Here is a 72,089-nt window from a genome sequence, read left to right on the forward strand (position 1 = left end):
CTAAACAAACCTAATACGAGTATAAGGCAAGCATAGGGGTCGAACCACAGAGAACGGTAAACACCACCAAATGTTATCAACAATTAAGCTAGTCCGGAATAGGGGATAAATAAACTAAAGTCTAAAAATGCTAAAACAAGAAATAAAACATTAAGGGAAATGGTTTAGGTATAGCATTCACTTGAACATAAACAAAGGCATAGAAATTGAATTAATTATGAACTAAACATGCTCGAATATCGAAATTAAGAATCCAATCTAGCCGCCTTCCGGGGTCAATTGGCTTCTCCTAACATAGCCTCTATGTTTCCACATTAGAACCATATACTAGGAGGTACTATTAAATAACAATCGATAGTAATGAACCTTAACTAAGTCAACTTCCGTTTCTTGTTAGCAAAGATTCACCTTTAATCAACCAACAATGTGCACTTGCAAGAAGATTAAAGAATATCAAGCATATAAAGACTTTAATCACAAATAAATCAATTCTAAACCCTAGAACATGCTCAAGGTCCAACTACACCACAACCATCCCCTTAATGGGGAAATTACTCACTAATCATGATAATAACAAGATTAATCAACAAATAATCAAGAATAAACATGATCAACAAGCAATACCAAAAACTAAAATAATAATCAAAATAAACAAATAAAAATAGAGGAGAGAGAGTAAGAAATTGCTCATTAATTGAAGATGAAGGTCTACAAAGGATTGAACAAGCTCCTTCTTCAAAATCCAAGTTCATTAATGAAGAAAACCTCACTTTCTCTCTCTACCAAAGAAGACTAATCCTAACCTAACCTAAAACTAAAACTAACTAGAGAGAGGAATAGATAGTTCTTCCATAATTTTTCTAATTACCCCAAAATTGGGTATTTATACTAAGCTAATAAAACTAGGAAAAATAAAGGAGAAATAAAAGAAGGAAATAAAATAAAGAAAGAAAAGGAAATAAAAAGAAAATCAAATAAAAAATGAAAAGAAAACAAAAGAGAAAAGAAATAAGAAAAGGAAAAGGAAAGGAAATAAAAAGTAAAAGAAAAAAGAAAAAAAAAAAAAGAAAAACCAAAACCCCCTAAAACACTAGCTACCCGATTTTCCTTCTTCTTGGCTGCTCTGATTCGATTGAAACGCACCACCATCACCACCGTTCATCAACTATCATCATCAAATCGTGGCCGTTCGACCCTCTTTAAAAACCATGCGCGAGTCTCGTGAAGCGGTTCGGTCGAACCGTGGGTTGGTGCGGCCAAACTACGGGGTTGGTTCGGTCGAACCATGGGTATGTTCGACCACTCCTCTTCGATTAACAAAACCCACAAAGTCTCTGTCTCGAACTTCGACCGAACCACAAACGGTATGCTCGAACTTGATTGATTTTCAATTTGTTCTGAATTGCTTAATTACGGGGCCGAAATGCTTGTGTGAATTGGTTGCTTAAATGTTGCTGGTTTAGGTGCGGCTGATTGCGGGTGTAAATTGGGGCGGTGGTGAAGTTGGTTGCTGCGGTTTCGGCTAGTGGAGATGCGGCTGCAATTGGGTGATGGTGGTAGGCGTCGTGGTTGAGGTGCGGCTACTGTTGCTGCTGCAGTTGGGGTTGCGGGTTGGAGCAGGGATTGCGTGGCTGCTGTTGTTATTGGTGAATTGGTGGCTGTGAGCGCGAGGGAGCAGGGGGTAGTGGTGGCTGGTGCAGTGGGCGCGTGAATTGGTGGGTGATTGTGGTGCTTGCGGGGTTGCAGGCTGGTTGTGTGTGGTGTTTGGTTGTGGTCGTGTGAGGTGGTGAGAGCAGGGGGTAGCTGCTGTTGTGTGGTGGCGCTGCTGTGGTGAAGGATAAAGAGGGGTGTGGTGAAGGTTAAGGGGCGGCAACAAGGTAGCACAACACAGTTTGCTTGGCTCAAAATTTGTGCCTCGAACCTCGGACTTCGAACTTGATTTGAACATGGAAATCGAGCGTCAACCCGAACACACCTACAAACACGAGCAAGATTGAGGAGAGAATTGGGACAAAGAATAAAATAAAATAAAATGAAAATAAACAGAGGACGAAATAAAACAAAACCACGACAAATAAAATAAAATAAATAAAATAGAAATAAATAAAATAAAAATAGAAAATGAGAGACATAAAACTAAACTAATAAAAATAAACAAAAACTATACAAGCAAATAAAGTAAAATAAAATACAAAAATAAACTAAAGCTAATAAAATAAAGAAAATAAACTAAAACGCCCCAAAATTACCGAATAAACAAGAAATATTATTAAGAGAAAACAAGAGAAAGAGAGGGGAAAGTAAGATAAAATAAACACGAAAATGACTCTAGAACTACTCCCTAAGAGTGACATAAATGTCACTCATCAAATTCCCCCAAGCTAAACCTTTGCTCGTCCTCGAGCAAAGCTAAGGCAAAAGAGAACAATATGGAATTATTAAAGGCAAAAGAAACAAAATAGAAACAAAGAGAAAGAATGTACACTAACTCACTGTCGTAGGAATCACGGATGCATTTAGCGTATGCATCAAGCCCTTTAAACCCCTATGTCGCCAAAGAGGACGAGTAAGCTCTCGTGAGGGTTTCCTAAGAGCTTACCCCACAACTCTTGACAAAAACCAAGGCAAGGCAACGAAAGGAAAAGGAAAAGAAACACGAAGAGAAAAAGCAAATCACAAGCTCATATACGGACAAGAGATAAGCACAAGTACTAATGAATGCAAACCTTTCTAAATGGACAAATGTATGCACGTTCCAAGATGTCGATGGTTGATTGAAACATAAAACATGCTAAGCATAGAGAACTACTTAGGACTCACTCCACCCTAGCCCCAACCAATCGGGCCACGTTCTCTCCACTAGATTCAAATCAACCCTTAAGCTAGCTTCTCAAGATTCCACGAAGGAACCGGAAAAAGATAAAGAAATGAAAAACTTTGAGAAGGTAATCCCGACGTCTCAACTATGCATACTCTTTCCATAGGTTTGAAGTCTATCTCCCTCCACCGTTCTTTTGACCTAAACCACTAGAGTCTAAGGGTCTTTTTATTGGTTGTAACGTATGGCTAAGGGTTAAGGCGGGGTAAAAATTTAAAATTTGGTGATAATTCCTAAGTGAAGCAAAAAGTGCGGCCGACACTCAAAAATAACTCAAGAATTCACTAAATATCAAGCAAAAATACCACTAATGTCATTCCCCCAAGCTTATTCAACACAAACACACAACATTCCCCCCAAGCTTGAACAAAGCATTGTCCTCAATGCTTAAACTAAGGAAGAAAATGAAACCATCTAAAATATTTTTGTTGTTTTTGTTTCTTTTCCAATTTTTTTTCTTTTTTTTTTTAAAAAAATTTATTCACTGTCCTTGCCTTTTTTAATTTTGGACGGCTTTTTCTTGAAACTTCACTTGATTTTCATAAATTTGCATATTTCTTTATAAACTCAACTCTAACCAAATCTCAAAATGCATCTTGTTTATGATCAACAACTCAAAACTCAAACCTCACATGCCAATGCTTCACTAACTAAAAGGGTTGGTAAACATAGGCCATTAGGTTTGTAACATGGTTTAAACAAGAGCGGGAAACATAAGCTCAAATTGGTTAGCAAGTAGATTTATGCACAATAGAAAATCAAATTTGTAACAAAACAAAAAGAAGATAAAGAAGAAGAAAAAAATGAGAAAGAAGTGCCCTTTTCCTCCCCTAGAGTGCTTCGGTAACGATCTTGGGAGCTATAAGTCAAAACAAGGATCAAGACATGCATAGCTAAGGATCCAAATGCGCCACAACAAAGTGATGAAGGCTAGAACAATGTTACCTCACACGGGATTATAACTAAGCAAATACCAACTAAGGGTGCCAAATCCACTATAGAGAGCAACACCATCTTACCACATACCCGTGAACTAGGGCTTCATGGATTCCTAAAAGTTCTCAACCCGGCTACCTTAGCATGTAATATCCTAGAGTCAACCAATGACACTCTCAAATCGTGCACACATTAACCACTTAGGAAGAAAGGCATTCAAGAGTAAACAAATCCAAAAGATATAATGTCCAATTAAGAACAAACAAAACACAACTTTGCTAAACTTGCCTAGAAGTAAACAAAAATCTTTTTGGATTTTCCAAAAGCATGAAAAACATGGAAATGCATATACTCACGTGCATGGCATATATGAATCAACATCCCACCAAACATGATAGAATACCCTCCCCCAAGCTTGAATGAAACCAAGCTTTCAAATCATAAACAATGAGACCAAGGAGGGGAATACAAGGAAAAATTAATCCAACATTACCAACACATGATCTTCAAGTCACAATAAGTAAGAGAGAGAGGGAAAAGAAGGATATTACCGGATATGGGGTAAATGCAAAATCACACAAAAAATCCGAAATAACCTCATATGAGCCATAATCTCTACAAATAAGGCTTGAATTCCACATGATAGGTAAGTTGAGGCACATTTCCTTGATTCTTGATCATCACCAATGCGCAAGAGTATATCAAGTCGTGTACCTAGCAAGGAACACAAACACGTCCATGTGAGAAAATCTAGTCTAAAAACAAAAGAAAAAGAAAGCAATAAAACACGGGTTACTTCCCGCAAAGGCTTCTTTAACGTCCAAGCATGACCAATCTAGTAAATAACCCGACAAAGAACGCAATAGCTTGTCATATGCACCGGCAAACATATCAAGAAATAGAGCATACGCGATGCTCATATGACAAGCAAACATAAAGTACAAGGAGACTTTATGCTTGAGAGAAGGGAGAAAAGAAAAAGTAAAAGAATCAAAAGAAAAATCAAGAAAATAAGAAGAAAAATTAGAAGAAGAAAAAGAAAAATCCTCACAAAAATCTTTTTGGTTGGCATTATAACTCTTTTCTTCATCAACAATGAAAGAGTTTGGGGCTTCGGAAGCATGAAAAGGAAGAGGATCCCTAAGAGGTTCTTTGAGAAAAGAAGGGAGGAACATAGGATAGTAGGAGATATGGTTAAACCTTTGGGAAAAAGGTGTATGAGAAAGGAAAAAAGGGGTAGCTAATCCCTCATCACAAGATTTCACATCACTAATGAGGGAATGAAAATCAATCATGGAATCCTCAAATGAAGAACCCTCATGTTCTACATCTCCCTCAAGCTCAAAAACTCCAAGGTAAACAACCTTATCCTCCTTTTCACCACGATAAACAACCTTTCCTTCTACTATCTCAACATCAAGAGTGAATGGGGGCAAATTTCTCTCAAACTCATCTCTTTCTAATGAAGCCTTATCAATGAACTCACTCATAAGGTTATGGGCTACCGTTTGAAACTCAAGAAATATTTGGGCCATAATCTCAAATGAGTCCAAATCATCATGGATAGACGAGTCAAAAGCTTGCTCATTGGAATCATCTAGGGGACTATGGGGCACACCTTTAGAATTCATGCAAAAATCGGATGCAAAATGAGAAAGAACATGCACTTCATCATCATTAGAATGTACCTCATTACATTGAGCTATAGAGGGAGGGGAGTTGAAATCATGCATTACATGGTCACTATGGGGAGCATCAAGCACATCATGGGAATTCATATTAGACAAATCATGACAATTAGCATCAACATTAAAAACATGAGAATCCCGAACATAAGTCTCATGATTGGCCCTCTCCCAATCATAATTATCCCTAGCTAACCATGAATAGAAATCCCAAGCTTCATCCGAAGACATGTCTTGAAATTTACCATTTAACATATTATCAACTACTCCTCTAAAATTCTCATTTAATCCCAAATTGATGATTTCACAATAATCACCCTAGGTTAAACCTTTAACACCATCTAGGAAATCCTCAAGTCTATTGAAATACACCCAAAACGGTTCATTATCAAATTGAGGAATAGAAATATAAGCCATTTTTTCTCAAACAAAACAAAGAGAACAAAAACAAATCAAAAGAAAATATAAACAATGGACTAGTCTCAATAAGATAACATGACGGTAATGGAAGCCGTTCCCCGGCAACGGCGCCAATTTGACAGGGGAATAAACGCGTCGTCAATTGTCTATCCCTAGATCAAATACAATTTATACAACCTAAACAAACCTAATACGAGTATAAGGCAAGCATAGGGGTCGAACCACAGAGAACGGTAAACACCACCAAATGTTATCAACAATTAAGCTAGTCCGGAATAGGGGATAAATAAACTAAAGTCTAAAAATGCTAAAACAATAAATAAAACATTAAGGGAAATGGTTTAGGTATAGCATTCACTTGAACATAAACAAAGGCATAGAAATTGAATTAATTATGAACTAAACATGCTCGAATATCGAAATTAAGAATCCAATCTAGCCGCCTTCCGGGGTCAATTGGCTTCTCCTAACATAGCCTCTATGTTTCCACATTAGAACCATATACTAGGAGGTACTATTAAATAACAATCGATAGTAATGAACCTTAACTAAGTCAACTTCCGTTTCTTGTTAGCAAAGATTCACCTTTAATCAACCAACAATGTGCACTTGCAAGAAGATTAAAGAATATCAAGCATATAAAGACTTTAATCACAAATAAATCAATTCTAAACCCTAGAACATGCTCAAGGTCCAACTACACCACAACCATCCCCTTAATGGGGAAATTACTCACTAATCATGATAATAACAAGATTAATCAACAAATAATCAAGAATAAACATGATCAACAAGCAATACCAAAAACTAAAATAATAATCAAAATAAACAAATAAAAATAGAGGAGAGAGAGTAAGAAATTGCTCATTAATTGAAGATGAAGGTCTACAAAGGATTGAACAAGCTCCTTCTTCAAAATCCAAGTTCATTAATGAAGAAAACCTCACTTTCTCTCTCTACCAAAGAAGACTAATCCTAACCTAACCTAAAACTAAAACTAACTAGAGAGAGGAATAGATAGTTCTTCCATAATTTTTCTAATTACCCCAAAATTGGGTATTTATACTAAGCTAATAAAACTAGGAAAAATAAAGGAGAAATAAAAGAAGGAAATAAAATAAAGAAAGAAAAGGAAATAAAAAGAAAATCAAATAAAAAATGAAAAGAAAACAAAAGAGAAAAGAAATAAGAAAAGGAAAAGGAAAGGAAATAAAAAGTAAAAGAAAAAAGAAAAAAAAAAAAAGAAAAACCAAAACCCCCTAAAACACCAGCTACTCGATTTTCCTTCTTCTTGGCTGCTCTGATTCGATTGAAACGCACCACCATCACCACCGTTCATCAACTATCATCATCAAATCGTGGCCGTTCAACCCTCTTTAAAAACCATGCGCGAGTCTCGTGAAGCGGTTCGGTCGAACCGTGGGTTGGTGCGGCCGAACTACGGGGTTGGTTCGGTCGAACCATGGGTATGTTCGACCACTCCTCTTCGATTAACGAAACCCACAAAGTCTCTGTCTCGAACTTCGACCGAACCACAAACGGTATGCTCGAACTTGATTGATTTTCAATTTGTTCTGAATTGCTTAATTACGGGGCCGAAATGCTTGTGTGAATTGGTTGCTTAAATGTTGCTGGTTTAGGTGCGGCTGATTGCGGGTGTAAATTGGGGCGGTGGTGAAGTTGGTTGCTGCGGTTTCGGCTAGTGGAGATGCGGCTGCAATTGGGTGATGGTGGTAGGCGTCGTGGTTGAGGTGCGGCTACTGTTGCTGCTGCAGTTGGGGTTGCGGGTTGGAGCAGGGATTGCGTGGCTGCTGTTGTTATTGGTGAATTGGTGGCTGTGAGCGCGAGGGAGCAGGGGGTAGTGGTGGCTGGTGCAGTGGGCGCGTGAATTGGTGGGTGATTGTGGTGCTTGCGGGGTTGCAGGCTGGTTGTGTGTGGTGTTTGGTTGTGGTCGTGTGAGGTGGTGAGAGCAGGGGGTAGCTGCTGTTGTGTGGTGGCGCTGCTGTGGTGAAGGATAAAGAGGGGTGTGGTGAAGGTTAAGGGGCGGCAACAAGGTAGCACAACACAGTTTGCTTGGCTCAAAATTTGTGCCTCGAACCTCGGACTTCGAACTTGATTTGAACATGGAAATCGAGCGTCAACCCGAACACACCTACAAACACGAGCAAGATTGAGGAGAGAATTGGGACAAAGAATAAAATAAAATAAAATGAAAATAAACAGAGGACGAAATAAAACAAAACCACGACAAATAAAATAAAATAAATAAAATAGAAATAAATAAAATAAAAATAGAAAATGAGAGACATAAAACTAAACTAATAAAAATAAACAAAAACTATACAAGCAAATAAAGTAAAATAAAATACGAAAATAAACTAAAGCTAATAAAATAAAGAAAATAAACTAAAACTCCCCAAAATTACCGAATAAACAAGAAATATTATTAAGAGAAAACAAGAGAAAGAGAGGGGAAAGTAAGATAAAATAAACACAAAAATGACTCTAGAACTACTCCCTAAGAGTGACATAAATGTCACTCATCAAGGAGCAAGGGTGCAATGTGCTAAGATCGAAGTTAAAGAAGGAAAAGTTAGTCCACCGCATTACTTGATAATGTTTGGGAGAGTGAGGTATTGTCAAGATCCCATATCGATTCGTCATAAAACTGTTAGAAATACTACTGAAGTAAGAGCGATGGGATTTTTCTACATTTTACAATATCTTAACGATTTTATAAAAAGGAAAGAAAATCCTCTAGTTATATTTCATGTTTCATGTTGGTATTACAACAATTGTGGCACCTAACGAGATGAAAGAATATTTAGTAGATGGCATAAACAACACGAGTCAATCTACAAATATTTAGAAGATGTTGAAAGTGGAAAGTTTCTATCATTTGAAGGTCATGAGTATATGTTTGAAGCCTTCATAACTTCGGATGAATCATATGCAGCCAAATGTGTTGTAGACTTTGACATAAAAGAAGAGAATCCTATGTATGTTCATTATGAAGACAGCAAAGATAGTGAGGGATGCCTACAAAATATGATGATGGAGGAAATTATGAATGCTTGAGCCCACACCAGCAATAATTCAAGAAACTTTCACTGTAGCCACGTTTTGTTAATTTTTCAGTCTTAAAGTATCTTTGTAAAAAGGAATGGTGTATAATTGCTTGCTGAGTCAAGATAAGGATCCTATGTAATTTTGCTTCCCTATATAAAGGGACTTAGGCCAAGAAGGAAAAGGCAGAGTTGGAAAAGTTAGCTAGAGAATTGCTCTGAAAACATTAGAGAGTCCTCTAGAAAAAAATACTCACCTTAAGAGATAGATTGGCTCTCCATCTCTCTTAAAGTAAAGAAAACTCTTGTTCAACTTATGTCTGTTTAAACTTTTAGTTTGTGTGTTTGTTGTAATATATGAGTGTTGTAATATTTTCAAACTAAATAAGAGTTTCATTCAAAAAGGGAACGTTATCCCCTTGAACCTTATATATCAAATGAGTAATCTTTATGTTTGATAAGTTCCATCATAAACACAGTAAGAATTGTTTGATTAGAGATTACAGTCTAAGGTAGGAGACGAACTAAATCTGTGAGCCTGATCTAAGGAAGACAGAGTTGGGGTTAGCTACCTTGGTAAAGCCAGAAGATCAGAACGCCGAAAGTTCAATTGTCGACTAAGTTCAGATATTGGTCAAAACTCTTTAATTATTGCGAAGTATGGTGGGCTGTTAAACTATTAACATAATTTATTTTGATGTATAAGTAGTAGAGTTGTGATAACTAGTATTGTTAAAAATCATTAATCAAAAAACAAGTGAGCAATAAGTATTACTAATATATAGATAGTATCTAAAGAAATACCAGTAAGATGTTCGTTGGTATCAGAAGAAATACCTAGGAATTGGTTGGCATCAAAGAAGACTACCAACTAGGCTGGTCTTGGTTGTTATTGGTATACCATCGACATTAAAATCAATACCAAACCACCAACGACAAAAGTGTCAGTTAAAGTACAAGTGAACCCTACTTGGTAGAGTCCAAGAGAATTCAAGTAGGTAGAGACCAGGAAAGCACCCTATGTATATACTTCCAAAGTTCTAAGTTCCAATACAATAATATATACCCACTCAAAATAATTACTATTTCATTTCTTATTATTTGCAAAAAAGAATTTTTTTTTTTTTTTTTTTTTGTGTTTTTTACTTTTATTTTTTATTTTATGTCTTACAAATAATACCGTTTTGTTGCAGAAAATAAAAACGGAAGTTTTTTTTTTAAACACCAAAATACAATATTTGCTTACTTCAAAAGCAAATATTCGCAACATGACTTAATATCTTAATACTTGATATACTTCGTATATAACATCTAATCATTATTTTTAACTTTCTTTTTTTCTTTAATAATCTCGTAAAATCATCAAACGTAAAATATTTTACGGTAAGATACAAGGAATGTCCCTCCTATTACAGGAGGGGTGGGGTGAGGATCGAACCCAGGTCACTCCTGAGGGAGATGGAGGGACTAACCGTCCCTTAACTTGCATGAATACATAGCTTACACACTAAACCAAAAGTTCGAGATGACAGGACAAAAAATGACCAATATGATGAGTGCAGAGGCCTTCCAAAGGGAGGTTTGATAGGTACCTGGACATACATATCAAGGGGCATAAGAGACATTTCGCATGAAATTTACCCATCTCTCTCCTCCTTTCTCTCACCCCCATGTGCTGAATTTAAGTGTACCACTGGGTGATTAATAGTATCACTAGATGATCAAATAGTATCATTGAACATTCAGTGGTATTATATATTCATTCAATGGTACTGTATATTCATTCAGTGGTACTAACTACGTGTAGAAATAGTATCACTACATAGTCAATGATATTATATAAGCTTTCAGTGGTACATTTAAAACTGGTCCCACGTGCCCATCTCTCTCCTCCTTTTCTCCCACCCCCATGTGCTTTACAATACTTTTCAATATTTTAATGTTTGATATGTATTTGCACATACATATCAAACCTATATTAGTACTTCCTCATAAACAACATGTATTTGTTGGACAAAAATTTCCATATTTATGATCTTAATTTAACAGCTCATTTGAATCTAACTTTATAAGTTGCTAACAAAGTTTTTGATCTTAATTAATACGGGGGTCTACTCTGTTGGCCCATTACTAATTAAAGTACCTATTCAGTATAACTCATACTTTCAAGTCTTACACCTCGACATTTCAACTACTTTGATTTTAATATTGATCAAGCATTTAAAATATTATTTAAAGTGGTATTAATTTGGAAATACATGACAAAATCAAGCGTCGATCGGTGTAATTAATGTTCATTTTCATTTAATATTTCTACTTGTAGCTAACTTATCCAACGCCTCTGGGGCATTCGTTAGCTTTTGCCTTTAATTATTTACCCTTCTGTAACACGAAAAAAGTAGTGTTATAGGTGTCAAAACTCACCCGATCCAAACGAATCTGACCCGAGTAATTAGCATGACTTAATTTCAAAGTACACCCAACCCTATCCCAACGTTATTGAACTCAACCCAGACATTCAAATTAACACCTCTATGTTGTACTTTGACCGCCTGACTTTTACAAAGTTTATAGAGTATTTTCTCTTTTCATGATAAATATGATAAATGTATTAGTTTGATTATATAATAAGTAATCAACACTGTTTTCTCTTTTCATTTCAACTGTCAGTAGACCCTTTCCAATGGTGAGACTTGAGTGAATTTTTTTAAGAGAGAGTATTTTTTACAAAGGATACCAATAAGTTGGTATATAAACTTAGCAACTCCAAAAGAAAATTGTTAAATTTAGATATTCAACTTTGTGCCTCATTTGACAAAAAGTGTTGACTCTTATCAGTACTATAATATGTTCTGTAATTTATTTAAGTTTTAATTTTATTTTTTTTCTAAAAAAACATTATAATATGATTTGGTAGGCCATAAATTGAAAGTGACATTGGTATACTTTAGAAAGTCTCACCATTAGGAAATTAGACTTTACATGAGTTGCTAAATTGAAAAGTGGGTTGGGTATCACCATTGAGGTGAAAAACAACCCATTTTGTATTTCAATATTCAAACTTGACTCTCACAATTGGAAATGTTCTAAAAGACAAACTAATTAACTAAATAATACTCCATACCATGTATACGCTAGATGAAGTATGGTACTATACAAATGAAAACTATGAGGAAAAACACAAAACTAATAAAACCAAACTATGAGCCAAAAATCCATACGTTACACTGACTTCCGGGACAGTGAAGCAGCAGATTTGATTTGGATGTCCTTGGTGTATATATTTGTCAATGCAAAGAGCAAAAGCACAAACACGACTTGTGCGCTCATTATACCAAAGTGGCTGATGCTGTTCCCGATTTCCATCCAACTTCCAGTATTTCGAACCTGCTCCATTGAAAAGTTTTGCCATCAGTGAAGTTTTGGCCATTCATATTTCATAATAGTGGTAAACACCATTCTTTTAGCAACATTCAGAAATCAAGATATCATAGCTGTTGAAAATACAAACCTTAAAATAGCATTTTTATTACTCCCTCCATTTTTAAATACTTGCTCCATTTCTCCATGCGCGGAGTTTTAGGAGAAATTGGAGAAAATAATAAAATATGAAGGTAGTGGGGTTATAGGAAGAATTAAAAAATGTAAAAGACAAAAGTAGTAGAGAAGATTGGAGAGAGAATACATGTTGGGTCCACTAGATGGAAGAAATTAATTAAATATTGTAAGAGATTTCCAAAAAAAAGGAAATGGAGCAAGTATTTAAAAATAGCCGCAAATGAAAAGTGGAGCAAGTATTTAAAAACGGGGGTTAAAGATGAGAATAATTCTCGTCCTTTGTTTAGTAATTCATAAGTTATATATATAGAGTTGTTCTTTTCATTGGAATGTGAGGAAGGAGAGATAAAAGAAGGTAGTTGATAAGAGAGAAATTAAAGGAGAGATATAAAGAGATGTAATTTAATTCAAAGAAGTATATTTTGTTATCTCGGGTTGTAACCCATATGAATTCTTTCTTATAATCCTTATTAATATTTGAGTTAGCAATTCGTAAATTGTTATAACTCCTACATTTGGTATCAGAGCCACGTTATTTGCAATATCTCAAAATGTCTACAAACTTTGTTCAACCACGAGACCCCAGTTTTCAAAAGACCAATATGAAGATTGGTGCATCAAAATGAAAGCATTATTTGGTTCCTAAGATTTGTGGGAAATTGTTATTGATGGGTTTGAAAATCCATCAGATGAAACAAAAGCGACATTAACTAAAGAGAAGAAAGATGAGTTGAAAGAAAATCAAAAGAAAGATTAAAGAACACTATTTTTTTTATCTACGTAGGATTAGATCGTGAAACATTTGTAAAAATATCAAATGCAACCACAAGCAAGGAATCTTGGGATAATCTTGCAACTATATTTAAAAGAGTCGAGAGAGTTCGAAAAATTCGCTTACAAGCACTACGAGGTGATTTTCAAAATGACTAGTAATGAGTCAATCTCTAAATATTTTTCTCGCCTACTTACAAATGTTAACCAACAAAAATTAGATGGAGAAAAGATCGAAGATAAAAAGATTGTTGAGAAAGTACTTCGATCATGCAATAAAAGATTTAACCATGTATTACCTGCGATAAAAGAATCAAAAGATATTGATTCATTATCAATAGAAGAGCTTATAGGGTCTCTTCAAGTACATGAACAAAGAATTCGGAAAAATGATGAACCTGACATTATAGAGCAAGCACTTGAATCAAAGTTGTCATTAAATGAAAAAAGTGGAAATCGACGAGGCGGATTTCGTGGACGAGGAAGAGATCATAATAACTACCAACCTCGCAACCAAAGTAATAAGAGAAGCTTTGGCCAAGGGAGAGGGTCAAGCAGAGGAGGAAAGAGTTTCAACGAACACGGTAAATCAAAAGACAATCAATGCTATAATTGTCAAAAATATGGACATTATGCAACTGAGTATTGGAGCAAACAAAAGGATCAAGGCAATCGATTAAATTTTGCTGAATCATCAAGAAACAATGAAGAAAGTCCTACATTGTTACTAGCACATGAGGAAGCTAGTAATCAGCAAGACTTGTGGTTTTTCAATTCTGGAGCTAGCAACCACATGTGTGGGAGAAAAGAATTTTGCATTAACCTTGATGAAAAGATTCAAGGTAATGTAAGTTTGGGAGATTCATCCAAACTACAAGTTGAAGGTAAAAGAAAAATACAATTTTTTCTTAAGAATGGAAATGAAGAATTGGTACACACAGATATATGTGGACCATTGGAGCCAATATCTTTGGGAGGTAATCGCTATTTTATTACCTTCATTGATGATTATAGTAGAAAATTGTGGGTGTATATGCTGAAGCAGCTCCATTTGATACATTCGCACAATTTAAGCCTCGAGTTGAGCTAGAAAGCGGATGTAAGTTGAAAACACTTAGGTCTGATCGAGGGGGCGAATAAACATCAAATATATTCAAATATTTCTGTAGAGATTAGGAATTAGATAACAATTTACAGCCTCCTATACACCACAACAAAATGCAATTGCCAAACGGAAAAATCGAACAATTTTAGACATGACAAGAAGCATAATTAAAGAAAGAGGATTGCCAAAGCAATTATGGGAAGAAGTTGTTACATGGACAACCTATATTCTAAATCGTTGTCCTACAAAGAGTGTACAGAATATGACACCACAAGAAGCATGGAGTGGTGAGAAGCCAAATGTTGAACATTTTCGAGTGTTTGGGTGCATTGCCTATGCCCAAGTACCCGAGGCAAAGCAAAAGAAGTTAGATGATCGTGGTGAGAAATGTATTTTCATTGGATACAGTTCACAATCTAAAGCTAATAAATTATACAATTCAATCACTGGAAAGTTGATTGAGAGTAGAGACATAATCTTTAGTGAAGGAGAATCATGGAAATGGGATGACCAAGAAAAGGAAAAGGAGAAAGAGAAAATTGTGTTTGAAGAGTATAATGATATTACATAAAAGAATTCTGAACAAACTAGATCAAGGAACATAAGAAATAATAATGATTCACCATCACCATCAACTGAAATCAGATTCATCATAAAAAAAAAACACCTGTTAAAATGAGAAGTCTTAGAGACATATGAAGAAACAAATGAAGTTGCTTTATTCTACTTATATGCAGACCATGAACCCATTAATTTTGAAGAAGCATTAGGAGAAGAGGAATGGAGATCTGCTATGAAAGAGGAGATCCAGTCAATAGAGAAAAATGATACATGGGAATTGGCTACATTACCAGAAGGCCATAAGGCCATAGGTATAAAATGGGTTTATAAGATAAAAAGAGGTGCAGATGGAAGCATTGAAAGATACGAAGCAAGACTTGTAGCAAAAGGATACAAGCAAAAGTATGGTGTTGATTATGATGAAGTATTTGCTCCTGTAGCTCGTTCGTTTAGACACTGTAAGAATGATGATCTCACTTGCCGCACATCACAAATGGAAGATATATCAACTTGACGTTAAGTCAACATTTTTAAATGGAGTTTTAGAAGAAGAAGTTTATGTGGAACAACTAGAAGGTTTTGTCATCAAAGGAGAAGAAAATAAACTGCTTCGTTTGAAAAGGCACTTTATGGTTTAAAGCAAGCCCCACGAGCTTGGAATACACGTATAGACGGATACTTGATCCACAATGGTTTTATTAAGTGTCCATATGAACATGTTGTATATGTGAAGAAGAATGGTGATGATATTCTTATAGTAAGTTTATATGTTGATGATCTATTATTCACCGGCAACAATCCAAGTATGTTTGATGATTTCAAAACGGCAATGTTCAAAGAATTTGAAATGACAGATTGTGGGCTAATGAACTTCTTTCTAGGCATTGAGGTAAAGCAATCTGAAGATGGAATTTTCATTTCGCAAAAGAAATATGCGAAAGAAATACTTGAAAAGTTTAAGATGGACTTAGGCAAACCCATGAGCACTCTTGTAACGACAGGAATGAAAATGACGAAATCAGGAGAAGGAAAATTGATTAATCCAACTTTATACAAGAGTCTTGTTGGAAGCCTAAGATATTTAACCATAACTAGGTCAGACATAGTATATGGAGTCGGGCTTGTTAGTAGATACATGGAGACACCGAAAGAGTCACATTGGTGCACTGTAAAGAGAATAGTAAGGTATATTAAAGGTACCTTAGATTATGGAATGTTCTATTCTTATGGAGATGAAGCAAAATTATCTGGTTATTCTGATAGCGATTGGGCTGGAGATCTAGATGACAGAAAAAGTACAACAAGATATGCATTTTATCTAGGATCAACTGCTTTTACTTGGCGTTCAAAAAAACAGCCAGTAGTGGCATTATCAAGTTGTGATGCAGAATATATAGCATCTCCATCTGCGGTGTGTGAAGCATTATGGTTAAGAAATCTCCTACAAGAACTTTGTCATGCTCAAGAGGAGTCTACAATAGTGTATGTTGACAATGTGTCAGCAATAAAACTTGCTAAGAATCCAGTACAACATGGGAGAAGCAAGCATATTGATACTTCAAGAACAAGTTAAACAAGGAACAATCACACTGAAGTATTGTAATACAGATGAGCAAGTTGCAGACATATTTACGAAGCCTCTATCTCTAGACACATTCAATAGATTGAGAGAAATGCTCGAGGGGGTGTGTTGAAAATACAAACTTTAAAATAGCATTTTTAATATTAGATTGTTGTTAATAGCATTGGCTTAAATGATTAGTTGTTCAAGATGAGAATAATTCTCGTCCTTTGTTTGTTTAGTAATTCATAAGTTATATATATAGAGTTGTTCTTTTCATTGGAATGTGAGGAAGGAGAGACAAAAGAAGGTAGATGATAAGAGAGAAATTAAAGGGGAGATATAAGGAGATGTAATTTAATTCAAAGAAGTATATTTTGTTATTTCGGGTTGTAACCCATATGATTTCTTTCTTATAAACCTTATTAATATTTGAGTAGCAATTCGTAAATTGTTATAACTCCTACAATAGCAAAATCAAAAATGCATATTACCAATAGTTCTCACAACTAGTACTACAAGACTAACACTTGACAGCTGCTTGACAATCAGTCAATCAAGGGAGAGATTCAAATTTATCAACCAAGTGAAGAAGGCTTAAGGCAGATAGCTGATTTTAGCATAGTTAACAGTTGAATGGCTAAGGAAGCATGTCGCCATTGCAGGTTGCAGCACCATGAAAAGAAGTCCATTCAATTAGTCATATCAGTCACTAAAAAGATAGTAGCATAGTTAACAAGCTGAAAAGCATTCATCTTTGGGGTATTTCTGATTTAAATTATGGCTTTTGGGAGCCTTCAAACTATTAAGAACGCTTTATTATACTACAAGATTTGCAAAACCTTCAAACTTTAAGCTTTAAAAGTAATAAATTTGATGGTAAAGCAAGGACACAAGTATCAACCGCAGTTTTAGGGTTATTAAGGATAAGAGCAAACAGTATGACAAATAAAATAGAAGAGAAGGGTCAACGGGTGACATACCAGGAAGAAGAAATGGATAGTCATGACGTCCGAGAACAGTATGACAAGAAAATACAATCCCAGACGTGGGACTCGAATAAGTTTGGTTATGGCACTGAAGGCACAGCTGTGTACAAGATAAGAATTGTCAGTGCCAGAGCAGAATACTAGACAACAGCAAAGCAACAATATAAACTTAATCAGTAATTACAGCTCCAGCACAGAGGAAATAGCTAATTATGCAATCCTAAAGTCTACACCACATGCAAAGGTTCATTTCGATACATGTATAAGAAGACAAAGTCCAAGAGGCTTCTCTTTTTCCATGAAAATTTCAATCATACTGAGCACACATTATTGTTGGCAAGATCAATTTACAAAAGGTTCACTATTTATCATTGCCGCTTGATAACGAGCAGGCCAAATGTTCAGAATAAATGTTCATTTGTGAGAGAGCAAATACCACCATCACAAGGAAAAATGTGTTGTCATGTACCACAGTTTAAAAAATAAGAAAGTGCAACCAAAGCATGATGCCCTAAGGTAGATGGGTCAAGTTTTCACAAGTTAATACTACTTCCGTTACACATTATTTGCAACAATTACTATAAATGACCGGTACACATTACTTGCAACAAATTTTTTCTTTCCTTCTATAGTAAGTTTTTTTGTGTGATTTTACAAAATTAGTCTTACTTTTTTTAAAACACCCTAATTAAACTACTGATTTTATCTTATTAACTTAAACCTTAAAATCCCGTGCAATGCACGGTTGTTAAATATTGTTGACAATAATATTACAAAATATTAATAATTCATTTAAATATATAGGGAATATGATTGTCAATATGAAAAGAAAATATCATAAGATATTGTGGGAAAATTTTTCACAAGGTAATGACAAGTGTCATTGAGGATTTGCTTTTAGTAAAGGTTAATAGATTAACTTAACCATTTCCACCAAAATAATTCTCCTTCCATCTAAATTCATCATCACCTTCATTGGCAACCACCACCACCACTACCACCGATATCCAATCTTTGTTCATCAACCAAGAAATTTCTCTCTTTGTTCATCTCCCCTCAATTTGACCGCAACAATCTATGGAAACCACCACCATCACTGGAAGTCACTGCCGCTGATGTCCCCTTGCTTGTGGCTGCCTCCGTTTTCTCTCTCTTTCTTTTCTTGTTGTTTCGTCATTGCCGTTGAAGCTCAAATTTGAAGATTTTATGGTCAAATTTGAACATGAAAACTCTAGATCTTGAGTTTTGATGGTTAAATTTGACGAATTAAAGCTTTAATTGATGAATTAGTTTGTCGTTTACATCCCTTTAGTTTATATTTTTAGGGTTGCATTTTTCTAGGGGCGGGATTTTTGGGTTCGCCAATTTGTGGATTGTGGGTTGTGTGGTTGTGGGTTTTGGGTTCACTGGTTGTGATTTTTGTGGTTCTAGATTCGTGGGTAGTGGGGTTGTGGGTGGTGGTGGGTTATGGGTGGTGGTGGGTTGTGGTGTTGGTGGGTTGTGGTGGTGTTGGGTGGTTTCGTGGTGCTAGGTGGTTTCATGGTGATAGGTGGTGGTGTTGGGTGGTTTCGTGGTGATAGGTGGTGGTGGTGGTGGTGGTTCGTGAATTCAGGTGCTGGGTTGTTGTAAACTTTGATTTTTTTTTTTTTAATTTTTTTTTTTTTTTTTGGTACAAAAGACATTTACTATGGTGCTGCTACAAATGAATTTGTGGCCTTGTACCCTGCACACTCTAACAACAACAATCATCACAGCAACTAAACTACCTTCACCTCTTTTTATTTATTTATTTATTTATTTTATCTCAATAGAGTTAGCACATATGCAACACTGTCATGAGCCATCACGACCAACAAAGCAGTAAGCCAGCAAGACATATTGCACATAGAGCTGATGGAAGAATAACTTACATTACAAGCATGAAGGGAATAAATAGCTTGAAAATCAGAAGGGCTGCCATCAAGAATGGCTGCAACACATCAACGTTAGAACAGTTTGAAAAGCAAAGTCAAGCAATTTTAAGGGTTCATTCCTTCACTTACACTAAAGACGGTGATGAAGCGGTACACAGATGATATCTCAAAACTAGCTATACTTGCAAAGTTTCCCGTGCCAAAAAATGCAACATTGAACAAGACCATCTGGATAGTAACCATTGCACTTGTTACTAATGATAGAATAATCCAAAATAGAATGTAAACTTGACCACAACTGCTAGGTCATATAATAGAAGACACTACAGCAAACATACATACTAAGCCATAAAAACCTATCTTAATGCTTTAAACAGGCATGCATATAAATGCTGACATGTCACTTAGTTCACCTGACATGTCAGGTTAGCTAGAAATGCTGCCAGAAGTTGAGGGTTATACTTGCCAGTCACAACTCACAACTATATGATACAGGGAACTAAACAAACAGAGAGCTTCAGCGTTGTAAGAGTGATGCTGAGCATTAAGGGCAAGGTGATATTATCTTCCAAAAGTTTAGATCAACCCAAGAATCTGTGAAGCCAATATATCTTTACTTAAAGGTTCTCTAATTTGGTTGGATAACCCAACTGTTCACTTTTTGAACTACTAAACTACTCAAAATGAATGTTGTGATTTAGAATATATGAGCAACCAATAGAAAAGTGTCCCTTCTCTTGCCTATCATGGGCACTAGGAAGGTGGATCTACTTTGTCTACAAATGCTAGCTTGTCAAGTTTTTTCTTCTTGTATATACCAGAAAAATGAGGCCTCTAAAACTACAAATAAATTGCTATGTCCAAGCCAAATTAAAAAAGCAACAATGAATTTATAACAATGGCGGATATTAACCAAATGCAAGACTCGATATTACAATTTAGGATTTTCGAGAAAAGTAAGGAAACGATAACATAGATAATATTAATCCTACGTTTAAACTAAAAGAATGGCCATTAATTTACATAATTATTTTTAAAATTTGAGCTAGAAAAAGATTTAATGAAGCTTATAAAAACTAAAATAACAGTTATTAATATATATATGTTTATTTTAAAATTCCGAGCTAGAACAAGATTCATTAAAGCTTATAAACAAATGCGAACAAATATATAGACAACTAGAAACAAGTTGTTCACGAGCATATACAAATTGAGCACTTAGTTATTTGAGCTAGACTACTTATTAACCAAGTTCCACATTCAATAATTAGGATGTCTCCTCCATTGAAAATTCTTATGGACAATTTGTACCCAACTTACACTAAGTACATGACAATAGCATAAACCCTCTTATCCCGTCAAAAAAAATATAAAAAATAAAAAAATAAAAAAGCATTAACCCTCTTATATTCAATGCAAGACAATTGCATAAAAAACGGATATAGAAGAGAACATACAACTAAAAGGTAAATCTCAAAGTCCACAGTGAAATTTTTGATTTTTTTATAAAAACCCTACCCTTCATCAAACTTTATATGGGGAAAAGGAAAATATAGTGGATAAAGGTGTCGAATCCTGACAATGCACATCATCCATTATGCAAGGAGAATTTATTTTCATAGTCAGCTTCCAAAATGAATACTAGAGGGGCAACACACAATCAAAAGACAAACCCCCCAGCCTTAGTTACACAATCTAATTCAATAACAATAGACCCCTTTTCTCCATCCACTACTAGGGATGACAATGGGGCGGGTCGGATGCGGATGATCGGTACCTCCATACCCATACCCGCCTAAAAATCTTATACCCATCCCCGCCCCACCACTTGTGGCGGATACAATATCCACATCCATTCTCGCCCCGCCGCGTACAAGATAGGATTCATCCCCACCCCACCACTCGCTTGGATATCCATATCCACCCCATACCCGCCCCAAAACCGCCCCCAACCCATTGCCATAATGACGTATTGTGGTATCACATTTATGACGATTACATCAAATTAGGTTAAAACATTTGAGACTCTTATTGTTTGTGTTGATTGGGCCTTGGAGGGTATCAAGTTTCATAAAATTTAAACTCTTCTAAAGGAAATATGGGGGGGCAGGCATGGGGCAAGTCTACTCTAAAATCCATACCCGCCCCATCACCCATGGCGGGTACACATTTTATACACATCACCCGCCAAACCTCCCTCCATTCCCGCCCCAATGGGGCGGATCTCCCATTTAACCCAACCCACTGCCATCCCTACCCACCACCCCCCTACTCCCCTAACATAGTGATCATGTCCAAAATTGTAGACTACCATGTAAGCGTATCTAATAGTCATGTTTTTTCTTTATCAATTGTTTTGTCCATCATGTCCAAAATTGTAGACTACCATGCTTTTACTTGTAATAGAAACTACTATACATGGACTCATCTCCTTTTGACCAATAAGAAAAGCATTATTAAAAAAACATAACTAAAAAATAGCACATAATGATGCTTTGGTCCTATACTCCTATGATAGTAGTAAATTTTATCATATACTAACTACTACTCCCTTTGTTCCTTAAAATTCTTATCATTATGATTGTGCGCATTTGTCAATGCATTACTTTGATCATCAATATCGTTAGTTTCACATTAGTAACATGTATGACAATACAATATTAATAAATTATTCATTGTCACACAAAAAAAAAAAAAAAAAAAAAAAAAAAAAAAAAAAAAAAAACCAAAGTGAAAATATTATGTTGCATATATTGAAATTAATTTAGAAGATTCCCTCATCTTTTGAATGGTGTCAAGATTCCAAATAGGAAGAACAAAGAGAATAGCGACTACTTTGTGTATCAAGCAGTTATGCTACCAATAAAGGTGTAGCACATTGCACACATATTTGACTTTTGATTGATAAAGCTTTATAAACATAATCAAAGCCTTAACCCGCATAAGTGGGGTCGGCTACGTGAACCAAAAGTGATTATTCCGTATAGTTATCCACAAAAATCATCCTCCTCTACACCTTACGATCAATTACCTCATTCTCATGCAAATCCATATGCTTCATAATTGAAATTGCACAAGAAAGCAATTATCATTTCAAGACTAATACTTTGCCAATAATCCAGAATAAATAAGAAACACCAGCGTAAAAGCTTTTGCAGATAGATTGTACACCCTCAATTCCCTTACAAGTGCAATTAGAGGGGATGCACGTTGTTTCGGGAGATGAGAGTTGTAAAGAGTAATTAAAAGGGGAATCTCCATGATGAGGAGAGAGAGATAGAGAGAACCCTTGGCCAATTAAGTGATGGTACAATTATTTCGCAACTTAAAAATAACAAAAATAACAAAAAAAAAAAAAAAAAAACCAGCCATGCAAAAAGACTGAGCTGTCTATGACTTGAATTAGTAAATACCTTAAATTTTCTTGATAAACATGAAGGAGAGTGACTTACAAAGATCAAACCAATTCTTGCATCAGACAACTCCAAAGATCTATCCTCATTCTCAGTAGGGACCTCTTCAACCACACTATTTGAAGAAACTAAATATCTTCTCGCCTTACTTAAATAGAGAATTGTATTTTCAAATAGTACCCATGCCATAAGTACTAGACCAAGTGCAGCATAAAACAGTGCTTCATAGCTACAATTTTCAAAAGTTGGAAAAATTAATTACTGCTTCCAAACATGGTTAAGCACAATAAGTTGACTAAGTAGGTTTCATTGCATAAATGGAGAAAGCAGATTTACCCAATTGATAAAAGCAAAAATGCTGGTGCAAATCCAAGGAAAATGGACGTTAATCTAGACAAAAGGCAAGGTGCTGAAAATAAGGGGAGAATCATTGAAAATCCTATCAAGTGAAACATGAAAAGTGTTAGCATAAGTCTCGAGGCCAAAACACCTCCATTAAACTCAGAACAGTAATATGTAGTTTTTTATTTGTTCATTTTTTAATTAATTTAATTGAGGGACAATCTCTCTCTCTCTTTTTTTTTTTAAGGGAATTCAGGGGTAATCAATTGCAAGTAGGATATATTTAAAAAAATAAAAATAAATAAATAAAAAATAAATAAAAAATAAATAAAAAAAAAAAATTAAAAAAAAAAAACTAAAACTTCAATGTACCAATCGCAAAACCACTATTAAAACTAGACTTAGAAACACTAATCACACAGTAACTAGAAGAAAACAAATAAAGTATTAATATACTAAGGGGCCGTTTGGTTGGGGGTATTCATCAAAGGGAATGGGAATCAACTGAGCCGATTCCCTTTGTTGTTGTTTGTTAGACACTTTCTTTCATTCCCTTTACCCCCTCCATTACCCCAAATCCTTCTAACTTCATTCCCCATCCCCCCCTAGACTTTCTCATTCCCTTTCCTTAGCCACCCATCCACCACCACACCCACACTAGCCACCACCCTTTTAACTTACCCTCACCACCCAACTGCCACCAGTCACACCTCCACCGCCATCGCTGCCCTTTCCCCGACCACCTCCACCCCTTCCCCGACCACCGCCGCCCACCGATAAGACCCAGATCTAACACCCTCACAATTTCACAAACCCAAACCCACCAGCTCACCATCGTCGACACCCCAGATCGACTCACCATCCCCGAGACCCCCACAACCCAAACCCACCACTGCTAACACCCTCGCCGAGAGCAGCAGCGAGCAGTGAGCAGCAGGGCGAGCAGCGGCGAGGGTAGAGAGCAGCGGCGACAAGCAGCAGGGGAGCGTTTGGTGGGGGGCGAAGGGCGGTGAGTGGTGGTTGGGGATGTGCGGCGAGTTGGTGGGGGGCTGGGTGGTGGCTGGGAAATGTGGGAATTGAAGAAATAAGGTGGCTGTGTGGTGGTTGTGTGGTGGTGAAGTTGGTGATAGTGTTTCCCTTTGTTTTTAAAACAAACAACTTACATAATTTTGGGTAATTTCATTCCATTCTCTTTCTTTCCCTTTGTTCATTCCATTCCGTTTACCCCGTGTAAACCAAACGGCCCCTAAACCTTGTCTAGAAAGAAAGTAAATGTAAATGACTAGTCTCAACTCTCAATATGCAAGAGTGGGCAAAACAACTTTAGGAGATGTCAGCTTGAAATGGCAAGTTCTCAGAAATATGCTACTCCCTCCGTATTTATTTAAGTAAAACGTTTTGACTTTTTTGCACTACTCACCTAATCCAGTTTGACTAATGTTAGTGATTTATATACATAACAAAAATTACAGTATTGTGGTTATTTGTTGGAATCGTCTCAATGAATAGATTATTAAGATTCAATTGTTATAATTTATACTTCTCAATAATTATGGAACTTTGATTGATGGAATGAATAATCATAGATATAATGGTCAAAGTTTTGCATTAGCATACGTTGATACGTGCACATGAAAAACATTTCACTTACAAAAATAGTAAAATACGGAGGGAGAATATTTGTAGAGAATTTCATTTGACGGAGAAGAAACTGTCAAGTTTTAAGATTAAACATGCCAGCTATATACAAACATCAAAGTTCTGATGTCATTAATTTTTTTCTTCTAATGTTCAAAGTAACAAACTAATTAAGCGGGTCATAATTCTACTATATTAGTAATATATTAGTCACCTCAAATTTAAATTACTCCCAGCACATCAGTAAAATAAGGTCACCACAACTTTAAATTACTCCCTTAATCTCTTAATATTAAGAAACATTTCTAGTTTTTCTACTTTTAGACATCCAAACTTCAAATAAAAGGCCACTTTCATAGTTCAGCAAGTTAAAGTTTGGACTTTGGACTTCATGTACTATCCTTGATAAACCAAAAATCACATGGAAACAAGAGATGCAGAATTATAAACAACGAAGAAATACAATGATATTTATTCACTCAATCGCTTAGAAATGCACCCCAATCAAATTTAGGGACGGATGCAGTACAAAGTTAGTGCAGACACGTTTACTTACTAGACCTGCAGAAGAAGAAGAGAGTGGCAACACTCCTTTTTCTTTTCTTTTTATCCCCTTTTTTTCATCAGCAGCAAATCAAGAAAATTTTCCATATGGGTTCGAATTCTTTAAATAAATAGAATGAAATCAAACAGCATAATCCAAAATACAAGTTACTACTTAGAATTTGGGTTAATTTGTACATGTAAAAATATAATAATTACAACTTCCGGAGTCACTAAACACACACAACGAAATCAAATAGTGTAATCCAAAATAGGTGTGCACATATTACACAAGTTACAATTAAATTCGATGACTCTTCCATGTGTTGAAAGCAATATATTACATCATCATCTTTAACTTGAAAAAAAAAAAAACGATAAATGTGACAAAATCCAAGGTCAACACAGGGAGCTTAAGGAGTGAAAGTGAGACAGAGAGGAAGATGTTGGAAATCTTGGAAAATTAGGCTTTGTTGGTATTTTGGGTACTGGTTAATTCCCAAAAAAGGATGATAGGCATAACTAAACCTGCTGTTGTTGATATATTATGTAGTGCTCCTATTGTTGGGCTGTTAAAAGTATTATAAAATAATATTCGTATTGACTTTTATCTAATAACTCAAAAAACTTGTTAGATTTTTTCCAGATCCAGTATGGGTTCAACTGAACACATACTGGATCTGCCACTGCTTTTTAATACTTTTGGGCTCATGTCTCAAGGTTGAAGAAAAGGATGAAGATGAAAGAAAGATCATACCTGCCACAAACCAATTTGTTAACTGATGAAATACAAGTAATTCTTGCTTTTGAGTTCTGTGTGATGTTGATAGAGAGAGCATCACTGACGATAAACCCACCAAAACAGCCTATGTTTTTTGAGAGAAGAAGCATCAGGAGTCTGTTCATGTTAGTCACCAAGGAGAAGAAAGAACCTGGTGAATAAATTCATATCAATGGAACTGGCATTACTATAACAAATCGATGTACCTGCAGAGGAAAAAGCATTGGTAACTTCGGCTTGGTCAATTCAGGATTTATGATATTCTGAAAATATTTATTCTCTCCGTAGCACAATTCTAGCCATCTTGCAGCTAGTCCAATTAAAATAATCAAAGCTCCACAAAATACACTGTAAACAAGTAAAACAGACATCAGCATCATCTTTTACCTCATAATCAACAAGTTAAACCCAGGTTTCTGATTCCAAATTTGATTGTGAAGGTTTAATAATGTGATATTCTAAAATAAAAAAAGTTTAGATCATGTTTTTCAATAATAAAACATTAACATATTTGCTAAAACCATATACTATACATGGTTTATGGCATCATAGCAAACAAACACTATTTTTATTTCCGATTAATGTATCTGCAGTGAAACATGCCAAAAATTGAGTATTTGTCTTACTATTTTTCAATATACAATTTAAAGTTTATCTAGAATCAGACATACAAGTTCAGTTAACTACTACTTATTCTCATAATTATTTAATTTTGCTTTAAATATCCTCTATCGAGTATCAATATAGCTTTCTTTTAACCATATATTTCCTTCATCTCATTTCAGTTGACACATATCCTTTAGGCATGTTTTCTAACACATTATATCAATTTTAATATCTTCAATTATCTATAACTAAAATTTATAATTTTGATATATGGAAAATTGAGACAAATATAATAAGACCACACACAGATACACACAACCACCTCACACACACGCATACGCACACGCCCACGCCCACTCACACTCACACTCGCACGCGCACACGCACACACGCTCAAAGGAGGAATCGAGGAAAGTGGTGGTAATGGAGGAAAGCCATGGAGGGGATGGAGAGATAACGAAGTGAGAAAAGGAAAGAGAGAGAAAGAAGTGGGATTTTTATTTTTTTTTGCTAGCTTTAATTAACATAATTAATAAAATAAAAATAAAAATTATGTTTTAAACTAAAATATAAAAAGGTGACACATGGATTAGCAACGGGTATAACGGGTAGGATGATCGGTTGCTAGGGAAAAATGGGTAGCTAAGGTTGGATTAGAAATAATCAAAAAGTAGGATTATTTTAGAGGACAAAGCAAAGCTTGGATTATTAAAAAATAATCAAACAGTAGGATTATTTTGGAGAACCAAGCAAAGCTTGGATTATTCTTGTTAAATTTTCCCAAGTTATTTTTTTAAAAAAAAAAGGTTATCAACGTTCTAAATCTCAAAATAATAGTAATAAATAATTATTTAAATAATAAAAAATTAAAGCTATGTTTCTCTGGAAGGTCGTGTTTATGGGAATGTTAAACTATAAGAAAAAACGCTAAATTAACCATAAAAATATACACTTGCATGTTTCCAAAGGTTGGAGGATAAATATCCACATATTTTCTTAAGTTTCTAATAATTTATAAACTGACTTTATATGGTATAAATGGTGTCTTATATGGAAATAAATTGAACTCAGTATGTCTCATTCTCTCCCCTTCCTCTTCCCCAAATGCAGACATGGTGAAAGATTATCTTTATCAATAATACAAGGCAAGAATGGTTAAGTTGGCAAAGTTAAATACCCACACAAGGCATATGGAACCAAAAACAAATAAAAAAAGGATGTGAGAGAAAACCTTACACTAAGAATGTATTATCAGGAATTTCTGCAGGCATCAATGTGAAAATTGATAACAACCAACATGATACACACACAAATCCTGGTATCCATGATTTCCACGGAATTGCACGATAAAGATATAAGGGAGCTACACTACCAACAATTAGGAAGCACCAGGTGTACAGCTTCCTTTCTGTAAAGCTGTGTACCTACACAGGGGGTAAACCGTTCAAAGTAAAAATTTAGAAGTTTCATCAATCATTTAAAATTTCAATGAATAGCATTTTTAATTTGTTTAGCTAAAACCATACCAGAAATTCAAGAATAATCAATGACACAATGCCATAAGCTAGAAGTTTGATAAAGTAAGCAAATTTCTCCTTCTGAAAGCTTCTCAGTAAAGCATTTAAAAACTGGTATTGACTTAAAATTTGTGTCCAAAGGAAAACGGTCATTGCAATGTAAGCATGATAGAGAGGAGGCGAACGCTCAACAAGCAGTATTATAGAAAATGCCCCCATCAGCAAACTTCCAAGTATATAAACCTGCATGAAGAAATATTGTAATATTATAACATAAAAAGCAATTAAAAAAAAAAAAAAAAAAGGTTATTGACATCGTTAAAAGAAGGAAATACAATTATTCTTACAGATAAACTAACAAGAATATAAAGTATGATGTTTCAAGCCAAGGCATTTGGAATACTCCAAAATGCAGACATAATGCAAAACAAGTTAAATGCTTCGATCTATAGACATTAGAGCATAGCATATGTGTTGAATGTTGAATAATGTTGACAGAAGTAAATATAAATATCAACTGGAAGATAGTGTCAATTCAAATAATATGATGCTTTTTCATTCCATGATTACCATCTAGTGAATTTAATGCAAATAATATCAAACGATCAAAAAACCCAACTTAGTACCTAGTATTTCAGTCATACAGATAACAGCAGTAACAGGAATTAAAGTAAAGTGACAAAGCCCAAATTCATCACAGACAATATCAAAGCTACAAATTAATTTCTAGCAACAAGGTAAATAATCACCAGAAAAAAATATTGAAGAATCAAAATTTTCTCTTGAGTTCATTTTGCTACATTTAAACTAGGGGTGAGCAAAAAATCAGGGTACCCTGAAACGGAACCGAAACCTGTTAGGAACCGCAGGTTCCGGAACCAAATTCTGTACAAGAGGTTCCGGTTCCGGGTAGCAAACTAGAGAACCTGTTGTAATAGGTTCCGGTTCAGGTTCTCAATATTTTGGAACCGGAACCTGTAGGGTACCCTGTACTTGATAAAAGTATCACTTAATTTCAAATTATACACTAATTCTTACTCAATTTTTAAATAAAAAATATCAAAATTACAATTATAAAAATATATATATTAAATTTGTTAGACAACTACTATTAGTTTGTCTTATTTGCAAGTTGCAAACATTATAAATTAGTGACCAACCAGTTTTTTATTAAAAATTCCGCGAAAAAGTTAGTGAGTATGTTATAATACAGGGTACCCTGAACCGGAACCTACAGGTTCAGGTTCCGGTTCCCAATTTCCGGGAACCTCTTCAACAGGTTCCGGTTCCAGTTCTCATTTTGAGGAACCTGTTGCAACAGGTTCCGGTTCCTGGAACTTTTACAGGGTACCCTGTAATGCTCACCCCTAATTTAAACCATACAACTAAAACTTAGCTATGGATTATTCTCACTAGGGTCTCCTAGTGATACTTGTACCCGTAGCAGAATTTTCAATCCATATCCATGCCCTACTTGGACCCTTAGGGTCTAAAATTTTAAGACCCTTACCCGGACCCTATGGGTCTAACAGGGATATGGGTCCTTCACTAGCCTTTTTTCCCAATTTTTAATCGTTTATTTATTGTTGTACGATTGCATGTATTACACAAAAAACAAATAAACTAATACATAAGAACATGACCGATTAATTGGACATATCGTAAAACAATTAATAAAATATATATATTAGAATGATAGATAAACAAATTATTATTATCCATAAGCACATTACAATTATAGTTTTGTAAAATTAAGTGCACGAATAAGAAGTTAATAGCCTACTATTTATAATTGTCTTTCGTATCATACTCGATTTCATCATTAACATCCTACAAAATCAACATCCTTAAGATTTTTTTCTATTTAATTTTGAAACTTTGTCCAAGTTAATATATTATGCGGGTCTATGTACGGGTCTGGGTCTAAAAACATCATACCCGGACCCTTACTCTACCTGATGCCGCCTAGACCCATACCCTACCCAGCTACCCGTAACCATAGGTTCTAAAAAAATAAGAGCCATACCCGTATTTTAGGGTAGGATCCGCCAGGTCTGGGTAGGATCCCAAACCCATTGCCATACCTAATTCTCACAAATTCTCATAGACACTCCTAATTGTGCAAGTCCTTGAAGAAGTTACTGCACAAGCTGATTGTTTGATACATAAAATCAAAAATGGATTTGCAGAAATAAGTAATAATTTAATGTTACACTAGAACATTGAGAGTATGTTTGGAAGGAAACTCATGTGTAGAGAAATTTAGGGGTACAGATGGACAGTTATAACTAAAGTCAATTAAGCTGAGATAAGAAACTGCCATACTGCAAAGACTATACTCTATTGGGTTGTTATGGTAGAGCCAAGCTGAGTAATTAAGCAATACAACTGACTTTTCAATCTATTTAATTGGGAAACTACTCTGAAATAAATATCTTGATGGAATGGTAGAACCGTAGAATTTCATAATATGCGGTAGACACAAGCTAATTGACTTACATCTTTTGTAATTGTTAGTTTTCTTCACGTAAAATAATTCACACCAACATTCTTTCTTTACAGTTTCATAGCGTCCTCTTCTCCTGACACATATCAGTATCTCGCAAAGAGAGCAAGTTTTACATGAATAGGCATCAGTTTTACATGACACATATTAGTTCCTCACAATATCTTGATGGAATGGAAGTAGAGTGCTCTAATAGTAAATTAAATAATTAAAAATTAAAAACAATCACAACTCCACAAGAATGGAATACATTATGCAGACAAATTATGGAAGTAGAGTGCTCTAGTAGTACAAAAATATATAACAATCACAACTCCACAACAACGGAACACATCTGCAAGTATCACAGAAAATTGGAGTTAAGAAACGAAAAAGAGGCAATCAGTAGGCATGTATTCTATGCATACCTTTCCCATCTTTTTGTCCACTTGACCAGCTTCCTCTCTGTACATTATCTGACCAGGCAAGCTAGTATATGATTGCAGCACGTGGATCACTAGATAAAATATCCAACCAATGTATCCAAGAATCACTACTGTCATGAGCATCATCCAGTCATAGGTTTGAAAATAATGAAGTCCTTCAAGCGCCAGTTTTCTGAGATTTTCAGATAGTTCCATCGCACCATGATAGTCTTTAGCAGAGATAAGGTCTTCAATTTTATCCAGAATCGCTGAATAGTTGGCCAGAGGCTTGAAAGTCTTAAAAAATAAAGAATTTGACTGTTTAACATCTAATTATTGTTAAGGAAAATAGTACTACCCACTAGTCACTAGATGTTACAGTCCACGACAAAATCAAAAGGAGCACACGAAAACATGAACAATGAACTATTACACCTACAGGTTAGTAGCATTAACATTCAAATATAACAATACAGAGTTCAGCAGGGATAAAATTACAAAATAAAAGAATAAAAAGAAAAAAGAACTATGACAACAAGAACAAAATTTAATAATCTTAGCAGTAGTTGTAGAAACAGAATTACTACTCTGCTTATATGAGATGGATGGTCCTAGATACATTGCACAAAATTGAGACAAAAGATATTACAGTGACAATCCGGAACCGCAAAACAATTAAACTTTATAAAGTAACATCTCATGGATAGCCTGCATACGAGGCTGCCTAAACCCTCTTCCTCCTTTATAAGACTAAGACACTGTCATCTTATATTAATTGGCAAACTAGGTCTCAGCTTGTAGCCCAGTATAAGAGAGGGAAGGCTTGATTCCAGCCTGTAAGTTTAACTCTTCACCTATTCCTAAAAACTCACATATTACAGCAATCACTTTTATAGACAGGCGTTTGTTTTGTAGATTTTAGGTATGAGGTATGAGTTTTGAATGATGATAACCCATACCATATGCTTATTTTAGAGAATTTCAATTTTTAAACTCATACCTCAAACCCACATGGTATGGGGTTAGAAAACCCGAGGGGGGGGGGGGGGGTTGTATGGCTTATACCACACCTCTATTTATTTTTTGAAAAAAAAAAATCATTCTTAACCATCAACCAAACACAAGGTATATAAAAAATCAAGTTCCAACCCTATGCCATCGTTTTTCATTCTTGATTCCAAACCATACACTCACACCCTCTCCCATCTCTTGAAATTTTGAATTATGAGATTGCTGGATAATAATGGGAAAAATGGAAATTCACTTTTATTAAGTTCTAAGCATTAAGCATACGAAAACACCACGATGCCAAGTAGTTCTACCACTTGCTTTGTAGATCCAGTACTCATAAGATATAGTAAGAAGCTCTGTTATTTCAGAATACAGGCAGCTATTATAGACAACTTATCTGTATCTCCTAGTACTAAGTGTAACATAACATCAGTACAAAAAACTAGTTTTCCCAAAAAGTAAGTAAGCTGTTATTTTCTTGTAGAAACAGTTCGTGATAACTTAGACAAGAAAACAATATAACATGTGCATAAAATGAAAAAATGTTGACATGGAAAGTATGAAATCACGGCAAAAAGGATACATGACATGCGGAGAAATTGATTTAAAATTTGTTTGGTATTAGCAAGCACAGCTTCAACTTCTTCAGCCTGGAAACTTTCAGTTAGTGGAATAAAGTTACAAAAAGAAATAATAAACAGATAATATCTTTCATACTGTTAAAGTATAGTGAAACAAATAATCTCTGAGCTTACCTCATTGAAGTCAATGTAATCAAGAGGTAAGCTTCCAACTGAGTTTACAGGACATGACTGACCAAGTAGAGTGGACTGTTAATAAGACAAACAAGAAATGAGAATAATACAAATAAGCTATAAATAAATAAAGAGGCATCAAACAGATGATCAAGGAAGATAAAACAACCATCAATGGTGAAATATCAGCCTGATTGACATCAACCCTCTCTATGCCATCAAGACCCCATTCATTTGGTGTTGGTGTGTCATGAGAATGCTCATCAACAAAACGGAAACCGCAATCAGAATGGTTGCTTGAGTTAAGCCTGGGAGTTTTCACTCCTGCTCCCCAAGCAACAAGGGGAGTATCAGTGTTTGAAGGATGTCCATCCCCATGACTACCTATGCATCAGCTTCAACAAGTCGAATGAAAAGCATAAGCACAAGCATATCAGATAAGAGTATGCAGCATATCAAAGTTATTCACTATGCTGGAATTGCAGCTTTTGATAATCTAGCATGCCTGATCTTTTATTTCCTTCTCCTTGATTTTGCCTACTCATTAACCAGCTCGTTATAGTCCATTAAAGTGTTTGAAATCCTTGAAGCAGTAGGCTGGAGTAGGCAGGAGGGAAAAAGTGTTTGTTGTGGGAATCTAGGTATAGACACATCATCAACTAAGGCACGAATTCTGTTATTCTAGATTCATGAACGGATGAACCACCAATTAAAGTCAATTATATACTTGTCCTTAAATTTACCAAGAAAAAAGAGATATTAAGAATTATGTCGTGATATGCACTTCAGTACTTCAATTTTTTCATTAATATTGGTTTCCGTAGAGGTTCCTCCACAAAAATACATAAAGAAACAGCTGAGTCATCAGTACAAATAGAAAGAAACACAATTCCGTAGCATTCATCTATCATTTATCACCATCATCATTAAATATTGTACTTAAGCCCTGAATGCTTAGTTGGATTTGTTATTGAACAAGACAACCGCTTAATTTCACAACTATAGACTTAATTTCACAAATATAGCAAGATTAAAGTTTCACATTGATAATGTTAACATTTAGATCCTCTGATAACAATAAGTCAATAATGACAGAATTTTCATGTCTTTGATTTAGTGAAGCTCAAAATCACAAGGAAAGATAGAGATTTTATGATAGGAAAGTTAGTGAAGCTCTGGAGGGAGGCTTCATTCGAACTTTCCGCATTCATTGACAAGTTAATTGTTTTTCTTTTGCGAGGTTAATTAAAGAGATCAACTATGTGGGAAATAGAGTCAACTGGATATCAGAGGAGTTTCAGCTCAAATAGCCAACTAAGTGACGCTATAATTGAACTAGATATCTTGCCTGAGATTCTTTTCTTATTTGTTGGGGTGAGTTGATTAAATTTAAATACAAGATTGAATGTTTCAATGATATTGTACTGCTCTCTATCCTACTATAATGAGAAAAGGATATGAAAGAGGAGAAACAAACTGAAAAACTGATGATGGCTTTATGGGTTTTAGTTTAGCCGTCCATTCTTGGAAGTGAAATGGTGAACAAAATAATCACTCTAGGAAACAAAACAGACAACCAAGCAATTTGTAGCTGTACCGGGAAATTAAATAAGGTCTAAGGCTCTAAGCACATTTTGATATAATATTGACAGCAATATAGATAAGGAAGCACACAAAAGATATAAAAACACACAAGATATAGGAATGGTACTCTTATATTTTATCGATGTCTTTTGAACATCATTAAACAACTAACAAGCCTCCTATACTCCTACGTAACATTACTTGTAATAAGTAGAAAATTACTACTCCCTCCATTCTACATTGTTGGTTATGTTTGGTATCGGTTATTAAAGAAAAGAAGATAGTGGAAAGCAATGATTAGATATCACATATATCAAGTATTAAGATATTAAATATTTGTTTTGGGTGTACATAAAAATTTTGGTAATTAGGAATAGTTTCTTTGGGAGTAGGTAAATATATTGGTAAATGGGAATAGTCGCATTAGAAATATGTAAATTTGAGGGAAAATGTGTAAAAAAATTATTTAGGAAACTATTGAAACGTAACCAACAATATGGAACGGACGGAGTAACCATCAATAGTTAACATATAGTGTGTAAGAAAAAAAAAAAAAAAAAAAAAAACCCCACACATATAGTGTGTAGAAGGTGTTACAACCACCATACGACCATAGTTAATGGATGTCTTATAAATTACTTGACATTGCTGCACCTATTTTTCCATTGTTTTTGTATTCTTTTGGGTCTAACAGTTAGTCCAATGGATGCTTTATAAATTACTTGACATTGTTGCACCTATTTTTCCATTGCTTTTGTATCTTTTGGGCTAAACAGTTAGTCGCTACGGACATACTGCTCTAAATCTAATAATTCAGGGCAAAAGAAAAATCGAAACCTGGAGTTAGAGAGACTTTAAATTCAAACAAAGGGTAAAGGGAATTGCTAAGTTGTCAATCAAGAATCAACAAAGGGAAATCAGGATTTGATTCGCATCTTGTTCCCTTGTTCTAGTAAAGCCTCTTTTTATATATAAAAAAAAAAAAAAAGGAAAATGTTATACATAGCCCTTAGGGCTACATATAAGCATTAAATTTACACTTGAAAATCGTAAAAAGTTAAGAAATAATCAAAATATAAACACTAATTAATGCGTGTTTTTGTCATGAATTCCTAATTTAATACAATTTCCAAGAGTGTATTTAATGCTTATATATAGCCCTTAGGGCTACATATAGCATTACCCTAAAAAAAAAAATAATAATAAATAAATAAAAATATAAGGAAATGAAGAAAAACAAAAATAAAAAGCAGATGGAGAGGAATAATATAAGAATCAATTTTAAAGAGAGAAAAAAATATTAATTTTGAGTCTCTGACCTTTGTCACTCATCCCATGGTCTGCTGTAAAGATGTATGCAGTCCGATTGTCCTTGAAATGATCCTCCATTAGATTATAAACTCTCTCAGCAATGCTGTCCACAACCTTAACATTATTGAGATAAATAGAAGAGAATGGGCGATGAGCATGACCATTTGAATCACAACCCAAAAGGTGCAGAAAAATTGTAATGTCGTCCTGCTTAAGTAAGTGCTTCAAGTTCTGGTCTTCCTTAGAATTGTTCAAAAGGCTTTGAAATTGATCAAAGGACCATTCATCCAAAAATGATGCATCTGCATAAACACTAACACTTAATCAAGCATATTCATGAATTTCCAAAAAGCGATTACAAATTAACTTTAAGACAATTCACTAGTCGCTAGTCTAAGTGAAAATTCAGGCGCGTAGACAGAGCTAATATCAATATGTTATCTTATTGAATAGATCATTGCTCACTATATACATATTGAGTTGAGATAATCCAAATATCTGACTTCAATTTCTCCCAACAAGTGTTGAAATGGGAGGCAATGTTGTAGTAACTTCACCAAACATAATACTAGACCTTTACAAACAATCAGAGCTCATTTTGCACAAAAGTACCTGTTAGAAGTAGTTCCAAACAGATAACCACAATAGACATATCAGAAACTTATCCAAGTGAAGAGTCTGTACTCATCAGCTCACATATAGTACATCTAACCAACTGCCAACAAGAAACTACAAGTGACATATTCAAAACAGATATATAAAGTACCAGTGGCAAAGTCCTCAAACTCATGAGGATATGTTTTCCATGTGCTGTGAGGCAACGCGCCACAGAATATTGGCACAATATCAGGGCTGCCGTATGAAAATGTATGACGGCTGCGGTTGAATACTGAATCAAATTCAACTGGATTAGCTTTCCACCCTGCATTAACGAACAAAACAGATTTAGACATAAAATATTGTCTGGAGGCAACCTTGCAAATTTTATCTTGAAAAACAAATTGATCAATTTGAACAAAGGAGCAAGTTAAACAAAAAGATGACGGATATAAAGTAAGTACCTTTTGTAACAGCACTAGGATCTTCATAAAAACCAGCTATAATAGAGACATGTCCAGGCCTTGACTCTGTTGGAGGCCTGGCATGGGACACACCCCAACGCCCTCGTTCTTTTATCACACTTCTAAGGAAAGGTGCTCGGTAATTCCCTTCCTCATCCGGCTCATAGAATTTGTCAGCTCGCAAACCATCAGCTGCCATGTTCATTATAAGGGTTTCCAACTTTCAATTTACATCATGCACAAACTGATAGTCATTACTCATCAAACCTCATGTAGTGTTCCAAACCCTTACTATTAAACAGTCATTTGGTTTCACAACTAGAATTTAATTGACAAGCATAAAACTGCACTTTCATGATGGAAGCATGATCAACAACACTCAGAACATAAATTCCCTTTCAAAACATAAATTAATGAACCAACTTCAAAATTAATGCAAACCCAAATCATATACTAATCATATATTCTAATCATCTAAATCAGCATTAAATATTGCATTATAGAAGCATAATCATTTGCATTGGAACATTCATCTGTTCTCAAACGATAAATTGCTACAAACCCCAGATCATAATTTCTAACAACCAACATTATAATCAAAGAAATGCCACTTCAAAGTAAAAATTAAAGCAAACCCAATTCATATAATCCAACAAAATATCAAAACAAGCTATAAATCATCAGATTAATGGGTAATAAAATAGCAAGTTACCAACAAGAAGAACGAGGCGTTTAGCAGGAGGAGAAAACCGGGGTTTGACTGGATCCATGCCATGAACAATTGGAGATTTGAAGTAAATGTCGAAAATGCTTAACATATAAACAGCATGAAGAACAACTCCCAAAAGTACTAGCCATTTCTCTCTTCTCTTCACCCAAGTTCTGTTAATTTTGGTTTTCTTCCTTAATCTCATGCCTTCTTCATTGCTCACATTGTCACCCATTTCTCTCTTCTTCTTTCTCTTGATCTTGAATTGGGCAAAGGGTGTTAGGCTTCTAAACAAAGCTTATTAGTTGACGCTCGTCTTTGCTCTTCCCTCTAAAAAAAGAGAATTCTATTCTACAGTTTGGGTTCGAAGGTGACAAAAGTCGAGCAAGTTCCAATTTTTCACCTTGATAAATGTTTATTAAATACAAGTAGCATTTTTAATAAATAAGTTGCATCAAAATTTGTGGTTTTTTATTAAAAAAAAAAACGAAAATTATTGTGTAGAACGGACTCATGTGAGTCCGTTCTATTTACTGGCCCGTGCTCGGCCCGTTTACTAAATATTAGCTCGCGCGTGGCCCGATACTTAAAAAGGTCTTTTTTTTTTTCGTCGTTCCGCCTTCCTCCTTCTTCTTCTCACCCACGATTTCTTCTTCCACTCCATTTCTAACAGTTACACTCTATTACTATTGACTTAATTTCACGTTTCCGACTAATTCGCATAACTACTTCATTTTCTAGCTTTAATTTCCGACTAATTTTTACTTCTTTATAAACCCTAACATTCTTCATTTTCGACTCAATTAATGTCGTCGATTAAAGATACTTCTCCCTTAAAAGTTTATCAGAAACGAAGTAAAGAAGCTCGAAAAAAAGAGAATACAGTTGTAATGGCTGAAAGGTTTTTATACTTCAGTTATTTTCTAGGTTATACTTCAGTTATTTTTTTCTAAACAATCATTTTTATAATTTATTATTCCGTTTTGTAGGGTCGATTCAAAACCACCATTGAAGAAGTGTGGTCCTAAACCTGGGTCTAAACGAAGTCGACCTGTTAGGTGTGAAATTGTATTCTATTTATTTCGCAAAAAGACATAGCATTTTGTATTTGTTGTTTCATGTTGAATACTTGTATATTTTCTTGGGAAATAAACACACATATGTGGTTATAAGATTATTATTTTCAAGAAATTACAGTTTTTTAGCCAGGAATTATGATTGTTTAGTCAGATATTAGATAGTGTGCTTAAGGAATTGGTGAATTCAAGTCAGACATATATTAGCAAATTTATATCAGGAATTGATCTAGGTTTATCAGTAATGAAAAAATAAATTAATCAATTGATGATGTCAATAGTTACAGTTTTGTATTAAAAAATTTGAAGCCAGAAATAAGATTATTATAATCAGGAATTAGTTTGCTTTCTTCATATATTAGATAATTTAATTAAGTTCTTTGTCTATTCTGGTCTAGCATAACATTTTTATTAGCCAGTAATTAGGATTGTTTAGTCAGATATAAGATAGTGTGCTTAAGGAATTGGTGTATTTAAGTCAGACATATATTTCTAAAAGTTGGAAATTATCAAGTTTTAGTTAGATATTAGCAAATTTATATCAGGAATTGATCTAGGTTTATCAGTAATAAAAAAATAAATTAATCAATTGATGATAACAATAGTTACAGTTTTGTATTTAAAAATTTAAATCCAGAAATAAGATTATTATTAGATAATTTAATTAAGTTCTTTGTCTATTCTGGTCTAGCATAACATTCTAAATTTCAGGAATTAGCAAGTTCAAGACAGAAATAAGATTAATATAATCAGGAATTAAATATTATTAGTCAGGAATTAGAATGGTAAGAAAATAAATCTCATGCTTTGGTGAATTTTATTCAGGAATTAGTACATTTTAGTCAGATATTACATAAATTTTTGCAGTTATTAGTCTTTTATTTTACTTAGAGTGTTTCTCATTACTGTGTGATTTGGTTAAAGATTTTTATCTTAAATCTTTGATTTTTTACTTTATAAACTTTCAGAATTCTTAGTGAAGATGATATTGAAGACTTAGAGCTTGGTAATAAATCTGGTCCTAGTCATCTTTGTCAAATCATGGAAGATTTAAGTGATGAGCAAAAAAAGGATGTGAAAGATATTGGGTTTGGTGGGTTGCTTAATATGAACTTGAAGGATAATATCAGTCACCAGTTGTATGGTTATATGGTAACTCATTATAATCCTAAGGCAAGAAATCTGATTGTTGGTAAAAAAGAACATGTCATTCATATTGACAGTTCTGATATTGCTGATGTTTTGGGCATTCCTTTTACTGATATACCTGTAAAAGAGATTTCCAAAAACAAAAAAGGTTTTAATCCTGATGATTATTTGAAGTCAGAGTGGAGAAAATTTTTAGGTTTGGATGGAGATGAAGATTTGGAAAGAGAAAATGAATCTGAAAGTAACAAAAAAAAGAAGAGGAAAACTGGTGATGAATCTGAAAAAGGTATTCAAAGCAAGAAGAAGGAATCTGAAAGACCAGCTCAAAGTAAGAAGAAGAAGACATATGTTAATTTTCTTACTTATCAATCATTGTTTGAGAAATATAGGGGTGGAGGTTATGAATTTAAGAAACTCTTTGTTATGTTTGCTGTTTCTAATTTTTTGGCTCCAATTGGTGATAAGTCCCCTAATTTTAATATCATAAAGTCTTTGGAAGATGTACGTTTCATAAAGACTTTCAACTGGGCTGGATATGTGATGGATTGGTTATGTACATCTATAGCAGAGTTTCAGTCCTTTGTTTTGAAGAAGAAGGCGAAGGACAAGAATTGAAAAGTAAATCAAAACAAGTAAATGGCTGTTTGGTTGCCTTTATAATTGCTTTTTTGCAAAAGTTTGAGTTTGGTACCACTTTAGATAGGAAGCCATTTGTAATGAATTGGTCATGTGAATCTCTGAATGAGCGGATTAAAGCGGTTGCTGAAAATATTGATTATGGTTCTGTGAAATTGTATCCTCAGACATTACCATTACAGTATGCTGGCAAAAGTGAACAGGAGATTCTTAAATCTTTTCAGCTGGATAAGAATGAGTTTAAACTTGAAGATACTGATGATGATGAAGATTCTGTTGGTAATATGGAAGGCCAGGGTGTACAATCTGGCCTAATTGATTCTGGTAAAAATATGGATGGTCAGGGTATACTATCTGCTCCAATTGAGTTCAAAGCTGATGATGACAAATTAAAGCTAGATATGTCATGTACAAAATTCCTAAAGAATACCCAACTGATGATGAGATTGATAAAATGGATATTGATGTAAGTTTAAAATGTTTTTTTTTTTATTAATTTATTAAAGCTTTTAATTCAAGAGTTCATTATTTATTATCTGTTATTATGCACTAAATTCTGAAAGCTTTTTTATTATAACCTGTCATTAAGTTTAGTTTAGTTTAGTTTTATTAGGAGTAAGAAATTTGATATCATTATTAATATGAGAATATTGATCAGGAATATCATAGTTTTTTTCAGGAATGGAATAATTTTAATCAGGAAATAACTTATAATTCTAAAAGTTAGAAATTATTAAGTCAGATATAAGAATATTTTTATCAGGAATTAATATATGTTTATCAGTAATAAAAAAATTAAATACCTAATTGATGATGTCAATAGTAACTGTTTTCTAATTAACAATTTTATTCCAGAAATAAGATTATTATCAGGAATTATATATTATTAGTCAGGAATTAGGTAAACATTATTTTTCATTAGAAATTATATTACTTTTAGCAGGAATAACATTATTTTTGTTAGGAATGTGTTATTTTTTGTCAGTAAATAAGGTATTATTTTCAGGAATAATGTTGTTTTATTCATAAATTATTTAATTTTTATCAGGAATTAGAATATTCAGTGTATTTTATGTTGGATATGTTATTATATTTAACTCATTCATTTTTTAAACTCAATTTTTTTTTATCAGCCTGTGAAAAAGAAAATGATGAAATTTGGTCGTGACTTGAAAATTGTATCAGAGAACCAAATTCACTTTGCTACTAACTTGAAGGATGAGGCAATAAAAAGTTCACAAGAATATCAATCTCAAGGAGAAGATGATATATATTCCAATCTACAGTTCTTAGCTAAAATTGCTGAAATAGTGTTAGCTGCTATGAAGAGCAAAGAGTTAGCCACTGAATTGGATAATTTTGATCTTAAACTTAAGTCTGATGAAATTGTAAGTTTAATTACCTTTATCTTTAATTTTTATATGAAATTTAACTTAATTTTTATTTTTTATATTAATGTTTATTTCATACAGGTGAATAATGTTATTGCTGATCTTGATTTGTCAAAAGTCTTTAGTCAAGATATACCTGAAGAAGATAGAAATGAAGAAAAAGAATCTGAAGAAGAAGAAAATTTTGATGTACCTGAAACTGGTGTCCCTGAACAGATACCAGAAATAAATGAAGATGAAGCTGATGTGTCACTTGGTTCAGAAGCTGCTCCAGTTCACCAAGGACCTGTTGCTGATTTTTCACATGGTGCAGAAGTTTCTGTTGTTGACAATGTAACTGATGTTCCTGTTTCAGATGTTGAAACTACTGCAGTAAATTCTGATCTTGTCACAGCACCAGGTGAAAATATGGTTAGTTCAGTTGATAAGGAGGGTGTTTTTGGTTCTTCAACATCACCTCCTAGGACACCAAGAAAAGCGAGGGGACTCAATGAAGTTTATTCCGCGGGTTTGAATGATAATCAGGCTAGGATTGTGCAAGAAGGTAGAAGTTTTTCAATGGGAGATCAATCTATGCCAAAATTTAATTTAATTACCCCTACTCCTCCTTCTCCTCAACCATCAGAGGAACAAATTGCAGAAGTTACCGAAAAAGAAGTTCCGGTAACTGTTGAAGAAGAAACAAAAAATGTCAAAGATGATGACAGCACATCTAAGGTCTAATATTTGTATTTTATTTGAATAATTTATGAAAAATACTAGTAATTATTGTATTAAAATTGAATATTTTATATAAATAAATTATTTATTTTTTATTTTTGTCATACATATGTTTTCAGGTTTTTACTAAATATGATGATGTTGGTCAGAGCAAAGTTATAGAAGAACATCAATCAACTATTGATGCTGTGAATCAGGTAATTTTTTTTGTTATTTTTCACGAGTTGAATTATTCTGGTCAGGAATTAGATTTATTTTGTCATATATTATTTTAGTTTTGTCAGTAATTAGAATATTTTTGTCATGATTTAAAATATTGTTGGGTATTTAATTAGATTTATTGTATCAGGAATAATTATATTTTATTCAGTTATTAGATGATTTGTGCAAGAAATGATAAAATTTTGTTCAGATGTAAATTTTAACTCTAGTTGTTCATCACGAATAAAGTTGTCATTGTCAGTTATTAGAATATTTTAGTTAGGAATAATTAATTTTTGATCAGAAATTTACTTATTTTTTTCAAAATAATACATTCTTAATCAGGAAAAAGATTTATTCAATCAGCTATTAAATTAATTTTGTCAGTAGTAAGAATATTCTTATCAGGAATTAGAAATTTTAGTTCAATAAAGTTGTCATTGTCATTTATTAGAATATTTTAGTCAGGAATAATAATTTTTTGATCAGAAATTACTTCTATTTTTCAAAATAATACATTCTTTATCAGGAAAAAGATTTATTCAATCAGCTATTAGATTAAATTTGTCATTAATAAGAATATCCTATCAGGAATTAGAAATTTTAGTTCAATAAAGTTGTCATTGTCAGTTATTAGAATATTTTAGACAGGCTTAATAATTTTTTGATCAGAAATTTACTTCTTTTTTCAAAATAATACATTCTTAATCAGGAAAAACATTTATTCAATCAGCTAGTAGATTAATTTTGTTTGTATAGGTTATTTTTTTTTTGTATTTAAGTTATTTGTTTTTGATTTTAATACTTTTTTTTTTTTTTTTGTAGGAAGCTCAACCTAGAGATACAACTAAAGTTTTAGATTTGTTGAGAAATAAATATGTTGAAACGGAAACGGTTGCCAATGAATCTGTTCCAACTGAAGTTGTAAAATCTCCTAGTGCTCCTCTTTCTACCCTTATTGTAATAGACAAAACTCCTACTCCTACTGCTGCTGAATCATCTCAAGATGAGTTTATGGAAATAGGACCTCAGCCTCCTAAAACTCAAATTCAGTTAATTGATGTGGACAAAGTTTCTACTGATAAAAATGTATCTCCTGAAATTGAATTTATTGCTGCTGATGCATATGCTGAAAAAAAGGCTGAGAGATCACAATATCTAAGAGATAAACAGCTGTTGGAATTACAGGCTAATTTGGAAGCATCTAGTTTGGATTCAGATTGGGTAGATCCCCCTATTGATAAGATTCCGATTCAAAATCGAGTAATGATTGTCTCTAGGAGTTTGCAGGAAAATAAGCCTTTGTATCTGAAAAATTTAACTGAGCATGAAAGATATATGTGTGACTTCCTCTTTTTTAGAAAATATGATGAGGAGTTTGAGTTAGATCCTACAGGAGAAGATGAGGGTGTTAAGGCGCGTAACAGGAGATTGTATGTGGAAGATACAGGTGATGTTATCTGTCAGTTTAAAACTGAAGATCTATCGCAAAGCGATATTATTTTGGTGAAAGAGGAGTTTTGTTCGGTGCGCCCCTCTGTCTGGATTAATAGTGCTATTCATGATACTTGGGCTTCTGTTTTGAATCTTGAAGAGAGCAAAATAACTGACAGAGAAATATTTCAGTACAAAAGATTTGTTTTCTTTACTGGAGTTGCTGTAAGTTTATTTATTTATTTTTTTTATATTTCTACTTATAATGTTTATAATTTATATTTATATAACATAATATATGTTTCAATTTTTTTTTTGTTTTGTAGGATTCTGTACAGAGATATTTAATAAAGAGAGAAAATTACAAAAACAATGTCAAGAAGATAAAAGAGCAGGAAAAAATTTTGGATTCTTTGGAAAATAATCCAGAAGAATATGCAACTTTTAAGGAGAAGTTGAAAAAATTAGAGCTCAATATGGAATTGAAAAAACATGATGCTAAAGATGTTATTGCTGCTATTCAAAAATGGGTTGATCGTTTTCCAAATTTAAACATAGCAGAAGCAGAGTTGGTAAGTTATTAAATTTATTTTTTCATGTATAAAGATATTTAATGTAGTAATTAGACAATCTTAGATTTTACACTGTTGGATTAACATTACAATATTTAATCATAAATTTTATTATTATAATCAAGAATAAGATTTTATTAGTCAGGAATTACTATGCTTAGTTAGATATTAGATGATTTATATCATGTACTGTTGTATTTTGTCAGACTTAACAATTTAAGTGTTGAATATTATTATTCTATTCAGGAATTAAGGTATATTGATTAGGAATTAAATTTTAGTCAGATATTAATAATTTATACTGTAAGAGTTCAACTTTTGGATTTAACATTGTTAAGTTTAAGATAATATATTATTATTATATTTAGTCAGAAATTATATTATTATAATCAGTTATTAGATATTTTTAGTCAAGAATTATCAAATATTTCAATATTTTGTCAGGAATTTTATTATTATAATCAGTAATTAGATATTATTTGTCAGGAATTATCAAGTATTAGATTATTTATGTCATTTATCATTCAGTCAGACATTGTAATATAAAACTCATTTTTTTTTTATTGTTGCAGTTAATCTTTCCCATTTGGTACAATAATCACTACACTGTTATGGTTTTCAATTTTATTCCTGATATAACTCCACGTATAGATTGGATAAATAACAGGACTGACATTGAACGATCTGACTTGGATTTAATTGATAAATATTTGGTAAGTTTGTTGTCTAGTAACTATTTCATTTTGTTTCTTTAATATTACACTTTTACATGTTTATATATTAATATATATATATATATATATATATATATATATATATATATATATATATATATATATATATATATATATATATATATATATATATTACAGATCAGAGCTATTCATCGTTTTTTGCAAAGTAAAGGTCATCCTTTAGCAGATAAGGTTCCTACCTTGACATGGAATACTCCAGTTTTTAGTTGGAAGACTAGCACTGAAAATTATGATTGTGGGCTTTTTGCATTAATGTGTATGCAAAAATACAATGGATTTGATGGAGCACTAATTGATTTTAAAAGCGTAAGTGTTTTTCTGTCTTTATTTTTTATTTTATTTTAACTAATTTTTTTTAGTGTTTTTATTTCTTTATTTTTGTATAACTTTGCAGAAACAAAATCGAAAATTGTATAGATGCAGGGTAGCATATAATTTGGTTAATAGAGAAGACAATTTTTTGCGTAAGCAATTATGGAATTCTTGCATTGAATTTTCTATTAACAAAGACAAAATTTTAAAAGCTCAACCTGCAAGGAAGAAACTTGAGGCTCAATATAAGAAGGATGTACAAGCTATAAAAGATGAAAAAGATAGGAGATACAAGTTGGAGCAGAAGAAACTAAAGGAAATGGAAAAACAGAAGAATATAGACCAAAGTTAGATAATTTTATTTTGTATATATATTACCTTTTTGTAGTTAAATATTAGGTTTGTTTTGGTTGATAAACTTTGTTTATACAATTATTTATATATGTATATATTTTGCTTTTCCTTAATATTTATCAATTAGGTGTACATGCGTGTTTTTGAATAAGTTAGCTTATTTTTATCAAGGAATGAGTGAATATTATCAGGGAAGAAATCATATTAGTCAGTAATATCATTACTATGTTCAGAAATTATATTTAAGAAATAAGTGATGTTTATCAAGAAATAAAACATGTTAGTCAGGAATAGAATTTTTTTCTTCAGAAATTTGATTAATTCTGTCAGGAATAATAAAAATTATCAAAACTTAATTTTGATTATAAATCTAAAATCTCGTTTTAACAGTGATATATGACTTAATAGGTGTGCATATAATCTTCATCAAACATCAATGAATTTGACATATATTCTCCTAGGTTGGTCTCAAATTCCAACTTAAAATCATTGAATAAGTTCAGAGCATAAATTGATATAGTCAGGAATAAGAATCTGTTAGTCATGAATTAACTTTAGGTAATCAGGAATTAAATTGAGTTAGTCAGTAATTAAGTCAGGAATGATATTGTTTTAGTCGGGAATAAACATAGGTTAGTCAGGAATAAACTTAAGTACGTCAGCAATAAGATTTTTTATGTCAGAAATAAAATTAGGTTAGTCAGGAATAACATTGTCCTAATCAGAAAATAAAATAATTTTTTTCAGGAGTAATAAAAAAATATCAAACCTTAAAATACCAAGATATAGTTTTTTTACAATTCTTTTGAATAAAAAAAAAATTATTTGAAGATTGGCCTCATGATAGAAGAAGTCAGCAGTAGTGAAATATTAAATGAGTTGTGGATTTGGAGTTATTGTTCCAAACTCATTTGGATCTCTTGTTGTTGTTCTTCTTCTTTCAAAATGTCCTCTAATTCTTTTGTTCTTCTTTGGCCTTCATTTTGTTTTTGGTCGTTTAGGATCTTTTGCTGTATTTCTTCTCTCTTCTTCTTCATCAAGTTCACGAATTTTTTCTTCATTTGTTTGGAACACTTTCCTTACAGATTTGTACATTTGTTCCAAAGCATCATCACATATTTTTGATGCTTCTTCATTCCCTTGACATATTGTCACAAGGTTGTAAAAATTCTTGTTATTGATTGCCTCCAAGGAGTGTTTATTAATGAATGATCTGTAGTTGAATTTCCTAACCAAAAAAAAAAAAAAAATAGATTACTACATTTTTGTCGGTAATAAAAAATTTTTACTCAGGAATAATGTTATAATTTTCTGCTAAAACAATATTATAATATCAGAAAAGTCATCAATAAGCTATGCCATGATATTTTTTTTTTCTGTTTGAGTCATATGTTTTCTGACAAAATTTATTGCATTTCTTAAAAAAGTCATACAAAATTTAATAAAGTCATGAAAAAGTTCTATAAATCTGAAAAGTAATTTATTGCATCATTGAAAAGTCATTCTAATCTATAAAAAGTAATTTATTGCATCATTAAAAAGTCATTTAAATTTTACTGAGGTTATAATTTTTTCTGTTAAATTACAGATTAATTATTGCTGTTCATACATAACTCTTCTCTATTTAAAGCCTGTTCTAAATCAAGTTTTTTCTATTAAAAGAGTTATATTAATATATACATTGTTTCTATAAAAGGTGCAGTTTTGTAACAATAAGTTATATTTTCTTCATCTAATCAAGAGTTCTAAGATAATGGCTGATTTCTACGCAAATAAAGAAAAATGCACTATTACTTTCAAGACAATTCATCGCCTTAGTATGGTAAATATATTTTACATTAAGTTTTAAATTTATAAATTTGTTTTGTGTTTTAGTAAAAACTTAATGATTTCATTTTTTTTTTTTTATTTCAGCCACTTCCTGCAGAATGGAAGTTATTTCTTCTAAGATTCAGGCATCATGTAAGAGTCTATGCTGGAAATAATGGCAGAGAAGATAGATTTTGGGAAGTAAGAGTCATAAGCATACCACAAGATACAGGGTATGGTGGTATGTTGGTTGATCGTGAATGGGAAAACTTCGTAGCTACTGACAACATAGTTCCTGGAGACAGACTTGATATTTACCATGATCGTGATACCATTTACATTAGAATTTTTAATGCTGATGGTACTGAAAAGCTTCCTAATGAAGCAGAAAATGGTAGCAATGTTTAAGTTTTTTAATATTAAGATTATGTTTGTAATAAATCTGATTTTATATCAGAAATAATAATATCTGTATCAGATATTAAACTATGATTATCAGAAATAATAATATTTGAATCTGATTATAATATGTTGTTCATTGTAAATTATCTTCAGGAATTAGATTGTTTTTGTCATTTATTAGATTTGTTTTGTCATGAATTAAATTTTGTATGTCAGATATTAAAATATTTTAATCAGGAATTAAGCTGAATATTTCAGGAATTTGATTGTATATTTTAGGAAAAAAATTGTTTCAATCAGAAATTAGATTGAATATATCAGGAATAAGATTATCTAGGACAGGTATTATACTATTTAAGTCAGCTGTTGCATTTCTATGTCAGGAAATTATTTATGTTAGTAATTAAAATATTTAGTTCAGGAATAAAGATATTTTTATTTTATACTAAATAGGCAAGTAAAAAATTTTAAAATAACAAAGTATGTACGTACCTGATTCATTCTCATCCCATATCCTTGATTTAGCAAGCTTGGTCCAACGTTTCAGAATGTATCTCTCTGGTATAGAATGTATGCTGTACATTTGCATTATCTTGATAATGTGAAAGCACAGCAATCCAGTCTCTGTGAAGCACATACAAGAACACATAAATTCATTATTTTGACAGTGATATATGACTTGATAGGTGTGCATATAATCTTCATCAAGAGAAACATCAAAGAATTTGACGTATTGCATTGAAGTTGGATTTTCCTTTGCATATGCTCCTAGGCTGGTCTCAAATTCCAACTTAAAATCCTTGTATAAGTTCAGAGTATAAACTTCAGCAGCATGTTTTAAGATTTTTGTTTTTGTTTTTGGTTTCTCAGTAGTACATCTGATGTTGTCACTCTTTTCAGTGCTTCTCCATCTTCTCACAGTAGCTTCAAATATATGGAAGAACTCCAAAAGTTCAGTGGTTCTGTTAGCCTTAAATAAAATTGCTCTGTTTGTTACTTCTACTATTTGAGATGAAAGGATTCCGGCAGAGAAAATATCCTTGCTCAAAGCAGTGCACCATTTTTCTCGTAGCCCGAACAACCTATCAAACCACTCTTTTTTTTTTCTAATCCATATTTTTGAACCATCTTGTTCCAGACATCTTCGAATTCTGATTATGAATCACACCCACTTAAGCACTTGTGAAACATATTCTTGAATTTAGGGTTGTTTTTTAAAGTTCCAAAGTGTGATACAAAATTCTTTTGCAAATGCCATGGACATGGCCTATGTCTTGAATTTGGATAAACCTGCAACAATCAAATAATTTCATTTTATAGTCAGATATTAGATAAATAATGGAAGAAATTAATAAAATTTTGTCAGGAATTAAAGAGTCAACGTTAGATATTATATAACTCAAGTTAGTTATTAATCTATTTTTGTCAGGCATAACAATTTACTATTCAGGAATTAAAGTGTTTTAATCACATATTAAACAAATAATGTCAATTATATATTTATTTTCTTCAACAATTATAGAAGAATTTGATATATTTTTATCAGTGTTTAGATTATATTTATCAGGAATTACATGATATTCATTAGGAATTAGGAAAGTTATAGTCATTTTTTAGACAACATAAATCAAATAATTTCATTATATAGTCAGTTATTAGATATATAATGGCAGTAATTAATAAATTTTTGTCAGGTATTAAAGAGTCAAAGTTAGATATAACATAACTCTCGTCAGTTATTAATTTATTTTTGTCAGACATAACAATTTATTAGTCAGGAATTAAAGTGGTTTAGTCAGATATTAGATAAAATAAATCAAGTATTGTAGTAGTTTCTTCAGGGAAAACATTTTTTAATACAGAAATTAGTACATTTTGTTCATATATTAGATAACTTATAAACAAATAATGTCAATTATATATTTATTTTCTTCAACAATTATAGAACAATTTGATTTATTTTAATCAGTTTTTAGAAAATATTTATCAGGAATTACATTATATTCATTAGGAATTAGCAAAGTTATAGTCATTACTTAGACAACATAAATCAAATAATTTCATTATATAGTCAGATATTAGATATATAATGGCTGTAATAAATAAATTTTTGTCAGGCATAACAATTTATTAGTCAGGAAATAGAGTTGTTTAATCAGATATTAGATAAACTAAATCAAGTATTGTAGAATTTTCTTCAGGGAAAACATTTTTAATACAGAAATTAGCACATTTTGTTCATATATTAGACAACTTATATCAAGCAAAAATTTACTAGTGTTTGACTTTACTTAGAGTTGCTTTCAGTACTTTGTGGTTTGGATAAAGATATTTAAAATAAAGATATTTACCAACTCTTTTGGATAAAGATGACAAAAATGTAAAAATAAGAATTATTCGTAGAAAATTATTCTAAAAGTAAATTATTTTTTTAATCTCTTATATTTGTCTATAAAACCAAGAATTGGTCATACATTTTGCATGTTTGTGTTCCTGTATATTCTCTCTCCTAAAACATACTTTTTTTTTCCCTCAATTATGGAAAACAATTCTCAGTCTTCTACTTCATCAAACGATCCAGAAGAAAATGTTTTTGATAACTTTGAAAAGAGATTAAATGATCTACTTGAGAGAAGAGACAGAGTGAAGAATGGGTTGATGAAGCTGTATGAAAAATTTGAGAAGAACAAAATCGAAGAACTGAGTAAGAGAAAGAGGGTTGAAGAAAAATTCCAGGAAGAACAAAACAAAAAAAAAGAAAGAAGACGATCAACAAAAGAAGAAACAAGAAGAAGAAAAAGAAGATCAAATGAAAAAACAAGTTTAAAATCTCTAGAAGATGATTAAGATTCTAGGGTTTTGTTTTGTTTTTTTTTTTTTTTTTTTTTTTTTTTTTTTTGATATATTATATTTTTCGAAATAGTATATGAAATCAAGTATATTTCAGTAATGTACTTTGATTTTATTTTGGTTTCTCATGTATTGCCTTTATTTTTTTTCAGTAAAATACTTGTTGGACAAAAATTAGTATATTTAAATTTTCATATAATAGGTTATTTTTTTTTTCAATAATTATAATATTATTACGTGGGCACATAAAAAGCCAGGAAATGATGTATTGATTGATTTAAAATTAAATTACTTTGGAAAATGCACAGTAAAAACTGATATAAATAAAGTATTTTAAAGTCATACTCCCCAAAAAACATCATATTCCCAAAAAAATCTATATACCCTTTCATATTTCTCTTCTGTTTGTTAAAAAAACCATTCATTTCTAGTTTTTCAACAAATGATGTTTATCAATTTTGTTCAATTTTATTCAGATATTAGATTAATAATGTCAATTATAATATTATAGGTATTTACTTGTTAGTAAAAATTTATATATTTAGTCACATAATAGATTTAAATTTTCATATAACGGTTTAAATTTATCAGAAAATAGAATTATAAACAGTAATTATATAACAATATTTTATGTTAGGACTGAGTATTATTACGTGGGCAGATAAAAAGTCAGGAAATGATGAATTGATTGATTTAGAATTTAATTACTTGGGAAAACGCGCAGTGAAAACTGATATAAATAAAGTATTTCAAACATCATACTCTAAAAAAAAATCTATACACCCTTTCATATATCTCTTCTGTGTGTTAAAAACAACAATCCATTTCCACTTTTTCAACAAAGAATATTTATCAGTCTTGTTCAATTTTTATTCGAATTCAAGTATATTGTAAGATTTGTAACGTAGTATTTCAAATGGATCCAATAGACGACCCTCATTACATGGCTGCTCTAGAGGATGCTCCACATGCATTATCTGTTCCTGAAATCTTATGCATGTATATTTTTCCTAAATGCACCCCTCGTGCGCAAGCGATGTGTAATTGTGTTTGTAGGCATTGGAATGAATTATGGTACTTAAATACTTGGATTCCTCATGTAGTTAGATATAGGCAGGCCAGTAAAAGGTGGTGGCTTGCAACTGATATTATGAGGCATAATGGATATGGCTTTCATAATTCAATGGTTCAAGATTGGGCTGAATTTCTGGATGGGTTGCGATGGCTATTTAGGGATGAGGAAGATATGTGGAGTAAGAAAAGAAAGAGAGAGGAAGCTATTCAACCTGGAGGGCCGCAGAAGAAGATTAGACTAGCTTAAATGCCCTGTAAATATGTTTTTCTTTAATTAAAAAGCAATGTTTTGTATAGAACTGTTATGATCATATATAGTTAAAGTGACAGTGTTCATTTGCTTTTGTAAGGCATTGTCATAAGTATGACAAAATATTATGAAGAAATATATACTAATTTGGACTTATGCTTTTGTTTTTGTTAATTTTCTTTTATGTACATAATGTTATTCAGCTATTATTATATTAAAGTAAGATATAAAATGATTATAGACAGATATTTCTATATTTTAGACAGGAATTAAATATTTTCAGAATTTAATTAGTGTTATTTGATTTATCAGTTATTAACTCAGTTTTAAGTTATTCCATTGTATTTAAAATATTTTAACTCAGTTTTTAGATTATTTTGATCAGAAATTACATGAAATTTTTAACTCAGAAATTATTTTGATGCATAATAATATTTTAATCAAGAATAATAATATTTTAGTCAGGAATTAAAGAGTAACAGTCAGATATTATATATTTAACGTTAGTTATTCTTCTATTTTTGTCATGCATAATAATATACTAGTCAGCATTTAAAGTATTATAGTCAGATAATAGATTAATAGTTTCATATAATAGGAATTAACGTGATTTAAGTTATTCCATTGTATTAAAAATCAGAAATAATATTATTTCTTTCACGATTATTATATTTTTACTCAGGTATTATATTATTAAGTGCAGGAAATAAATTATATCTCTCAGAAAATTATTTTTGTTGTGTTTTTCTAAAGAATGATAAAATTTTATTCAGCTATTATTATATTAAAGTCAGATATAAAATGATTATAGACAAATATTTCTATATTTTAGACAGGAATTAAATATTTTCAGAATTAAATTAGTGTTATTTGATTTGTCAGTTATTAATCTCATTTTGTCAGGAATAATAATATTTTAGACAGTTTTTAGATTATTTTGATCAAAAATTACATGAAATTCTTAAGGAATAACATGATATTCAAATACTTTCTTCTTATAGTCAGATATTAAATAAGTAATTGCAGTAATTAATATATTTTTGTCAGGTATTATAGAGTCAAAGTCAATTATTTTATATATCATATCAGTTATTAATCAATTTTTGTCGGGCATAACAATTTGTTAGTCAGGAATTAAAGTGTTTTAATTACATATTAAATATATAATGTCAATTATAAAATTTATTTTCTTCATCAGTTTTAATATTATTTTCATCAGATATTACATGATATTTATTTGATATTAGTAAAGTTATAGTCATTACTTAGACAGAAATCAAATAATTTCATTTTACAGTCAAATATTATATAAATCATGGCAGTAATTGATTTATTTATGTCAGGTATTAAAGAGTTAAAGTCAGATTATTTTATTTGATACAAAACATATCCTAATATAAAATACAGAAACTGCTTACCTCTGGTATGGCGTTGCTCATTGCAAGATCTTGATCAGTGAAGATTGTTTTTGGTTCAATTCCACACATTGACTTTTTGAAGATTGAAAGCAGCCAAACAAATGTATCGGTTTTTTCATCGGTTATGAATGCACATCCAAACATTGCTGTTTTCCAATGATTGTTTATACCAACAAATGGAGCACATATCAACCCATATTTGTTTGTTCTGTATGTTGTATCGAAGATTAAAACATCACCATAAGCTTTGAAATCTTCAAGCATTTGGGAGTCACGCCAAAAATAGCTCACAACATTATTTTCTTCTCCAAATTTCAATCTATAAAAGAATGAGGGATCTTGATCTGCTCTTTCTTGAAGGGTGTCTAACACATTTTGCATGTCTCCACCTTCAACCATACTCATTTTCACCCTTGATACATAATTAAGGTGATCTCTCTTAGTATGACCTACACATTCTTCTCCTCCAGCTTCATTGCTTATATAATTATAAGCATCCATTGGTTTAATACCACTCTCAATCATGCTCTCAATTAGTTCACCCATTGGAGCTGATATTTGCCTTTCTGATCTTAGATGATGTCGTTGAACTGCTATAACCAATTCATGATTATGCTCCAACTCATGTGTAACAACTTCGAAATTTTCTTCTTTGTTTTTCTTGAAACGAATATGGGCTTTACATCCAGTTCTTGTCTCATTTACCTCCCTATCTTTTCTCTTTTTTGCATCAGTTTTACCCAATAAGGGTATTTCCACAGTATTTTGTTCAGCTGCTATCTTCATTTTACCCTTTGTATGTCCTTCCTTAGAACATCTAAAATAAAACTCATACATTTTATCATTGGAATCTCTTCTCTTTGTTGATTTTCTAACACTGAAACCAACAGATCTTGAATGAGCTTTGTATAACACATATCCCTCATTGTAGTTTGATACTGTATAACTTGCTAGACATTTACTTATGTTTTCATCCTTGTCATATTGGTAATAATCTGCAGCAAAAGTATACAAGTTGTCATTTATCTTCATATTTGTAATTATCTTCAGGAATTAGATTATTTTTGTCATTTATTAGATTTGTTTTGTCAGGAATTAAATTCTGTATGTCAGGTATAAAAATGTTTTGATTAGGAATTAATTTGAGTATATCAGATATTATATTGTATATTTCAGTAATAAAATTGTTTCAATCAGAAATTAAATTGAACAATTTTATTAATTTAATTTCAGTGACAAAAAATAGTCAAAATATTACTCAAAAAATAGTCAAAAAATTGTTTGTATTAGAAATTAGATTATAATAGTCAGGAATAAAATTTATAATACTTATGAATTACCATGTCTTGATCAGGAAATAGATTATTTAAATCAGGAATTACTAAATACTAGTTAGGAAATAAATCATCTCAGTCTTGTTTAGGATTATATTAATCAGGAAACAGGTAATATTGGTCAGTAATAAAGTTATATCATTCAGAAATAATAATATTTGTATCTGATTATATGTTGTTCAATGTTCATTATCTTCAGGAATTAGATTATTTTTGTCATTTATTAGATTTGTTTTGTCAGGAATTAAATTCTGTATGTCAGGTATAAAAATGTTTTGATTAGAAATTAATTTGAGTGTATCAGATATTATATTGTATATTTCAGTAATAAAATTATTTCAATTAGAAATTAAATTGAACAATTTTATTCATTTAATTTCAGTGACAAAAAATAGTCAAAATATTACTCAAAAAATAGTCAAAAAATTGTTTGAATTAGAAATTAGATTATAATAGTCAGGAATAAAATTGTCTAAGTCAGGAAAATAGATAATAAAATACTCAGGACAAAAATGATATAGTCAGGTTTAAGAAATTATATTCAGAAAAAAAAAAAATTATTGCACCCAAGAATTAGAATTTGAAAAGTCATGACCTTCCCTCTTCTAAAACATCAACACTCAAAACACTCAAAAAACACGTAAAATCATTTAAAAGACATAAAATTAATTGAATAAAATTAAATGTATTTACTAGAACCGAGGTTAATTATAAATGAAAAACACATATTTGAAAAGGCATGACCTTCCCTCTTCCTAAACACTGCACCAATTCACGTTCTAAACACTATATATAGGATACCACAGTGTACAAGAAACTATATTAAGAAAAAAAAAATTCATATAAAAATATAAATTGCTTCGGTTTGAATTTTAATCATTTTTATAAGAATATAACTACTGCTATTACAAAAGGTATATTTTTTTTCATTTTATGATCTTACATTTGTTAGTTTATTTTATTTTGTTTTGTTATGATTTATGTGTTTATTTTTTTTTTGGTTAGATGGCTAATCATATTGCACACCCAGTTGATGCCTTAGAAGATGCACATCCAGCATTAGCTATTGAAGAGATATTATGCATGCATATTTTTCCTAGGTGCACCTTCAAAGCGCAGGCGATGATTAATTGTACATGTAAATATTATAATGAATTATGGTATTACAAATTTTGGATTCCAGAAATAGTAAGAAGAAATCATAATTCAAATGAATGGTGGGTTGCATATGACATTATGAGGCATAATGGTTATGGTGTTCACAATGGAATGGTGCAAGACTGAGCTGAATTTCTTGATGGATTACGTTTAATTTTTGCGGAAGAAGAAGCCAACAAGAAAAAGAGAAAAAGAGAAGAGGCAATCCAACTAGGTAGAGAGGAAAAAAGAATAAAAATAGATGATGTTATTAGTAGTTTATGTTCAATGTTTTGCAGTTTATTATATTTGAATTAATAAACATAACATTTCAGTAATATGTAATTTGTTTTTAAATTTAAATGATTTTATTTTATTTTTTGTTTTGTATGACGTTATTAAATTATTAAATGTTTTTTGAAGTTTATAATATTCAGGAATTAACATATCTTAGTCAGGAATTAGATAGTTTAGATCAGGTATTACAATATATTAGTCAGGAATAAAATTAACTCATTCAGGTTTAAGATAATATTAGTCAGGAAACAGATAATAATAGTCAGTAATTTTATTATCAAATATATATATAGTAATTAAATGTTTTTAAATTTATAATACTCAAGAATTAAGAAATGTTAGTCAGGAATTAGATAATGTTGTTCAGAAAACAGATAAAGATAGTCAGTTTTAAGATAATAATATTCAAATATATCATAGCATACAAAAATTTTATTTTTTTATCAAATCAGAAATTTTTTTCTGGTCAGAAATTACAATATATTAATCTGGAAATATATTATTTTAGTCAGGAAATAGATAATGATAATTATTAATTATAGGAATTGGAAAGAAAAGAAATAATATTAAACAGGAAATAGAAAATGATAATCAGGTTTAAGTTAGTAATAGTCAGTTTTAAAATAATTATAGTCAGGTTTACATTATTTTCACTATTTTTTTTAGGAAATAGGTTTCCATAGGAATAAAATTAATTCAGTCAGGATTCATATAATATTAGTCAGGAATTATATTGTATGCAACAATAAATTACAAAGCATTTAATAAATTTACAGAACATAGTATACCTATTATACTTGCAGCATCTTCATCTCTTTCTTCATCATCTCTTTCTTCATTTATATTGCCTCCTAAAATTACATTATCTGCTGCATTCATCATTAGTGTTAGTATATTTGGATTTCATTCTAAAATTATCAAAAAACTGGATTCAAATTAAAATTTATTTTTCTACGACATGTAATATATACAATTCGTGAAATATAAATTAATCCTGATTTCAAATTCGATTGGAATATAAATTAATCCTGATTTCAAATTCGATTGGAATATAAATTAAGCCTGATTTTCAAATAAGTCGAAATTAACTACGATCTGAAATTCGATTGGCATTGATTGCTTATAATAAGTCGAAATTAATTCGAATTTAAATACGATCTGATATTAAATCGAAATTTACTACGATCTGAAATTCAATTTGGCTTGCATGCGAATTATAAGTAGAAATTCATATTTCAAATTCAAGAATTATATAATTTTGAAATACAATCTGAAATCATTAACTATATAATTTTGAAATTCTTAAATATGATTCGAAATTGCATACAATCAAAATTATGAACTAAATTGTACCTTTTTCAGCAGTAATTGAGCTAGAAATTGATTCTATAGGTGAATCAGAATCTCCTTCAATCATCATTCTATTATTTGATTTCTCCATTTTTTATGAAATTTGAAGATTTGAATTCTCTGAAATTTGAGGAAATGAAGTGGTTGAAATTCGACGAAATGAAATTTCAGTAAATGACGGCGCACGAAATTTTATAAAAATGATGAAAACGAAATCGAAAATTCAGACACTATATAAAATGGCGCGCGGGCTTTGGTCGGGTTGATCAGGCCCGCGCCTTTTTAAATAAGGAGCCCGAAGGCCCGCGCCTTTTTAAATAAGGAGCCCGGACTCACGTGAGTCCAGTCTCACGCAAAACGCTTTGAAAAAAAAAAAAACTAATTCATTCAATACAAATTTTTAATCATATATATTTTTAACACAAACTATTAGGTGTGGGCACCCGCACCCATCGTTTGGTGCGGCCATTCTATATTTTACGCCTTTTCACATTTTCGCTTAGAAATCAGAAAACTAAATCTTTCTCCCTCTTTTTTTCACCAATTTGCAACTTCACACCACCAATTCGCGATTTTCCATTTGCAATTCGCGATTTGGGTACGGTGATACTCAATTTTTGGTCTCTGAAGGAAGTTGTGGTGGGGGCGTTTGCTGGTGGTCGTGGGGGCATCGCTGGTGGAGGAGCCATTCGCTGGTGGTTGTGGAGGCATGCGAACGGCGGTGGTGGGTGGGTTCGATGACGGCGGTTGGTGATGCTATGGTTGGTGGTTGCGATGGCAGGGGAATTACCGTTGAAGGAAGGAGGAAGGTTTGGAGGAGAGAGAAAGAAAGGAAAATGGGGAAAATCTTTACTAATATAATTTTGCTATTTTGTGCCAAGTTGGCCAAAGAGGGTGTTCCAATCGTAGGGGATCCTTCTCCTTAGATGCCCATGGCTCATTAAAAGCCTAGGATTTTACACTTGTTATGGTGTATTAGGATTTGAATTCCTGACTGTCTGGGAGACCTTGAATTAGAAAAGATACTCTCATCACGCTTTTTTGTAAGAAACAAGTTGGAGTCGCTAATGAGTTTTAGGAAAACTCATAAACCTCGTTCATGTCTTTCTCCCAAGTGAAGTTCAAGGGATATTTTGCACGAATTGTAAGTTTATCCATGCCCAAATTGGTGTACATAAACCAGAAATGAGTTTGGGAGCGAGGGTACTAAAATAACGTTCCTTTTAGAGAGGAATCGCTATTCTAGCCCTAGTTACGGCCTCTACTAGCTCTTCCTTTTCCACAATTTCATTAGCAAACAATATATGAAACGTGACACCTAAAACTAAGTTAGTTGATTTTATTTACACACATTGATCACGTAGGAATTACATTGTAAAGTCGTTATTCTTTATTTAATTCAAATTTGTGAGAAAAACAAAATAAACAAGATTCGCCTTGGCTTAAAGTGATCACTCAACAATTAATTATTCAATTATGTTCTTATTTAACGTAAGATGCTATTTGGAATTGATTAATTAGAAATCCATTTAAAGTGATCAAACAACACTAATTAATTAAGGAAAAAGATATATGTAGCCCTAAGGGCTGCATATAAGAAGCTAAAAATGGAAATAACTGATAATTAATAAACATTTATTACACCGATTTACTCGTGAATTGTCGATAAATTCCCAACTTAATACTCAAAAGGAAGTATATTAAATGCTTATATGCAGCCCTAAGGGCTGCATAAAGCATTACCCATTAATTAATTAAAATTATTTTAAACAATAAAAAAAAAGGTGATTGATCTAAGTGCTCGGGAATTTACCACTTCTCTTTGCTAGATCTTCGTTTAGAACACTTATGGGCTCCTTCTTGTTCGGGAACCTCCACCGTAGTAACAAATATTAAGAGGGATGAGTGTTTAGGACAAGAAGGTTTGGTTGCACACAAGTTTCACAAGATTTTTGCCAGCATTTTAGGTTAATTTATGTCTGTTTGAGCCTCGTATTAAGACCCTAGCCTATTTCTAGGAAAGGGATATGATTAGGGTTTTGAGCATTCTATCGCAGCAGGTGTCTCCCGCATCTGAATGGGTTGCGCGCGACTCACCAGCGCAAGTGATTTGGTTGCACTGCTATAGGTAGTGCAACAGATTGTCTTACGCGCGGTATTATGGTAAGATTCGATTTCATATTTCCATAAAATTCTGAATCTTTCGCAAGCGCATCACTGGAAGTTGCACTGGATGTTGCGCGCAACCTTGTGAGTTGCGCGCGCCAGACCAGCGCAACTCTTTGAGATGCGCGCAGATTTATCAGCGACAGCATCAATTTTAACCTAGGCGCCTCTAAATCCATCATTTTTAGGGTTTAAGCTCGGGCTTAAGCCTGATTATGATCGGGCTTAGTTAATTGAACCTTAATGCTTTTGCTTTTGGGTTAGGATAGCTTATTTTTATGTTCTTGTAATTCAATCAGTTATCCATAAGTGTTCTTCACATTAATCCAACACGAAGATGATTTTATTTATCGTCATTACACTTCCTGTTGGGACAGGACGCCAAAAGTAGATGTCTACAGTTAGCCCCCACTTTGATCGAGTCTAGGATAGACGAGGATCAAAGTAGCCAAGGAAATAAATCCGAGATTTTTTCAGCGGAGTTCTCAAAGAATAGAGAATCTTTCAGAAATGTTTAAGGGATGTCGAAACAGTCCTTGCATGGTTCGCTAAATGCTTAAGACAAATAGTTGTTAAGGCCTTATAGGAGTACTTTCTAGTCTTAATGTGCTAAAGAATCTACATTGATCCTTTGCAATTGTAGAACGCTTTTACAGGTAAAGGTGTTCTGGGTGATGTCATGCCATGAGAAGAAATCGGTTTAAAAAAGATTAAAAGGGGATGATGTCCTTTCAATCATGTCATTGTTGGTCTAAAGTCCCTCGATATGTCATTAAAGCTTTAGCCTAATTTTAACAAGTTTGTAAAGATGATAAAAAGAGTGTTTCAGGTTTCGCAGCCTGAATGTTTCGGCTTTCGCAGCCTGAGTAAAGTTCTCGATAATTCGCTTGTCAAAACACAATACTCGGTCTTTACAAGATAGAAATACATGTCTCAGGACTGGAGACATATATCCAAATCCAGTGAGAGAGAAGAAAATTGGCAACTCTCTCAGCAGTTTTGTCCACAAGATGAGTACATGTGTCTCAGGACTAGGGGCACGTGCCTACATAGATGCGACATCGCACGTCGCTCTTTATACAGGGGGTGGACGACAGCCTAATTGTCTGGTAATCCAGTAAGCTCACTAACTATCGTATTTACTTCTAACTAAGAAGTGTTTGTTCTCAAATGGTTTGGCGCGCCTGTCGACTCGTGAGCTAAATCCTAAAGTAAAGTAATTCTACCTTTTCACTACGAGTGGTAGATCCCGTGTAAGCTAGGAAGAGGTGAAATTTTTCGAAACACCTACGCCATACATTTTTACGCTGTATGATAATGCCTCACAATTTTACGTTGTATGATAACATGTAGGAAATATTTCAAGCATTATCCCAAACTTGAACCCCACTGTGATCATACACTTAAGCATGGTGGCGTCCAAAGGGAAGGAAGCTAGAGCAAAAGAGTCACCAACAAGTTTTAGGAACTTGTAAACCGTTCACAGGGTGAAGGTTACACCCCTTAACGATCCATAAGATTGTCAACTCCAATAGGTCTGGAACCATGACTGGTGTTCGACGATGAGGGTACGAATCCAATCTAAAAGAGAAAGAACTCGCCCTAAAAATAGGCCTCTACATTATTCTACTCGTATTCATGTGCGCTTTCTGACTAACTGTAAGGAGGGGATTCCCATTGTAAGGGGTCCTCTCCTTAAATGCCCATGGCCCTTTAAAAGCCTAGGACTTTACACTTGTTAGGGTGTAGTAGGATTTGAATTCCTGAATGTTTGGGGGACCTTAAATTAGAATTGATTCTATCACTATGCTTTTTTGTAAGAAATAAGTAGGGAGTCGCCAATAAGTTTTAGGAAAACTCATAAACCTCGTTCATGCCTTTCTTCCATGTGGAGTTCATGGAATAATTGGCACAAATCATAAGTTTATGACAGGATAAAGCCGTATCCCCTAATCAAAAGTAATTACCTAAGTCCTCTAACTAAAGTAGATAGGGAAGTAGGGTCGAACTCCACAGGGAAACAAGTCTTTCTACTCCTAATTAATTATTATAATCTAAATTATCTAAGTAACCAATATTATTGTGAATAAATTCTATACTACGAAGAATAAGGTCGAAAGAAATAAAGTAGGGGAAAATCAAATATTAAAAGACCTAGGGCATAGGTTCACTAATAAACAATATTCCAGGGCAAATCATAATAAACAATCATCAAGCATTGATTAATCAGATTATAAAGGGCTTTCGCTACGTATTATAATCACAGAGTTAATTTACCGGTATTAAATCTCATATGTCGAATCTCGACTTAACCATTTATAAATTAATTCGCCTATTGAAACTAAGCCTAAACATCAATTCTCATCTGTCGAATCTCAATTTAATATTGCTAAACTCATACAATTAAATCTGGTCAAACCTAATTGCATAGCATTAAATCAATCAATAGGAAATTAACCAAGCATTGATAATTAACAATCACAAAATTACCCCTTCATATCATTTATTAGATCCCCATAAACCCTAGAAATAAAAGTACTCAAGCATAATCATAACTAAACTAATCAAATTAATAAAGCAAAGCATAATCAAAGAAGTAAATAAAATAACTGAAATTAAAAGAGAAGAAATTGTTACCAAAAGAAATCTGGATTAATGAAAGTAATTAAGAACAAAAGTTGAGAGAGAATTTAAGAGAGAGAAATATCCTAAGTAGAGAGAGAAAATCTAAAGAAGAAGGTAATTAGAATTTACGTACATAATTCGTACTTAAACATTTCTCAAAACAAAAATTAGAACTAATCTAATCAGCTCTGAGAAAAACACGCGCCCGATCGGGCGAAGGGCCGCCCAATCGAGCCCGCCTTTTTTACAATGCCCTGCTGGTATGTCGCGCCCGATCGAGCTTATGCTCACCCGATCGGGCGCGCTTCTTCCTTGAAGGTGCTTGTGCGCGCATCCGCCCGATCGTGCATATGCTTGCCCGATTGGCCTGGTCTTCTTCTTCGAGGCTTGGATTTCGATTGGGCTCAATTCCTCGGCCCAATCTAAGTTTCCTCATCGGGTCTTGATTAATCGATCCAATAGCCCCGGTATCTCATACCGAGCCCTTAATCATCGGCTCTCACCGATCTTGGGCTTCAAGAGTGGTTGTGTCCTTCTAGCTTCCGTAGTTGATCCATGAAAACATGGGAAAATGCTCCAAAAGTGCAATTTCCTGTAAAATACAACTAAAACTACGAAAACACTAGAAAACACAAATTAGTAATAAAAGTGGCTCTAAAGAGCCAAAAACACTACTAATTATGACCGTGGGACGAGGGTAAAACACTATATAAATTGGACATATCAAACTCCCCCAAGCCAAACCTTTGCTTGTCCCTAAGCAAAGAGCTCATCAATGAACATATAAAACATGCCTCATCCCAATAAACAAAATCAAGCACAAACGATTCAAGATAAATGTAATGAACATGCTTCAATGTCAATCAATCTCATACATCTAATTATCATTCATCCCCAACAATTGTCAAGTAAGGCGAACCACATGAGCATATAAAATTCAAGACTAGTGCTCACACACTCAACTCTCATTTATGTGGCGAGTAAAAGATGTACTCGATCGCTCTCCAACCAACCCCTTTATTTGTGAACAATGCCCACCCATCTCACACTCTCGTGTGTTTAAAACAATGAACGCTCAACCTACTAGTCGACTGACGAGAGGAAAACTAGGTCGTTATCTAATCTTCCCTCGGTCAAACTAAATTTATAAACACTTAACAAACCCTAATACGAGTATAGAGGCAAGTCAAGGGTCGAACCCAAAGGAACGGTAATGTTCAAGCACTTTCAATTATGCGCCTAAGCTAGGTTGAAGACGAAGGTAAGAGAGAATACTAACAACTAACAAAACAAGCAACCAAGGAAATAAAACACTAGGAATGGGGATCAACAAGTAATCATGTCAATTGCAACAACTTGGAAGAGTATGCCAATCAAAGGTTGTGAGGACTAATGAAAAGAGCAATCAATTGGAATCAAAGAGCTATCTCCTAATTGTTAAGCTAGGGTTCACTATGAATAACAAATCAAGAGAATCACAATCAAAACCAATAGACAATTGCAATCCCTAAATCAATTGTTCGTGTCATTAGCAATTACAATGCAATCTAGCATAATTCTCAAGGCCTAATTGAATTACACACATACAAACCTTCATTAATCACTTTAATCTCAACAATTAATCAACACAATTCCAAAATTAATCACAATTAATCAATCATACAAGTTTCACCCAATTCCTAGCCAACAACTACTCAAACAACATCATCAAATCAACTTTCAACTATAGAGAACAAGAATCAACAAAATATCAAGAACAATTACTCTAATCAAACATCAAATATCAAAATCAAACCAAACAAACATCAAATTAAACAAAGCAATTGAATGAGATAGAGTTTAGAAATGCTCATTGATAATTAGGATGATCTCCAACACAATTGTCACACTTGCATCTTCAATCTCTCAATCACCATTGAAATTCCTCACTTTCTCTCTCTAAAACTACTCCTAATCTAGCCTAATCTAGAGAGAGAAGCTCTCAACCTAAGACAGAGAAAACTATTCTAAAACTAAAGAATTAAATGAATGAAGAATAAAGGAAACCAAAAACTATATAAACAAAAGGAGAAAAGAAGCTTAAAATCGTAAAAGACCCAGAAACCCGCGCCCGCGGAGAAATCGGCCGCGCCCGCGGAACGGACACCCCGATAGCCGCGCCCGCTGGGCCAAGGCCCGCGCCCTCGGGGAGCCCTCGGGACAACCGCGGGTGCTTACTGCCCAAATACGGCAGTTTTGGAGCTGCAGCAACCCCGCGCCCGCGGGTACTGTAGCCCGCGCCCGCGGCAGTTTTCCAAGGCCAACTTCAGAAGGCTGTAACTTTCGATCTAAGAATTGTATGAAGGCTTGCGACCTATCATTGGAAAGCTCTTCAAGTATAGTTTCTAACCCAACTTGAATCACCCTAATCCAATCTGTAGAACTTGAGATATGACTAAAACAATGCACAAAGGTCCTATTTGATACTTTGCAATCCTTCGTTTTCCTTTGTTTCAAACTCAAATTCAATTCCGAAAAGTGCATATTGATCCTAGTGGGTGCTATTTTCAATTCCCATGGATATAGACCGCGAATTACCTACAAAACAAGACAAAGAAACGGAGAAGCAAGAGAAATAGCCGAGAAATGAATAAAATGATAAGAAAGCCATTAAAAGCATGCATTTCTCTAAACAAACACAAAAACACGCGAATCGAGCATTATTCTCTAAAAACACGACATAAATGACTACAAAGGAGCATATAAATATAAAGAAAACATAGCCTAAAGGTGCCATAAATGGCACGGATCATCGACTCGAAATATGTCAAATCATAACTTGCATTGATAAACAACACTTTCACATTCACACAACTCTACGCACAAAGGTCGGAAGGTCTTTAAAGCTTGTAATGTAAGGCTAGGGTAAAAGGTAGGATAAATTTGGGAATATGTGAAAGAAAAGCTATGCATTAAGGGAGCCAAATCCTACTAAACTCATGATAAAAAATAAATGATGATCATGCATCTCCAACAACACAACTAACTCCAACAAGAATCCACCAAATACAACTCCAAACAATATAAACAATCCCAACACTTACAATTTCACTCATAAGAATATAATGATATGGAATAGAGTGAATTGAAACAAACTTTGAACCACTTATTCCCTTTCTTCTTTTTCTTTCAAACTTGAACTCTTTTTTTTTTGAATTTTTTTTCTTTTTTTTTTCCTTCTTGAACAACCTTCAAATAGAACATTTGAACATATGAAACAACTTTTTTTTTTCTTTGCTCTTTTTTTTCTTTTTAACTCATATTGGAAATTTCAACTTTGTAACACAATATATCAATATTTTCCAATCATAAAATCAAAGAACAATCACTCTTCTTTTATTCCCACATTGTGCAAATAATGTGCACACCACAACTCCCTCACCTCACCAACTAATAGCTCCCCTAAGCCAAGCTTGGGACTAGTAACCAATGGGGCTCATATAGGCTTGTAATGTGGCTAAATAAACAATAAAAGGGCACAAGCAACAACATGGGTAACAAGAAGGGAACAAATGTATCTAATTTCGTCTGAAGGCTTCCTAAGAGAACAAATGCCTTCGTCCTCCTCAATGTGCATAATATTGAGCTATATAAACATTACTAATAGTTGCAAACCAATACTCAAATTCATTGACATACCAGGAACTATCACACATTCCTAACCAAATCAACTAGTCAAGCACTATATTCACAAATAGTTGGCAAAATTGACGCATGTTTAGGAATCCGAACAATTAAACTTCAAATCATGATCAACAAATTCACAAAGCTCATTATCATATACCAAGAATCAAAACAATATTTTCTAAGTATGGGACACAGGGAAGCATGAATTACAATTCGTTGGAACGTATTTTTGATTTTTTTTTTCAATTTTTTTTTGTATTTTTTTCATAAGGGAAAGCAATAAAAACTACACTAGGAAAGAAATAAATAGAGAAGAGAGAAAGAAAGTTACCATATATACAAGAAATCTCCCCCAAGCCAAATCAAGCAATGCCCTCATTGACTTGGGAGGGTAGCTAGGAGAAGCTACTCCTCATCGTCATCCATCCTCTCATATCCTCCTCCGCAGCTCGAGCCGACACCACCCTGGCTCGGTCCAGCACTACCATAACCCGAACCACCTGCAAAGTAGTTAGGGTTAACATTTCCCCCCATACCCCCAAAAGGAGCGTCACCCCCATATCCATGGACTGAAGAGTAGTCCACATAAGTACCATATGCACCGGGGTGAGAATACCCTCCTTGGGGGTATTGGAACCAGTTAAAAACTAATGCCTTGGGGGGGATAGCCCCTCGGCGTGCATAGTCATCGTACATGGGGTATAGACCCCTCCCGAGGTTCCTCTATGTAGGGAATAATTTCAAGCCTTAAATCCTACTAGCTCGAACCCCACTGTGATCATACACTAAAGTACGGTGGCGTCCAAAAGGGAAGACGATAGAGCAAAAGAGTCGCCAACAAGTTTTTTTAGGAACTTGTAAACCGTTCACGAGGTGAAGGTTACACCCCTTAACGATCCAAGAGATCGTCAACTCCATAAGGTCATGAACCAAATAAGGGTCCGGGGATGAAGGTACAAATCCAACCTAAAAGAGATTGAACCTGCCTAATAATAGGCCTCTACTTTATTCTGCTCGTATTCATGTGCGCTTTTTAATTAACATGCAATCAATAGGATTAACCCTAAACCTGTTTATCTATGTTGGTTGAATTTAATGCACAAACAAACTATTATTGGCAATCACTTGAAATTATAATCAAAGTTAACCTAACAAGATTATTAATTATCTTATTAAGCGTGATTACAAGTACCAATTCCCTTTAAACATGCAATAAAGGTGATCAAGCAATAACAATAAAAAATAATCAAGCAACATAATAATAAATAATCATAATAATCATAAATAAAATAATTATTATTAAAATAATAATAATAATATTTATAATCATTCCAACAATTATAATCATGATCATGTTAATTTTAAAGCATAATAATAGCAAGATCCTAGGCATGATACTAACAAGATTAATAACAAACCCTAGCATGTCACTAAGAAATAAAAATCAAATCTTTAGCCCTAACATGATACTAACATGAATTAATATTAGAAAGAACATAGGAAGCATCGTAACAATCATATTTAATATATTTGATATTATAACCTTTTCCCTAAACATGATACTAGGAATATCATAGTAACAATATAAACATGATTTCTACATCGTAATATCAATCAAATCAATTAAAGTACTTACTTTGATGCTTCGTACCTCTTTCTAATGGCAAAATACACACGTTAGTAACTTCAAGGAAAATAATAATCAAAACAATTAAATTAAATAATTGAAATAGAGATTTGGGACCAAACCCTCAGAAATTAAAACCTTTCTCGTCTAGGACGAAGGCAACTTCGAATATGGCTAGGTGTTTCTAGATCTTGTGAATGCGGAATTTTGTATGAAAAAGTAAGAAAGAATTGAAAGAATGCTAAAGAATTAATGTTTGTTGAGAATTCGTGAATGAAAGACCATGAATGATGATTGTAGATGAAAGCTTAAGAATGAAGAGAATTGGTGCATGAAAACGGAGTTTTTGATACGATATTTATAGAGAAAATCAGCCAAAAAAGATAATTTAACAAAACAGAGTCTGACGCTCAGGAAATAAGGTTGGCGCCAACGCGCCAATGGCTAGCGCCTGGCGCCAAGCCTGGTTCCAGGCGCCAAGGCCTGGGGTTGGACGCCAAACTGGATTTCAACGCGTTTTCAAAAATCTGATAAATTTACCGTACTGGAAGATAAAATAATATAATTTCTTCGAAAATGCTATTTGTAGACACCTATTTGTGTCTCCCCAAAACCAAACCCAGTGATGAGTGCCTTTCACGTCGAATCATAATCGAATGAAACGAAAGTGTGGAAAGGTCTAGTGTTGCGGAAAGTTTTATTTCTTTTCTTTTCGCTTCTCTCTGTTTTTGAAAACTTTATTTTAAGAAAACAACCAATCCAGTTTGGTTGGTCCATGATATGGGTCCAATAGTGGTGTATTTGGATGGGGCTTGCAAAGACCTTTCTAACGATATATTATAAGCCCAATTCCGATGAAAATTGAGGAAGTTATGGCCAATTTACTAAACTGGGCCTAATTTGAGCTTTAAGTACGGCCCAATGATCTAGGGGAGAGCCTAATATGATTTATCATTCCTAATGCAATTAGGAATGGTTTTGGTCTTCTAGAACATTCTAGAAGGTTCTTATCATTCTTAATTCAATTAGGACTCTTCGGAGTTTTAATTAGATCAAATAGCATTTTCGACTGAAATTATATTATTTTATCTTCCAGTACGGTAAAATTATCAGATTTTCGAAAACGCGTTGAATTCCGAATTGGCGTCCAACCCCAGGCCTTGGCGCCTGGAACCGGGATTGGCGCCAGACGCCAGCATTGGCGCCTGGCGCTAGCCACTGGTCTTGGCGCCAATGAGCCAGGGCTGGCGCCAATGTGTTTTTGTGGTCTTCAGACTCTGTTTTGATAAATTATCTTTTTTTGGATGATTTTCTCTATAAATATCGTATCAAAAACTCCGTTTTCATTCATCAACAAGCATCAATTATCATCAATTACCATTCATTAATTCTCTTCATCTACAAACAATTCATCTCTTTTCATCAATTTTCAATAACATTAATTCTTTAGTATTCTTTTCTAACTTTGCTTTTTTAATACAAAATTCCGCATTCACAAGATCTAGAAACACCTAGCCATATTCGAAGTTTCCTTCGCCCTAGACGTGAAAGGTTTTTAATTTCTGAGGGTTTGGTCCCAAATCTCTATTTCAATTATTTAATTTAATTGTTTTGATTATTATTTTCCTTGAAGTTACTAACGTGTGTATTTTGTTATTAGAAAGAGGTACGAGGCATCCAAGTAAGTGCTTTAATTGATTAATTGATTTATGATGTAGATATCATGTTTACATTGTTGTTATGATATTCCTAGTATCATGTCTAGGGTATTTTTAATATTAAATATGATTGCTATGATGCCTCCTATTTTCTTCCTAATATTAATTCATGTTAGTATCATGTTAGGGCTAAAGATTTGATTTTTATTGCTTAGTGACATGCTAGGGTTTGTTATTAATCTTGTTAGTATCATGCCTAGGATCTTGCTATTTTTATTATGCTTTAATATTAACATGAACATGATTATGATTATAACTGTTATAATTTATGATGATTATGAATATTATTATTATTATTTTTATGATGATTATGATTTTTATTATCATGATATTATTATTATGTTGCTTGGTATATTTTTTATTTATTGCTTGATCACCTTTATTGTATGTTAAAGGGAATTGGTATTTGCAATCACGCTTAATAAGATAATTAATAATCTTGTTAGGTTAATTGTGATTATAATTTCAAGTGATCGCCAATAATAGTTTATATGTGCATTATATTCAACCAACATAGATTAAACAGGTTTAGGGTTAAACCTATTGATTGTATGTTAATCAGAAAGCGCACATGAATACGAGCAGAATAAAGTAGAGGCCTATTATTAGGGCAGGTTCAATCTCTTTTAGGTTGGATTTGTACCATCATCCCCGAACCCTTATTTGGTTCATGACCTTATGGAGTTGACGATCTCTTGGATCGTTAAGGGGTGTAACCTTCACCTCGTGAACGATTTACAAGTTCCTTAAAAACTTGTTGGCGACTCTTTTGCTCTATCTTCTTCCCTTTTGGACGCCACCGTACTTTAGTGTATGATAACAGTGGGGTTCAAGCTAGTGGGATTTTTAAAGGCTTGAAACTATTCCCCACAGTTTTTGGCGACTCCACTAGGGAGGATTTCTATTTTAATTCCTGAATTTGTTTCGGCAATGATTTAGAATGAGTGGATGAGACTCGAAAAGTTCTAAGTATTTCATGTGCGTAATTTTGATTAACATTATTGTCATATGCATAAAAAGGTTCTCATTGGAAAGACCATCCGTAATGAGTCAAAAACGTAGGATTTTACACGTAGGAAATTTGAGAAATGTCTTTCACAACTAGGACTGAAATAACACCGCGCAAAACTGGATGATTTTATTGAGCACAGAAAGCTGCTGAGGCATGTGGGAAGTAGCGTCAGGGGCCAGAGCTTGGCGCCAAACTTTTAGCCGTAGCGCCAGACGCCAGTATTGTTTTTCGTATTGTTTGCTCGATCCTGCTTCCTGATTGAATTTTTTCTCACTTTTCTGAAACCCATATGTGTTCTACATATGGACATAAACCTCTGGGAATTCATGCTCTATCTACCCGATTGAACGCTCCTGTCAACAAAGGGTACATCTGAGAGGTTGAATTCACCAAACCATGGAAGTGAGTTTTTTCTAAAACTCGCGGTGTTCTATCCACACGCGTTAACCCTTCACGGTTAGGCTTCTACGCGGTGCATCTGAACAATTAACCATGGACCCTGTTTGACTAAACCATATCCCGAACTTTAGAGAACTAGAGCCATGGTTAGGTTGCAAACTCATTGCATCATATTGTGCCTACTTGACTAATTGTGCATTATTTGTTGTGCATACTCTATGTGATTTTTCCTAACCGTTTGTTTGACTTGTGTTAAGACTAAATAAACTGATTAATGACTAAATAACTTTGTTTAATTAATTAATTAATTAATTTGAGCTAATAAATAAACATAAAATCGAGTCATAGTTCCTTTAAGTCAACCCGGATTTCTATTCCCGTATACTGCACAAACGTCAACTTGTTTTGGTCATATCTGGAGTTCTAGAAAGAACTACGAGTCTTACAACCTATGGATCTGTAGCCCCGAGTTTTATCTTTAATTTGACGTTGGTTTCATCCCAATCAGACTCGCAGATCAAAAGTTATGACTAAAATACCACAGTCTGTCCAGTTTAATGCATATACGTGAAGTTTTAATTTAGTCTTTGCTTGAGTCTAGTCTAGCCACATGGTCATGACACGAGTCTTAACATGTCACCTACACTCACTAGTCTTAGCACACACTTTGAGTACACATCACCATGACCATGTCGTAGGTCCATGCATGAGTCGGTCTTTCCGTCATTTGAG

The 72,089-nt window shown here is 33.1% G+C and overlaps 1 protein-coding gene across 1 annotated transcript; it reads right to left on the bottom strand.

Annotated features, from left to right (window-relative positions):
- Nucleotides 1-11,971: 11,971 nt before the first annotated feature.
- Nucleotides 11,972-37,987, bottom strand: LOC145641833 (uncharacterized). Its single transcript, XM_081692814.1, has 18 exons — nucleotides 37,627-37,987; nucleotides 36,915-37,106; nucleotides 36,620-36,775; nucleotides 35,862-36,155; nucleotides 33,128-33,342; nucleotides 32,959-33,033; nucleotides 32,787-32,853; nucleotides 31,196-31,521; nucleotides 28,292-28,525; nucleotides 28,002-28,189; nucleotides 26,366-26,507; nucleotides 26,136-26,244; nucleotides 23,192-23,294; nucleotides 22,895-23,084; nucleotides 19,572-19,670; nucleotides 19,440-19,498; nucleotides 17,524-17,629; nucleotides 11,972-12,371 (listed from the first exon to the last, which is right to left on the bottom strand). Exons 1-18 carry the CDS (start codon nucleotides 37,856-37,858, stop codon nucleotides 12,207-12,209), a joined length of 2,952 nt encoding a protein of 983 aa, XP_081548940.1. The 5' UTR covers nucleotides 37,859-37,987; the 3' UTR covers nucleotides 11,972-12,206.
- Nucleotides 37,988-72,089: the final 34,102 nt, after the last annotated feature.

Source organism: Chenopodium album, chromosome 8 (genome assembly GCF_948465745.1).
Source record: "Chenopodium album chromosome 8, dcCheAlbu1.1, whole genome shotgun sequence".
Classification (NCBI taxonomy): Eukaryota; Viridiplantae; Streptophyta; class Magnoliopsida; order Caryophyllales; family Amaranthaceae; genus Chenopodium; species Chenopodium album.

What these genes read in the sequence shown, in the direction of transcription:
- LOC145641833 (XM_081692814.1), bottom strand. Translation starts at nt 37,858, where the DNA reads ATGGGTGACAATGTGAGCAATGAAGAAGGCATGAGATTAAGGAAGAAA. An exon ending in TGGACAAAAAGATGGGAAAG is followed by an intron (nt 28,526 to 31,195) that starts GTATGCATAGAA and finishes TTCTTCATGCAG; the next exon opens with GTTTATATACTTGGAAGTTT. An exon ending in GCTTCATCACCGTCTTTAGT is followed by an intron (nt 19,499 to 19,571) that starts GTAAGTGAAGGA and finishes GATGTGTTGCAG; the next exon opens with CCATTCTTGATGGCAGCCCT.